Here is a 60,948-nt window from a genome sequence, read left to right on the forward strand (position 1 = left end):
TTGACAAGGGCTGATTGCCGGCTAAGTCCTGGAAATTCCAGGCTTATGGCAACCCTATTTTATTCCAATGTGGCTTCTGCAGAAGAACCTACCACTGGATGGTGCCCCATGTTAAACTGGTGAGGAGCTGGGTTTCCTTCCTCTTCAGAGAACAAACTATCTTAAAGGCAAACGAGCAACCACAGAGGGACCAAGTCAGTATTGACAATGCCTATAGGGCATATGCAGGGAAGACCAGAAATCAACTTGGAGAACAGCCCTGCAAAATTTGGAGAAGTGTAGATTTTGAATGATGGCTGCATTTCGGGTCATGTATTGTTTCAGAAAGTGTGAAATAGGTAAATCCACCTTTAAATGCAAACTGAATCAAATTTCTTCCTCATCCCTACTTCCCACAGCCCTTCCTTCCTCCCTCCCTCCCTCTGATAATAATTTCTAGTTTTATTGAGGTGGCTGCATTACCCGGTTGCAGATGGCGACTATATTTGCTGCTGCAAACTTGACCCAAATAACTGTTCTTTATTTCTGTTAAACATTTTCAATAAAATTCTTTTTAAAAGAACAGCAACAAAAACAAGTTGCTAGTTGAATGAATTACTTACACAGCGTTGGGTAGCCTTGCCCAAAGACATGTCCCCTCCAGACGGGTGCTTTATTGCAGGTGCATTCATTCTGCAACATGTTATTGACCCAATAATGGTGGTGAATTTATTCTGCTTTATTCGTTGTTCTGTGACGTTTCCCTGATGCTACCACATTATTATCCAGAGGGTACAACCAAAGCACAACACAACAAAAGCAGAATTTTAGCTGGAACTTGCAGGAAATGAAGCTGTATGTCCTCCCCAAAACTTTGGCAGGCAAAAATAGTATTAAAAGCAGGGTCACGAATAGCCACCTGATATATTGGAGGCAGCTCCTAGGGACTGAGGTCCCTTTGCATGCCCAATAAAACACAGCCCTCCCCCAAAGTTGATGGGCATTGCCATTCAAATGGTGTAAGTGCACCGCATTATGTGATCGATTATGCAGGGCGCGGCTTACCTGCCCCCCCCCCCAATACTTCATTGAAGTTGGGATCCCTGGCCTGATACCATCAAGAGTACAAATCATCACGAATGCAGAATCCAGAGGATGCCTGGAGGGAGCCTGGGTGAGGGCTCCACCTTCTCACATTCTTCAGATTCCCAGGAAGAATATGCAGTGAGTTAAAGCTATAACTGGTCTACCCAAAACTCTGTGGAACTCTGTTGTGCAGGAGGATCACCTGTGTAAGGAAAGGTTTCCCTGTTCACTGTATCCCCCCACATGCAGTCCAGATGCCAATGCCGGGCCCTGCCAATAGTCTCACTCTATTCTGCCTTGGTCAGACCACACCTGGAATGCAGGTGCCAGCTCTGGGCACCACAATTTAAGAAGGATGTTGACAAGCTGGAACATATGCAGAGGAGGGTGGCCAAGATGGTCAAGGGTCTGGAAACCGAGCCTTATGAGGAATGGCTGAGAGAGTTTGGTATGTTTAGTCTGGATCAGTGCTTTTCTTCTAGAAAAAAGGGTGCCCGTACCCTTGAGTACCTCCAGAAAAAAACACTGGATAAGAAGAGACTGAGAGGAGATGTGAGAGCCATTTTCCATTATCTAAATGGCTGTCACCTGGAAGGTGGTGTAAGCTTGTTTTCTCCTGCTCTGGAAGGAACCAAAGGTTTCAAATTACAAGAAAGGCGATTCCAGCTAAACACCAGGAAGAGCTTTCTGGTGGTAAAAGCTGTTCAACCGTGGAATGGACTCCCTCATAAGGTCGTGGACTCTCCTACCTTGGAAGTGTTTCAGCAGATGTTAGATCTGCCATAGATGCTTTAGTTGAGATTCCCACACTGCATGCGGTTGGACTAGATGACCCTCGGGAACCCTTCCAACTCTACAAATCATAGAATCATGAAATCAGAGAATTGTAGAGTTGGAAGAGATCCCAAGGGTCATTTAGTCCAACCCCCTCCACTGCAGGAATCTTTTGCCCAGTGTGGGGCTTGAACCCATGACCTTGAGATTGAAAGTCTCACGCTCTACTGACTGAACTATCCTATGAGAATGAGAATTCTCTGACTGTGTGGACCTTGAATCGGGAAGCCCTCTGTGAGTCCAATACAACCTGTGGGTTTGGGGAAAGCAATGCAGTTCGTCATCAGCTTTATTTGGGTTTCCCAGAACCCAGCAGAAGCCTTGAAAATGCCAGCATTTTATCCCAGAACTACAGAACCCAAGGAAAGCTTCAGATGCCACAAAATACCTCTAATTCCTGCAGTTTTGGTCCCACGAGTGTGAAAGTTGGCAAGATTGTGCACGGTGTGCTCTCTTGACCTGTTGAATGGTAGCTCAGAGCCACTAGATGGTGCCCTGCTTCTACCAGTCCCATTTAGCTGCCATTGGTATACACCCTGTTTAGTTCACCTGGCTCTGAGCCCTGCTGCTGCGACCCACTGCACCCCATTCTTCTCCCAGTTCCAAGAATACCCTGTGCTTGCATATATTTAGCTGGGCCGCCATTCCCCGTTTCCGCTCCTCAGCAAAGGAACTCTGGGACGGTGGCATATTTATACCCCTTGTCCCAGTGCATCTCGCTCGCCCCATGGCTGCAAATACCAGGCGGGGGCGTGCAACTGCTGAGATCCTCCCTCCTCGACTCCCCTCGCCCTCCAATCTATGTTGGCCAAGGCTGAGAATAGAACTGGAGTCAAGTTCCTGCACACAGATGGAGAGAAATACTGTGCAAGTGAAGAGTGGACAGGCAGGTTAAATAAGAACAGACAAGGCAGTTTCAGTAAAACACAAAGCCTATGCAACAAAAGGAAGTGTTAGGGGCAGAATTATAAAGAGGTGCTTGACAGCGTTACTGGATCCCCACTTCTGAGAGAGCAGCAGCGCCTGTGAGTGCTGATCTTCTCCCTCCTCGCAGGATGATCAATAACGATTATCTGATTGAGTGCAAGTTGGATCCAGAAGACCCTCATTTGCAGGATCCGGGATCTCCCATGTTCCTGCAGTCCGCTATCAACACACCACCCAAAGCAGATCCTCGGGACCCGCGTGGGATCAACCAGCACCTGAAGGTAACAAAGGGAGCTTACCTGCCTGATTTGGGGTGGGGATGCCTAAATTCTGACTTCCTAAAATCTAAGGGTGCAGCTCTCTCCTACCCACCCAAGGTGGGAGGTGTATCCTTGTTCACCCCCAAACTCCTCCCAGCCCTTCACCTGCAGCACAACCGATTCTTCTCCACCCCCTTTGCTGATTGCTGCTCCTTACATGCCCCAGAACCACACAGAAGGAGACGGCCTTCTGGGTCCTCCTGGTCCCAAGATGCTTTGCTCTGCCTCACAACATTCTCTCTCTTCGCTGGAGAATCTTCAGTGACCAGATTCCCTTGTTCTTCCCGGCAGCTGGAATTCTCCGACATTCTTGCTGAACCTTCCTCGTTTCGCAGCTTTGACCGGGTTTGGACCTGGAGTGACATCGTCTTTGAGAGTTCGCGCCTCTGGTGCTACCGCATCATCTCGCTGCTGTGTGCTGTGCCCGTCTCCCTGTTCTCGGGCTTTCTTTTTGCCTGCCTAGGCTGCCTGCACATCTGGTGAGGGTCTGCCCCCTTTGCTCTGCCTCCTCTTGCCCCTTGGCTCTGCCAAGGCCCTTGGCTCACGACCAGCCTCTTGCTTCCAGTTGGTTGCATATTCACTGACCATTAGCAAGGCTAATTCTAGTGGTTACCTGGGGAAACTACCAACAGGAGAAAGCTGTGTTACTCTAACACAGACTTTGCCAAGCTCTAGGCCTTAGGACTACAACTCCCATCAGCCTCATGGCTGGCTTGGGCTGATAGGGGTTGTAGTCCAAAATGTCTGGAGGGCACCAGGTGGGCAGAGGCTCTTCTAGCACTTTGACTTGACTTGTCCTGTAGTTTTGTGGGTGCTTCAGGGAGTGGACTAATAATGGCAAACAAATCTCTTAAAAGACACTTTGCCAAACACTTATCCCAGAGGAAGTTGGTGTTAAAGTATGTGTCGCAACCCACATGCATGTCCAGCACTCACGTGTATTCGTACACACACCAGTGAGAGGTTTGGGGTCTTCATTTGTGTGCAGGCGAAGTGAGTTTGTTGCACAAGACTGCCAAATCCACTTTTAATTGCACAACCTGAATTTGCCAGGATGTGACTGAATCTGATCTGCAAAATAGCAATACAGTGGTACCTCGGGTTACATACGCTTCAGGTTACAGACTCCGCTAACCCAGAAATAGTGCTTCCGGTTAAGAACTTTGCTTCAGGATGAGAACAGAAATCGTGTGGCAGCGGCGCAGCAGCAGCAAGAGGCCCCATTAGCTAAAGTGGTGCTTCAGATTAAGAACAGTTTCAGCTTAAGAACGGACCTCCGGAACGAATTCAGTACTTAACCCAAGGTACCACTGTACACTAGATCTGGAAGCACCTACTGTTTGTGTGATGTCCTTGTTCTGCTAGTTGGGGGAGCAGATAAGTACTGTCTGCCTAACACTGATATGAGGAATGGAGGAATCGGAAGACAGAAATGCTAAATAAATTGGTCACTTGGTGGGACCCAGGAAAAGAAGGACATGAACCAGAAAGGAGCCTTCCTTCTTTCAAAAAGTTGGAAGAATGGTAGGCATCTTCTGGAGGTGTCTGAGGCTGCACACAGGGTTGTATCCAGTGCTAGGCCTACACAAAGTAGACCCACTGAAAGTCATGGACCTAAGTTAGCCATGTCCACGCATTTCTACTCTTTTTTACTATTCTTTTAAAAAAAATTATTTATTTGAAAATGTGTATTTTAAATCTAGATCAAGATTATCAATATCGCTTACAAAGAGAACCATAAAACAAATATAAAACATTTCTACTCTGAGTAGGACTAGTGTTGGCTACAACCCCTGGTCTCTGGGTTGCAGGTTGCCTGCCTGCAGTCGAAGACATTCTTACTAACAATGCTGTAGGTGAGTATATATTGGCCCTTAGGTTGCCTAACTGGAGTCTCAATGTTGGGTGCTGTGTTGCTTCCTGGAGGCTGCCAGCCACATCTCTCCCCTCTTCCTCTCTCAGGTGTGTGATGCCCTGTATCCAGCTCTGCACAATGGCAATGCCTCCGGTTCGCACCCTCTGGGCCAGCATCCTGGATGTTGTGGTGGCCCCACTTTTCACCAGTCTGGGCCGCTGCTGCAGCGCCATCTACCTCACCGTTACTCAGAAGTGACACAGAGACGCCGCCTCCGCCCTCCAAGACCCACGTGCCAAAGACTTTCCTTCCCATTTCACTCAGATCCACCAAACAGGCTGAATTTCACAGCAGAGAGTGGAACTCACAGGGAGCTTTTAGCCTTGGGTCAGAAAAGGGGAATTGTGGGTGAGGGAGCAGGTCAGAGGGAAGGAAAACAAGGAGGCCAGAGGACGAGGGGAACGGTGCTTCAGAGAGAAGTCTCAAAATGAAACATCCCTATTCTATTCTCTTATTGTCCAGACCTGCAGAAGGAATTCCACATTATTCTAGGAGTGGGCTCTCCATAGTCCTCCCTGCGATCCTTGGATGAAGGGTGGTCTACATTTTTTAATAATAATAATAATAATAATAATAATAATAATAATAATAATAGATGAGGAACTTTCAAAACTACCCTCCTCCGTCCCTGAGATTCTAGCTGGCTCATCTGCCGGTTAGTATCTCAGAGACAAGGATGGGAATCCACCTGGCTTTGCACACAAGACGGTCTCCGGCTACTGGCCATGCTGTCTGGGGCTGATGGGAGCTGAAGTCCAGCCATCTCTGGCCTAACCCTGACTGACAGCCCACATAAGAATCTCCTCCAGGAAAAGTAACGCTGGGATTAGCCTTCTGACATTTTGCATGGGGGGGGGGCGGCAGGAGGGGGACTAGGGCAACTCCAGACCCAGCGCTGGGCTCTGGGAGAAGATATGTTCATTTCTGTGGGAGGCAGCCCCCGCTCCCTCCAGCCCCTCCTCCCACAGCAATCACTGAAATGTAAAGCTCTGTCGTCGTCTCCCCCTTTATTTAATAAAACAAAAAAGTTGATTTGCTTCCCCTTGTGTTTGAATTCTCTTGATTCTGTTCTGACAAACCAGGCACAAACGGGTGTTAAAGGGACGGGATGAAGGAGGAAAAGGTTCTGTGCCTCACAGAGGGCTTGCAGAGGACATATCCCCCAACAGCCTTAACTTTGGATTTGGGACATCAAAACGCTGGGGGCAGAAGGGACAGGGAAAAGGAGTGGCAGCAGCACCAGGCCTCTCCTCTACTGGGCTCCCGCATGCCAGGGAGCTGGGGAGGCCACAACATCCTGCAGCTCCACTCCCAGGTCAGCCCTGACCTGGAGACAGAAGAGGCAGGGAGGAAAAGTGGTGGTGGCAGCGCACCTCTCATCCGCTGGCGCGTCACTTGGAGCTGGGCTTCAGTGGCAGCATCCGCTCTCCAGCGGCTGCTAGGAGCTGCCAAGGGAGGAGGCTGGCAGTGGCAGCCATAGAGAGGCTCAGCCGGCTGGCTCACCTCCCTGAGCTCAGTGGCGGTGGTCCTGGAGGGGGAAAGCAAGACATTCCCGGATCCAAACAGAAGCAGGGAATGCCTCTATGAATCCGGGAGTGTCCCGCTTAAAACAGGGCAGTATTGGAGGAATGGCTGGTGAGCGGATGGAAGTTAACAAGAATGTGCAGATTGCAATTCACACCCCTCTCCATCTTGTGTGAGACGGAGCCCAATTCAGTCTTGAGTTTGCTCAGATGTAAGACCCGTTGGATTCCAGTGTGCATAAAACTGCAGTAGGAGTCTGTTTGTCTTCTCCGGCAGCCCCTCGCTATTCTAATACCCACAGGCAGATGACAGAGATAGTGCCAGGAACCACACCTTAAAATGCCACGCTGCTGCCAGGAACACTGCATGCTGCAGCTGCTGATGCCCATCATCGTGGTACCCCTGAAAACGCTGGCTGGCAGCAAGCCTGTTGCGTGCACTTATGGACCAAGGGTAGCATTACGAGCACATACCTCCCTTTCCCAGCCATGTCTCGGACTTGGCTGGGAGCCCTTCTATAGCTCTGTACAGTTGCACTCAATGCCAGCTGCAGCTGCCCACCACTGTGGTTTTGTTATAAAAAGAGGCTGCTGGATCCGACCAATGGCCCATCTAGTCCAGTGTCCTGCTTTCACAGTGGCAGGACCAAATGCCACAGCACACTCCGAAATTGCGATTCCCAGCAACTGGAAATCAAAGGCTTAACTGGCAGTGGAGGAAGACAATAGCCTTATCCATATATTTGTCTAATCCTCTTTTAAAGCCATCCAAATTGGAGGCCATCACTACTTCCTGTGGGTGTGAGTTCCATAGTTTAACCATGTGGTGTATGAAAAAGTGCTTTCTTTTCTCTGCCTGAATCTTCCAACATTCAGCTTCATGAATGAGCTACAATGAGAGAGGGAGAAAAACATATCTCTATCAATTTTCTCATAGGAATAGTTTTCATAACATAGAGCAGAGGTTTTCAACCTTTTTGAGTCCCTTAACTGGAGAGCCAGTGTGGTGTAGTGGTTAAGAGCGATAGACTTGTAATCTGGGGAACCGGGTTTGCGTCTCCGCTTCTCCACATGCAGCTGCTGGGTGACCTTGGACTAGTCACACTTCTCTGAAGTCTCTCAGCCCCACTCACCTCACAGAGTGTTTGTTGTGGGGGAGGCAAGGAAAGGAGATTGTGAGCCGCTTTGAGACTCCTTCGGGTAGTGATAAAGTGGGATATCAAATCCAAACTCTTCTTCTCTTCTTCTTAACCAACAACATTCTTTCTGCGGCACCCCTGTGGGGCTCAGGAGCCCAGTTATGCCACCCCTTGCCTGCAGAGCTGGCAGCCTCTCACCAGCAACATATCGTAGCTAGCCGTTCGGGTGCCTGGTGTGGTGCGCATGTCTTGCAGCCAGGGGCAGTGTGAGCCACCCATGGGTCTGGGGCACACTGCGTGGGGCCTCTTCACTGCCTCCCCCTCAGCTGTAGGACAAATCTGGAGTGGTTGGATGGTGCCTTGTATGCCTCCTTCCAGCAACTCCTGCGACCAAGCTGGTGCCAAACGTCTTGCTCTGCTTTCCTTTGGACCACACTAGTGAGGCGTGTCCTGGGCAGCCTGGGACCTCCATACACACTGCCCAGGCTTGTAGCCCAGGGAGGTCACTTCAGTGCTGCCAACACAGCAGTTTGACTTCACCCCTGGAGGCACACTCCATTGTCTCTCAAGACAGACGGGTGTCAACAACAATATTGACAGCAGCTCTGCATTCCAAAATCCAGAGAAGTGTGAATTTCAAAGGATTTGGTTCAGATGTTTCAAAAAGTACAGATTTTTAAAGTTCACCTTTAAATGTGAACAGAATTAGATTTCTCCCCCATCTCTAGTGATGCAGACTTTTAACACTGCTATTAGCAGCTTTAGCAGCAGTTCTTAGAGCAGCTGCCCCCCCCCCCCAAATTGGTTCATCTGTTGCTGTTTTGGTCCACTGACTTTAGATTGGCTGTATTATCTCCGTCACACCTGACCTCACAGTAACCCTGTGAAGTACAAGGTACTTGTAGGTGTCTCCTAGGACACTATCTACAAGCTGATCTTAAGTTGGTCATAATAGAAAAAAACAACTTTTAAAAGAGACTGCAACGGACACTGTGGAATTACAGTTCATTGAGAGTCTCAGGCCACTTGCTTCTGTCACTTGTGAACTGAACCAGCATGATAGATTTTTATCACACTATGTGAAAATTGCCTTACAGATGCCAAGGTGCCAAGGTGTGTAACCAACACAAGTGGTTTTTGGGAATGGTCACTGTCTACAATGTAAGGCTGCAGGCACCCCATACATTTATAGCGCATTGAAAGCCCATTATTTCCCCCATAGAATCTTGGGATCTGTAGTTTACCTCTCACAAAGATACAATTCCCAGCACCCTTAAACTACGGTTCCCAAGATTCTGTGGGGGAAATAATGAGCTTTCAATGTATTGTGTACACAGCCTTTATGGTCTGCACCAAAGTGGAAGGAATTAGCACCAAACTTTAGCAAAAGAATTGCTGGATATTGGTTTTTCGCAAGGAAAAGCAGACAATTGTGTGTTTATAAAGGAAAGGGCAAACTGTAACAAAAATATGTGTGTATGTAGATGACGTGCTAATTTCTACAAAAACTAAACAGGAATATGAACAGGCAGTATCACAGTTACAGAACAAATTTGATGTGGTAGAATTAAGCATAGCTAAAAATTACTTATCCATGCAAATTGAGAAAGGCAAAAATGGATCTTTTCTGGTTCATCAAACTGTAAAAATTGATGATCTTGTTGAAATGTTATTTTTTAAAAAATGCAAATGGGAAGAAAACACCTATGGTGTGTGGTTTCCTAACAAAACTTTGAATCATTCTGCTATAGGCAAGCTAAATTTCATTCAAAGAATCTCAAGACCAGATATGCTTTTCACTTTCTAGCAAAATTTGTGGAAAAGCCCACTTCGCAATGCTTCTCTGCTCTTAAGAGCGTTGTAACATACCATATTTTTTGCTCTATAAGACTCACTTTTTCTGAGTAAGGAGAAATGTGTGTGCGTCTTATGGAGCGAATGCAGGCTGCGCAGCTATCCCAGGAGCCAGAACAGCGAGAGGGATCGCTGCTTTCACTGCGCAGAGATCCCTTTGCTGTTCTGGCTTCTGAGATTCAGAATATTTTTTTTCTTGTTTTCCTCCTCCAAAAACTAGGTGCGTTTTGTGGTCTGGTGCGTCTTATAGAGCGAAAAATACGGTACCTTCAACATTGCAAACATTATAGATTGCAGTTTACGTCAAGTATTGACAAAGGTTTTGAAATTTTCTGCGATGCATCTCATGCAGTGGAACAAAATAATTGCCGGGGTGTGTCTGGTATGGTGTTCTGTTATAACGGGTGTCCATTTGAATGGAAGTCCCAGACACAAACTATTATTTGTCTCTCTACAACAGAGAGTGAATTATGTGCATGCATTCAGGCCATTCGTGATATAAAATGGTATCTGCAAGTATTTGCAGATCTACAGATGCAAGTGACACTACCAGTAAAAAGTTACCTTGATTCCCAGAGCGGACTCGCTATCCTGTGTTCAGAGACCAATACGCAGTGCACTAGTTTTAAGATTACATTTACAGTTTGTAGAGAAACTATTTGCTGACAAAATAATTGTATTTCAATATTTTCCAGGTGACAATCAAATTGTGGACATTTTTACTAAAGCACTTCTAAAGGTTACACATGAAAGACATGTAAAAAATATGCTTTATGTTTTCCTTCCACAATAATGAACCGCAAGGGAAATGTTGAATGGTCTCTTTAAATTTGAAGGTTCATTATTGTTCCACAAGATGTGTATTTCTTTAAGGGCCAGAGCAGATAATGTGACCTAGTATTACAGCTGTGAAGCAGTATAACAGGTGCTGTTAAGTTGTGTTAATTAAGCTGTTGGGTATAGTATATAAAGAGCAGCACCTGGCTCTCTCAGTACCCTGGTAGATGGGTTGGGTCATGCTTATTGATATATTGTAATTAATGTAAAAGGAGCTTTTGTTTTTGTTATTAAAACCTAGAAAAAGTTATTTTTGCGTTCCTTGTAATGTGTTGTCTCCCCAGCACGCCTTCTGCAGTGCAACTAAGCTGCAAATAGCCAACATAAGAATCATCATTTGAACTTCTCTGCATTTCATTTCCCTTTGACATCGCAGTTTACAATCTCTCCCCTCCAAAATATGTATGTGTATGTATGTATGTGTACAAGTGTGTGTGTTTAGACACACATGAACACCTACTGCTACACTTCAGGGTTACACTTCATGCATCTGATGATGCAGATTGAATTCTAGAAATATATATGCCCTATTAAATGTGCTGCTCTTTAAGGTGACAACAAGACTTTGTTATTTTTGCTGCAAGAGACTAAAGTCATTTCCAGATGACCTGATTAATCAACAGTCATCCTGATTGGTTTGTGGAAAGGTTAGATGATGTTGTGTCAAAATGAGCATTATCCCACATTTTCCAGGGCATTTTCCTGTCACTTTTCTTATTACAACAAGTTGGATCCTTGGGGGAAATTGGTTTCTTTTGCAAGAGCTCCAAATCAGCTTTAATTCTGCAGCCCAAATTTGCTGGGTTATGATTGAACACAATCTGAAAATGATAGATACGTGGGACAGCTCAGTCAGTACAGCATGAAACTCTTAATCTCACGGTTGTGAGTTCGAGCCCCATGTTGGGCGAAAGAGTCCTGCACTGCAGAGAGGTGGACTAGATGACCCTCATGGTCCCTTCCAGCCCTACAACTCACATGTGCATGTGCTTCCACATTCACAGTTTTCTCAGGCTGGCATCACACTTGAAAAGCCACCTTTAAAAAATACTACTACTACTACTACTACTACTATTATTATTATTATTATTAATATTAATATCCCGCCCTCCCCGGCCAAGACTGGACTCAGGGCGGCTAACATGAAAGTATATAATACATTAAAACATAAAATCAAACAATTGATTGAAATACAGCTTAAAATCAAATTAAAATCAGAATAAAATCAGATGGCAACTCACGAACTATAACTACAGTGTAGGGGTTGGGAACATTAAGCGCTCACCAGCTATTTGTGCTGGTCTTTCCGGTGGGAAGAGTTTGAGAGGCCACTTACATGAAGGTCTTGTAGAAAGAGGGGGGTCAGACTGGGACCCAATCAAAGGCCCGGCGGAACAGCTGCGTCTTGCAGGCCCTGCGGAGAGATGTCAAGTCCTGCAGGGCCCTGGTCTCTTGCGACAGAGCGTTCCACCAGGCCTGGTCAAGGCCAGCCTAACCTCCTTGAAGCCCGGGACCTCCAAGGTGCTATTGTTTGTGGACCATAAGGTCCTCCACGGGACATACCAGGAAAGGCAGTCCCATAAGTACAAGGCCGTATAGGGCTTTAAAGGTTAAAACCAGCACCTTAAACCCGACCCTGTATTCCACCGGGAGCCAGTGCAGCTGGAAAAGCACTGGATGAATGTGGTCCTGGGGCAAGGACCCCCCCCCCCCCTAAGGAGCCTCGCCATGGCATTCTACACCCGCTGAAGTTTCTGGGTCAGCTTCAAGGGCAGCCCCACATAGAGTGAGTTACAATAATCAGGCTGGAGGTGACAGTCGCATGGATCAGAGTGGCAAGATCAGGGCGGGAAAGGTAAAGGACCAACTGCTTAGCGCGGCAGAGGTGGAAAAATGCTGCCTTTGCTGTAGCTGAATTCAGCACCAGCTGAAGTTTCTGAGGCAGCCCCGTGTTTAGTGCATTGCAGAGAGCACACCATGGACAACAATGCTTCCACCTTCTTACTTTAAATTCTCTTCAATTACTTCACTTCTCAAAGGCCAAAGGCCTGGTTACAGAAGCGAGCAGCTGCTTTGCACCTAAAGATATATAATGATGGTGTCAGCAGGTGAGCCTTCCTGGGAAGAGTATTCCATAAATGAGGAGCCACCACAGAAAAGACCCGTCTCGTGCTGCAACCCTCTGGGCCTCTCACAGAGGAGGCACACAAAAAAGGGCCTCATATGATGACCGCAGGATCCTAGTCAGTTCATATGGGGAGAGGTGGCCCTTGACGTACTGCAGTCCTAAGACTTTTAAGGCTTTATAGGTTAAAATCAGCATTTTGAATTGAACCCGGAAACTAATTGGCAGTCATTGCAGTCAGACCAGGATCAACATTATATGCTCAAACCATCTTGTCCAGAGCAACCAGGCTGCTGAATTCAGCACCAGCTGAAGTTTCTGAACTTTCTTCAGAGGCAGACCGTGTTTAATGTAGTGCAGTAATCTAATCTAGAGGTCCTCTGTCCTTTAATATTTAAGGTGATTACCGTACTATGATGTAATCGGGAGCAAAAGAAAAAGGGAGGAGAGATATTTTCCATTTTAACAAGATATAGGTGACCCAGATATGACAGATACCCTTTAATTTTTCCTGAAATCCTGGCTGCCACCTGGATAGTTCTTTTCAGCTGGATGGACAAATACAGAGACCCTTCATAGCAACATCTATTGCAATTATTTTATACTATGAAATAAGAAAGGGATAGAGCCATTAACTATACCATAAACTATACTAAGCCTTACCAAAAAAAACCTCTGCCCTACCCTAGAGGCAGATGCATTCTGGCTTTGAAGCAGACTATTTTCAGAACAGACTCCCCTATCTGTGGACTGCAGTCCAGACGGAGTCAGCAGGTGGGGAGAGGGAGCTCCGTCCTGACAGCCAGTGACAACTGGCTGGCGCTCTTCAGAGGGAAAGGAGCTAAGCAGGGAACGGCCTGGAGCCATGGCCCAGCAAGGAGGAGGAAGAGAGGAAGAAGAAGAAGAAGTGACCCTGGGGAAGATAGACTCCCGGGACCCCCTCACCAAAGAGATTGATCTGGTGGAAAGAGACCCCAAGCAGATCAACCAAGAAGTGGTAAAGGTGAGAGCATTCCTATTTTAATGGCAGAAAGAAGCACACTCCTGAGGATGCAAAATGATGAAGTTCCCTTTAGACTGAGAGCAGATGGAGCAAGGAGGTGGGGGGGGGGCAAAGCTTTCAAAAATAGCCCGGGAACAAAAGAGAAAATTCCTTCTGCAGATAGCACCAATGCTCCTTTGCAGTAACTTAAAGAAAGCAGAGTGTGCTCTCTACCCTCCCCCTTATGATATTCATTTGTGCACCAAGTGAGACTTAAAACTTGAGGGGTCTGCTTTGTCCCCCATCCGCCTCCCCAGAAACCTAAAGTCCACAAGCGGGAGCCGGGTGCAAAAGTTGTGAAGAGAGGGGGAGATTAAGGGACAGTGCTCCTCTGAAGAGCTTGTTTTCAGTGCCAGAACTGAGCTCACAGCCCTTTCAGGCAGAAGATCCATCCCTCCTTTCCTTGGCAAGCTTTCTTCATTTCACCAGCCTTTCGGGGGTGGGTGGGTTGCTGCTGTTGTGAAAACCACTGGGACCTACTGCAATACCTGTAGATCCTGATCAACCTTCTGCTCATCTCTGCTATGGCACAAAACTCCCCTAAAAAAGGGAGAGTGGCATATATGCCCCATGGAACATACAATCTAAAAGCACCTTGAGCATCTCGTATTGTGGCAGAAAGGCGGGACATTAATGTTGTTCATAATATATATAGCAAGGGGAGAACATAAGAATAGGGATGGCTAATGATGAGCAGCAAATGCAGTTACTTAGATGAAGAATAGGTCAGTGGCTGTTTAGGGCCAAATGTGGCCCTCAGTTGCTTCCCATTTGGGTCCCAGCACTGACCCACCCTTTCCCTCCTTCTCCTGAGGAGAGACCCAGGCAAAGGTCTCTTTAAAGCCCAGTATAAACAGCAGAAGCTCTTCTGCACTCGATCCATGAAGCACTTCACCAACTGAGATACAGACAAAAGCCCAACGTCTGTTGCTATTTGCTACGGGGAAAGAGAGTAGATTCTCCAAGAATCCTTTCATCTGTGGGCTCACCCACACTTCCCTTGATCCGAGAGGTATTTCTTTTGTTCTGCTGCTTTTCCCGGGAAAGCCCGCTCTTTTCTGCTGAATTGGAACAAACGTCAATCAGGTTACAGCAGTAAAGAGCAGGTTTAGGACCACAGAAGTGTGGCTGAGCCCTGTGTCTGGGTGGATATGGCCATTAACGAATGCTGCTGTCAGTTCAATGCTTATATCTGTTTCAGAACAACGTCCTTGTGGACAGTTAGGGCTGATCCATACTTCCTCTTGTGCCGCTGCTTTCCCCTGGGAGAAACTTCTCTTTAGCACTCAACTGGAGCAAAAGGCAGCTTGGGTTTTCTGCGGATTGCCATTTGCTCCGATTTAGAGCTTGAGTGGCTTTCCCTGGGAAAGGAGCAGGGCAACCACCCAGACCCATTGCTTTCTCAGCGCAGGACAAGCCGAAGTGTGGATGAGCCTTAGTTGCCAAGGGATGGCTTTGGGGCAGCTGGAGTGAAGATGGCACGGCAGGGGAGGAAGAGTCAGCTAGGTCTTCACAGAAAAGGTTGGGCTGTGAAGAGGATTTGAAGAGGGAGGGAGAAAGAGGCAGGAGGCAGATTGTGGCCTAAGGGCAGCGAGAGAGAATGGCCAATGTACTGGACCTCTCACCCAGCCAGAAACAGAGTGCAGGTGCCTCAGCTGACACCCTCACTGCCTTTATTTCAAAGACATGAGCCTCAGGTGCAGGACTGCAAAGCTACCTACAGCTAAAATTTCCATAAACATGAAATAATGTTTTTGTGGAAAAGAATTAAAACAGGAGAGTGAATGGGAGATCTCAAAGGCAGCTGGAACAGTCCTTCAGCCCATCGGGGCAGTCGCTTCCTCCTAGTTCATCTTTAGAAAGAATTGGTCACCACCAAAAAATTCAGAGTGGTGGCTATTTCTGTAACTCAGACACACATCCACGTTCATTTCTCCCAAGCACCAGAGGCTCATGGGAGTTCACAGGTAGGAATTGGCAATTGGTGGCCATGGGGCCTAATGGGGCCCTTTGAGAAAGGCTCTTTGGTGCCAAATCAGGGGCATATGATTTGCTGTCCATTATATTGAGGGGGAGCGGACTGGGACCCTGGCTTGCCACTCCAGTTGTCCTCAGGAACTGGGGCAGGGTGGAGGAGGTCCTAAGAATGAGTAATGCAATCTTCATCTCCCGGTGGACTTACTATAACCTCGCCTATTTGTTGTATAAAAAAGATAGCCAGCTTCCTCACTTGATTCCTTGTTTATCCTGCCTTCCTGCATGTTGCTCAGAGCAATGTTCACAGCATAACAACAGCCCTGTGAGGTAGTTTAGATTAAAAGGAGCTAATTTGCCCCAGATTGCTAAAAGAGACACTTGCGATATTCCACATATTACCATATTGGCCTGAATATTAGCCGCACCCGAATATAAGCTGCACCTTTAAAATTCAAGGGGGGAAAGGAAAAAGAGACAATATCTGAATATAAGCCGCTCCCTTAAAATTCCGCAGACACTCACACCCGTTCTGTTTTACACTATGTCTGCAGCGATATCGTAAAAGCCAATTTTTGTAAGGTCGCGAAGTTAAGACACACTTTAACTTTTCATGGTCGAAATTTGGGGGGAAAAGTGAGGCTTATATTCAGGCCAATATGGTATGTCATACACCTGAAGTGAGTTTGATTCCCATTGACTTCTTTTTCCTGCATGCACATCATACATTTAAAGCATACAACTCCCCTAAAATATACCTGGGAACTGTAGTTTCCCCACCTCAGAGCTACAGTTCCCAGCACCCTTAATAAACTACAGTTCTCAGGATTGTTCTGGGCAGTGCTTTTCTTCTAGAAAAAAAGAGGTGCCAGTACTGCATACCTTGAGTACCTCCAGAAAAAGCACCGCTTTGCAGGGGAAACCATGTCCTTTCATGTGTGGTGTGCAGTGACAAGGACATGGTCAGTAATGCTGTGGGTGCATGAATTTTACTAGCCCATGTATAGCCTGGAAAAGAGAAGGAAGCAATCCTTTCCATATGCAAGTGCTTCCAGTCTTACAGGTCACCTCATGGCAATTCCTACTCCCCAGAGGTGACCAGGCAAGTGGTGTGGTGTTCTTTTATTGTCCTCCCCAAGGCCCCAAGCTGTGTCTGTTCATTCCAACTGCAGTGGGGAAGCAAAGCCTCCTCTCTCTGTGCTCCATGTTTGGCCCTCAGAAGCAGAACTGGATGCAGTTCTCTTTTTAGCTTTATGACTCTGTCAACGGGTGGTTATCCCACCATGCAAGGAAGCTAACAAGGCTATAAAAAGGACAGATTGAAAAGAAAAAAGAAAATGGCACTCTGGAAGAATATTGCTACTGTTTAATCCACTTAATGCTGATCACGTTGCTCTACCTTTGGGAGGTCTGCTCTCATCTCTTTGCATTTTAATCTGACTTTTGCTCAGGATTTAAAATACAGTCGTACCTTGGATCCCGAACGCCCTGGAACTCAGACGTTCTGACTCCTGAACGCCACAAACCCGGCAGTGAGTGTTCCGGTTAGTGAACATTCTTTGGAACGCCAACGTCCAACCGGGCTTCCGATCGGCTGCAGGAGCTTCCTGCAGCCAATTAGAAGCTGCACTTTGGTTTCCGAATGTTTTGAAAGTCAATCGGATTTCTGGAACGGATTCCGTTCAGCTTCCAAGGTACAACTGTGCACCAACCCTGCCCTTCTTGGCAGAACCTGGACAGCTCCCAACCATTAAAAGCAGTCTGTAAATTCACACTTTCTCTAATCTAGGATGGATTATGATCAATTTGCACAGAAGTCCAGGGACTATTTTAGTGCTGGGGGCAGAAAACCTACATGACAATCCTTCTCCCACAAATGAACATGGAGGGGGGTGCAATGCACCAGGAGGTTCTACCAGAAGTTCCTCTGGGTTTGGTCTCATCAGTCTGATCTGTCTGCCGCCTCTAATGGCAGAGGCAGGTGCCTCTTCTTGGTGCATGAGAGGCCTGCCTCTGCAACGAGATTAAATTGGTGTGCTTAAACAACAGTCATAGCTCTGTAAAGGCTCTATAGAGTCAGTAAAGGCAAGCTTCCCAAGGAAGGAGGTTTCACAGAACCAGCCAAAGGAGCCCACTGAGGTTTCTGCACAGGAAATTGCCATCCAAAGCAAAGCTTTTCTCCTGACTACCTGAACAGCTGAAAGGATTCATATGGTTAGGAGCGCTCCTTGAGGTAAGCTGGACCCAAGGCCACAGAGAGCCTTAAAAATCACTACATTGCAGTATGTTAAAAATTTGCCCATGTAATCCGAGGAAATGATTGAGGAAAATAGAAAGAATGAAACATGAGAACACAGCCAGAATAACATACAAGAAAGGCCAGTCGGCTGGCACATATCCTGCTTGGGACAGAATCTTCCCCAAAGGTGTTTCATCCTCATGAACGTTTCAGACCATGGATTGTGGACCTCCTGGCTCTTCTAGAAGTGGGTGCAGAACCAGGGCAGAATGACAGGCCACCTGAGAACAAAAGATCCCATCAAGTTCTCACAGGGCCCCAAAAGGCATCTGTGAGCAGAACCTGAACAGAAGAGCCCTCTCCTCATGGTCTTCAGAGGCACTATCATGGCAAGTAGCTCCTGCTAGCCATGTCCGTCATGAATTTGTCTAACTCTCTTTTAAAGCCATCCAAGTTGGTGGTCATCACTTCTCATGGGAGCGGATTCCATAGTTTAACTATGAAGAGCTTCCTTTTGACTCTTCAGATGTTCATGATGCAAATGTGTGTGACAAAACATAGTTGGCCACTTGTCAGGGGAAAAGGCAGCTTCCTGTGTGGAACAGCTTGGAGTACTGAAGCAGCTGGGATGGGAGGTTGCGTAACCCTATCCTGACGACTGCAGCTCCCCACATAGGGTAGAAGACAAATGTCTGTGAGGGTGAGCACAGGCTTAGAGCTTCACCAAAAGGAAAAACGGCTTTGGGGAGGGGATTTTAAGCAAGCACCATCTCTTGCTGTCTCTCTGCTCATAGCCATTCCATACCAGAAGCTGCTTTGGCCTGGCCATTTTGTGACATGCAGCTGTGTGCAATGTCTAGCTAAGGGCAAAGAGCACTCATCCATCACACACTAGAACCCAGATGTGCAAGGCTGGTTGCAGCTCCCCCAGAGGCAGAGATGCTCAACAAGACTTTCTAAAATTCATATCCTGGTTAAAATTAAGCCCTGCCTGACTCATGGCTTTTTTCCCTACCTTGCCAGGTGGACTTTGAAGATGTGATTGCTGAGCCAGAGGGCACGCACAGTTTTGACGGGGTGTGGAAGGCGAGCAACACCACTTTTACTGTCAGCAAGTATTGGTGTTACCGGATTCTGTCGGGGGCCCTGGGCGTGCCCCTCGCCCTGCTCTGGGGCTTCCTCTTTGCCTGCATTTCCTTCTGCCACATCTGGGGAGCCATGCCTTGCATCAAGAGCTACTTCATAGAGGTGCAGTGCTGTGGGCGCTGCTATGCCCTCTGCATACGCACCTTCTGCGACCCGCTCTTCGAAGCTGTGGGGAAGGTCTGCGGCGACGTCCGAGTGGCCCTGCGCAAGGAACGTGCCAAGGACTGAGGCTCTGTTTGGGACCAGGACAGGACTCCGGGGTTTGCCTTCCTCCAGCTAGAGGCCTGATCTAGGTGGGAGCTTCCGGCTGGTGGAGCTATTCCTCTAACTCCCTGTCCTCCACATGCCAAGCCAAAGTGGTGGTCTGGAATGGGAAATCCAAATAGCAGCCCCTAAACACACACACGTGACAGAATCTAGTGGGAAGTACTTTGCAGAAACCTCATCAATTAGGCTGGCATGGCAGGCGTTCTGAGTAGGATATGCCCTATGGGTCCTGCATCTGTCTGTCTTCTATTTCTGCCCCCACGAAGCAGCCCTCTGTCTCACAGTGTGCCACAGTAGGAATTCCTTTGTGTACAGAATTAAAGCACCATGTCTCATGTTGCGATTAGCTCCATCCTCTCCTAGGACCGACAGTCACAAGACATAAGGTTTCTTCCATCGATTCTCTCGTCCCTTTGAAGCTGCGGTGTGCCGCCAGGGACAGCCTTTCAGCACTTCTTTCTCCAAGCAGGGGAAACAGCAGCACGGTGGCATCTGCACAGTTACAAAAACCCAAGTTCAGCCACTAGTCTCAATTCCTGCTTTGAAAAGAAAGGTGACTATTTTCCTTTTGTTAAAATAAACAAAAACTAATTTGCATTGTATGAAAATAAAGCCCAAGAGATCCTTCAGTGCCGTGTTTATTCCATAAAAAATTCCGGCTGGAGGGTGCTATCTGCGGAGAGTCTACAAATCCAGTTTATTGCAAGAGACAGCAGGGGGAGATCACAGTACAGAATTGTTTCTGGTAATGGAGAAGAGAATCAATACCAGGGCTGTGTGTATGCTGTGATTCTGTGAGAGAACCAAAAAGGCACAGGATGTGGTACTGGGCACCAAATTCCACTTCCTGAGAATCTCAGCTGTATTTTTTTAATAAAAAAAAATTAAAGCAAATTTCTAGCCTTAATGGCTGCAAAGATATGCTTGAAAGTGTGTGGTCCAAAGCCTGTTGATATTTTAGAAGCCACAGGAGTGGCTTAGTAAGATTTCCATGGGGGGGGGGGAATCTCAGAGCACTGGACAGATGCCTCCCCCTCTTTTTGACTAGCCCAAGCAGAATAAATTATGAAAGAGACTCCACGCAAGTTTGCTTGATTTGCATAATTTATACAGGTTGAAGAATTCAGCTTTTCTTGGCACAGAATTTTAAAGCATAGAGTTACACACAGCCCTGATTAATACTGAGCAGCTCAGACATTTTATTTAAAAAAATGAGAGAGAGGAACAGAGTAGACCTTCCTTGAATGCAAGGGAAATATTGGCACATGGATGCCCTCCCCCAACTATGTCCCCTTACTTATTGCCCCAATGTAAAAGGGTGATGCGCACAGGGATGAGGTTGCACCGGGGACAGGTGGGGGGGGGGGGAGAGTTTTACAAATCCAGACAAATGTGAGAAGCACCAAGGGATACACTGGGGGGTTGGGAAGCGGGAGGGAAGAGAGGGAAGAAGAGAACACAGCTGGCGAGGGCTTGTGTGAATCATGTCAGGAACAGAACACACATACAAGAGAGAGAATCTTCCTTTTCAACACCTTGCATTGTAACCCACACTAGTCACTATTAGCCCCCCCCCCCCCCCCGCCCTTAGCCAAGAATAGATCCAAAGGAATCCTGGTCCCCCACCTCGCCACTTTCACATGCAAATCCAAGTGCAAACCATGGGTAGCAGAGGAGAGGTGGAACGGGTGGGGGCAGACAATCCTAAAAGTTGCCATATGTTTAAAGCAGCTCCCCACCCCCACCCCCGACACACACACCCCCAAATCCACAACATTAAAACTTCCAGACTCGCCTCCAGGGTGCACAAGGACACTGGATAGCAAATTCCGCTTAACGCATTTGGCTTGAAATTAAACTCCCATAAAAATCAGATCGCCACCCTCCCAAATCGTTTTGTAACAGGAGAGAGAGAGAGAGAGAGAGACTCAGACATCTGCCCTGAGTTGGTATTCAGAAGATGAAGGGGGAGGGGAAGATTATCACAGTATTGGGCAAGACATGTTGGGGACACTTCCCCCCACCCCAAGTCTGGCTCACTCTCCGTTCCCAGAGGATTTGAAGACCCCTCTGCCCCGCAGGAGCACCCTGTTCGAAGAGACCGTTTTGGCAGGGATGGCTCCCTTCTTGCCAGCGGGGGTGCCCTTTGGGGGCTCTGGCTGCTCAGGGTGGGGGAGGGCATCGTCAGCCCCCATGTGCTTCAAGCCAGAAGTTTTTCCAAGAAGTTCCTTGAACACAGAATCCATATTTCTGGCAACCTCCTAAAAATTGAGAAATAGAGAAAAAGACTGGTGAGGGAGCAGGGCGGGGGGGGGGAGAGGAACTGCAGGCAGAAGAAACGTTCTATGGGGAGAAAGAGAGAAAATGATTGGCACTTTACCTTATCTACTTCCACCCGTTTCTCCATCGGCCCCTGCCTCTCTGAGCTGTTGACTCCCCAGGGCCGTGGGCTAACTTCTGGTCTGGGGCAAAGCAAACAGCACAGAAGAGAGTATTAAATTTAAGACCTCCTATTGTCGCTAACTGCATCATCAGGATTCTAGTCCACATAGTTAAATCTCTGCACTTCTCTGCTTGCCTCTCAGCTATGTTGTTCTGCGCTTCCGTTTCCCAGAGTGATGGGAAGTTATGGGCAGGGTCACAGGGCACATTTCCTGGGGGGAAGAGTATGCTAGAGACTTAAGGTGCCTTTGCATTTTGCAAATTACTTCTCTAACCACAATGACAAGAGAGAGAGAGAGAGAGAGAGAGAGAGAGAGAGAGAGAGAGAGAGAGAAAGTGCTATCAGGCTACACTATAAATCTATGGAGGGACATTCCTTATCTTTGTGCAACACAGGAACAGATTAACAGAGGTAAGATGCCTTTCCTTCTATTCTGGATCACTGTTCCATACAAACTCAAGTACTGCCTGCCTCCTTTGGTTTTTTCCTGACACTGCTCTGACAAGCTTATGATGTCAGTAACAGCATTCCTTATGTTTTCAGCAAGATGTTACTCTTCAGCATAAAACTCACTTTGCCAAACTCTCCCTGATCTTTCCAGCATCATCTTACCTGCACCTCTGCTGCTCATCTGATTCTTCTTTCCCTACTAATGGATCCCTATGGCTGGATCCACTCAAGCAGTGGCAGAATGAGATGGCAGAATGGACTGTTCCATTTCAATCTGCCCACAGAGGAAAACCATTTTTGAATGCTCTCCCATATATATATATATGATTTCGACTTGCAGTGAGCTTTGTTGTTTTTTAACGTAAGGGAGCATCCATGGGGCAGCGACACAGCTCAATGGCAGAGCAACTGCTTTGCATGCAATCCCCGGGGCAATCCTCAGCATCGCCAGGGATCCTGCAATGCTTCTGCAGGTCAGTGTAGCCAGTACTGAACTAGATGGACCAGTGGTGTTCCTTGTTATATAAGCCTTCTTCCTATGTTTGATTCTAAAACGAGAATCTCATGTCTACGGTCACTTTACCACTCCAAGACTCTGCCACCTCATCTGCTGCATAGGTTGTAGATCTAACCAAAGGCCCGACTATTACATTGCCGGAGTGGTGGAGTCTCTTCTGCATGGCCAGATCCCAGGCCACTCTGGTGTCATCAATGCAGTTTGAAGAGAGGTTCAAAAGAGAGTTCGGATGGCCGTCTATCAGGGATTCTTTAGTGGCAATTCTGGCATTGCAGGAAGCTAGACTAGATGAGCCTCGGGTCCCATCCAGCTCTACAATTCTATGATTCTAATGAGAAGCAACCCACCTCCTTCTCTTCTGCCCTGGGCAAGGGCTTCCCATGGACCTTACTAGAGCTCTGATGCCCTGAGCACACCCAGCTGAAGGAGGACAGACAGACAGCAGTTTAATTCTTTATTACAAAGCATGAACTTGTGGTAGCTCCTAAGGTGCACCGAACACTCACGTACGCTTCTGGTGGCTAAGCAGCTGGCATCCACTCCCCAGGCTCCAAGCTGTTGAGCAGAATGGCGACCACATCTCCACCCAAACTTAGGTACTCTTGCCTGATGGGATGTGTGCAAACAGCCTGCAGCTTCTCCTACATGGATGTTGCCACTGTGCCTGCCTCTTCAAACCCCTCCTGGTCCCTGGAGACAGCAGGGAAGAGGACGGAGGGGATTGGGGATTCTACCAGCCACCTCTCTAAGGACATGTCTCTTCCTCTGCTCCTGGCATGTTCTGCACCTCCTCCCCTGTCTCCAACTGCTCAGCCTCTTCCCTTCCTCCAGCCCCGACTCCTGCCTCGTGGGAGGCACAAAACCCCACAAATGGCTGAGCCCTTCCCCTGTCTCTGCTACACACCCTGCCAGTCCCTGACACCAGGTAATACAAGAGTCATAGAATTGTAGAGTTGGAAGGTCCAGCCCCCTGCAATGCAGGAATCTCAACCAGATCATACATGGAGAGATTGCTATCCATCTAACGTGCATTTGCAACCACGAGGAATTTCACCCACCTACCCATGCTTTCTTCTTCATTGCTCTCACCTTTCAGTTGGGTGAAAGGTCCTGGACTGGGCAGGCTGCAGGAGGGGGAAGGACAGGCGGCCCCCGTCCATGAAGGGCGATGCCAGCTTGCGGATGGGGCTGCTCCCGCCACCGCGCTGGCGACCTCCACCACCCGCATCCGAATTCATCCGCAGCCTGGGAAAGAGAGAGAAAGAGCACCTGCTTATAAGACGGATCCAGCCCCAAGGTGCCCAGGCACAGCCATCTCTGGGGTGGAATGCAACCGTTCCTACAGGTGCCGTCATCCTCCACCACGCAGCCAGCGCTGAGATGCTGCCACTTCCTGGGAAGAGGTCTGTCTGCCACACCTTCTCCTACCTGCTGGCGGGTTCAGGGAGCGGCTCATCCACAGAGGGTCCCGTGTCAATCTCTAACCTGGAACTCCGGGGGCTAGATTGTTTCTCGCTGCCAGGGTAAGCGACAGGGGGAAATAGAAACTTGTTAAAAAAAGCCGGTGGGAGGAATTTTCCTCCCGAGCTAGCCTAAGGTGCTTCCCCACAGTCACCTTTCTAGAGGTCCTCAGAGCACGGCCACAGTGGGGAGCTGCAAACACTAACTTCGCTTAGCCCACCCACAAGGAACAGGGAGTCCTGAAGTAACTATTCAGCACAGAGGGGCGTCTACCCAGCACTCCCACTGCTGTAAGGACCCTGACTCTTTTCCCTTTTATTTTTCTTAAAACAAACAAGCTTCTGCCACGGCATACACATCATATATTTAAAGCCCATTGCTTCTTGCAAAGAATCATGGGAACTGTAGTTTACCCTCCCAACAGCCACAATTCCCAATAGCCTTAACAAACTACAGTTCCCACGATTATTTGGAGGAAATTGTGCACTTTCCATGTATGTTGTGTATGCACCCTAAGTCTCTAGTCCTCTTGGAAATAAAAAGTCACTATATAGGACTATAGCACTATATGGGGCACCTGTTTCCAGTACCTTTATGACCCTCTGTTGCCCATTAGTTCTAAATATCTATGGACTTTCCTCCTGTATCTTGGTCTACACATGCAGCTGAGTGCTGGTGCTTACCTTCAAAGCCCCACATGGCTGGGGACCTGGAAACTTGAGGGATTGCCTTCTCTCACATCAAGCAGCCTCAGAGGTTATGTATCAGGTAAACCCACCAAGGGCCCCTGAGGAGAGCATCTTTTTCGTAGCGGCATCTCACTGGTGGAATTCTCACCCCAGGGAGGCTCGCCTGGTGCCTACACTAATATATTTCTATATCAAACCCCTTTATGCTCTTACCAGGCCTTTACCCTCCAATGTATTTCTCCTCCTTGCTCCCTGGGCCACAAACATATCAAGCACTGTTTTTCAGAGTTTCTGTTAGTTGATCTACCCAGGAAATTTATGATTTAAGGGCAGTATACTTTTTAAATAGACAGAGGCAGCAAAATAAGGGCCCTAGAGTCCCAGTGTGGTAGACCGGATTGTGCTACTTCAGGCTGCAAATGGAGGAACTTGCCTTTTAAAAAACTTTCTCTCACATAAAAGAACTCCACGCACAATGAAGGATTTAAATTAAGACCATTTGACCAAATTAAAGATAAACTGGATGGATGGTTACAATATTATCAGATCAATGAGTTGTATAAGCTTGATAAGAAAAATGGTTTTGCAACGGGAAAAAACCAAATTGGAAACGGAGTTGTTAGATACTAATATTAAAAATCTATCTAAAATGTATAATTTGCTGTTAGACTGGCATTCTTCTTCTTCTTCTTCTTCTTCTTCTTCTTCTTCTTCTTCTTCTTCTTCTTCTTCTTCTTCATGTCATTTCCCACCCCCAGCCTGAACCAATGCAGCCCAATCTGCCACCTAAGGACTCTATGACCTCAGGCTCCTGCATGCCTAGACCAGGCCTGGCACAGCACCACCACAGAACATCACAGCTCTTCAGCTCTGTAAAAAGCTGCTCCTTGGAACAAGGTCAAAAGGTTCCTTAAAGAGACAGGCACATTTTAACTCACAAATGCACTTGTGGGTTCTGGGCAAAATGCAGAACTCCGATAATACAGAGAGGAGAATGCAACCCAGCTCCCACTCACCCACAAAGTCATTTGGCCCAGGAAATCCATATCAACCTTAATTGGACTGAGGGAAGCCACAGACCCTTTCCCTTCCCCACAGGCTGCGGTTATTGGTCAGTGGTAAACGTGGCCTCTCTTGTAAACAGCTCCTTTCTGTTCTGCAGTTGAGTCCAGGCATGGCTTCAGGGCTGCAGGGGAGGCCCTGCGGAGTCCCGCTGAGATGACTCATACGTTTTGCGCCACTTCTCATCCCACAAGTGACCCACAGGAACCCGCGTGCTGTGGCCCAGCATATTAGCTAGTGACTGGCAGCCTGCTTGAGTGGCTCCAGCCGTTCTTTGTCAAAAGCAGTAAAAAGAACCACCTCAGCAAAGGAAAGGGTTTCCCTTCCAAAACAGGAAAGCATTTACAAGGTGTCACAACTAGCTGCCTGGAACAATGAGGTGCTGTATATAGTAGGACAGCCCCAAAGAAATGATAAAGACGAAGGCTGTGGTAATAGGACAGCTGATGGTGCCAGAGGTTTCCATAAACTTCTTTTGGCAAACCCAAGAGGGAGGGAATGAACGCTTCTTCCAAATAAGACAAGTGAACTGCAGTTGCTGTGGGGCCTAAACAACAGCCCAAGAGTGGAGACACCCCAACATTCAGGCAGGACGCCATTCATGCAATTAGCAAGTGGCTTTTTATAAAGTAAATTGCAATAAATTGCAGTCAAAGGGGAGAGGAATCCAGAATCCAGGCATATTAGGCGGGGGGGGGGGCAGGGATGTAGCTTTAGTTCTTTGCCCCCAGCCACATCCCTCATCTTGACCAGTCCCCGTGTGGCTTCTACTGGCTTTTGAGAAGGAGCTCCTCCCTTGCGTTCCCAGTGTCAACAGCACAGGAACACACGGGAGCTGCCTTTTAATGAATCAGACCAATGGTCCACCTCAGTCAGTATTGTCTACATGGACTGACCGCCGCTGTCTAGATTACAGACAGGGTTCTCTTCTGGGTGGGACCTGGAGAGGCCATGGATCAAACCAGGTTCTTCCTGCATGCAAAGTTCTGTCACTGAGCTGCCATATCTATATAGTGATATGAAGTGGGGCTGCAGTGGGAGAGGAAGAGTTAGGGAGCCACTAGCACCCATCCCAGGGAGTGCACTCATCCAGTGCTTTGAATGTGCTTTGGTTGATTAGCAGAGAGGACTTCGCGAAGACTTCACCCCCGGCTGCCTTGATGCTTCCACTTCTCCAGTTTATTTCATTAAACCTAGCTTTACAGTTTAGGAGTAAGTAACTCTCTTCACACGGGCCAATTGCCACTCTCTTCCCCAGGTCTTCCCTTCAAGGTGTGCCACTCACCTGTCAGGCAGGACAATGGGAGGCACTAGTCCCCGGTTGTTGCCACGCTCACCTCGCCGCCAGCCAACTGGGCCCACTCGCTGTGGCGTAAAGCGCTCCTCATGCTGAACAGAAATAGAGCGAGGCACCATCTCGGACTGGGAGTCACACTCTGGGAGGGCAAGAAGGCACAAGACCAGAAGCTGGACATATTCTCAATTTGGGTCTGGGAAAGATGTTTCTGCAGATCCCAAAAGGAAACATGGTGGCTGAAACGGAGGACGGAGGGCTCTTCCCAAGGATCTTTCCCACCTCAGGGTAGTTGTCAATTGCTTACGAGAGATTCCAAGGCAAAGCCTGAGCTAGACTGTGACCCCAGAGAATTCTTGGTGACAAAGCAGATCTAGCCAGTTTGGGTACTTGCGTGTCCATAAAAAAAAGAGGAGGCATCCATAACACATTATTAAACAGGAGGTCAAGTATTATTTCAAGTGGCTTCTGAAATGTCCATTGTTATTTTATGGGTTGGAATAATGTATACTGTAGGGGTGCTCACCTAATATTACTGTGACAACCTGGAGATGGGCTGGTCACTATATGTATCAGTACTCTCTGTGGGTGCATTTGTGACCCAGGCCAAGTCCTTCCAGTAGCGCTGCCTTCAGTAACTGGGATGATGGGCAGATTTGGTCCTACCACATGGGCTGCAATCTGGGGCATATGGTAACCCCAGCTGCACATAACTCCCCACCACTCACCATCTTCGCTAGCTGGTGTTTCGGGGGTCCCCTCCGTCTCAGGCTCCTCTGCTGTGGCCTCCAGTGGCAACACATCACTGTCAGCAAGAAGGAGGGAAACAAGAGAGTGTGACAGTTACCATTTCCTTGCAGGGGTCTTTCCAGTGGGACGGAGGAATGAGCATTACCAGCTGCGCTGAACCACATGCAAATTTCACACACACACACACACAACCCCTCCCTGCTCCTTTGCTCACAGCACCCACCGTCTCCCCATCGCCCCTTCATACCAGTAGTCCTCCTCAGCCAGGGCCATGACCTTCTCATACTGGGGTCCGGGCAGTTGGCTGGTGCCAGGGAAGATGGCCTCGTGATGCACAATCAGGCACTTCACCACCTCGTTGATGTGGGGCTGCACCGACACAGCATCCTGGCCTGCAGGGACGGTCACCAAGGTAGGGCCAAAGCACACAGCTAGGTTGTGGGGATCCATCATGTTCTCATCGCTATAGTGAGACAAGCTGAGGGGGGAAGAAGGTGTGTGTTACAGGGGAGGGGCCTCCTAGCCCCAGGGAGCGCTCTCTCTCTCGCCGTCTCCATCTGGCCACCCAGCACCTGCATACTCACTGGTTGAGGAAAGCAAAGAGGTACCGCAGGACCACCAACACAGCAGGTGGGAGCTGGGAAAGGAGAGCCCGGAGGTGGGAGATACGCTCGGCCGAAGATTCGAGTTCTGGGAAGAGACCATCAGAGGGGGCGGCATGTATTGGACTTGGATTCACATAAACACACACACAAAGAAAGAGGCCACGAGGTCCCGCACTTGAGTCGGGATTTGTAAGCTTGCTGAGCAAACAAGCACACAGCTGAAGTCTCCAGTTCTTGGTCTGCCTCCTCTTGCTTCTTGGTGTATTATTTGTGCTTTAACCTTCAGAAGTATCTGAAATGTTTCCATGATTAACTCATGCCATTGTTCCAGCAGCTGAGACCTAGAGGCTTTTCCATTCTGCCCAGCTGAGAGTCTCAGCAGCTCAAAAGCTGCTCCTCTTTCCCCTCACTTCCGTTTGTCACTTCTGTACAGCACTGTCAACATTGGGGACTATAAGCTGTACTAGGATCAAGTACGTGTGTGCCATAATGTCAATCCTAGTTACTACAGGCACTATATATCAACAAACGAACAAGAATAATGAAACAGGGATCTGCACATCTGCGCACAAACTTACGGGCTGTTGCCAGCAGCTCAGGGACAATGTCACTAGGAAAGAGCGGCTTCTCCAATCCCCGAAAATACAGTTTCAGCACTCCAGCTACTGAATCCAAGTCATGGTGCATGTAGCCATCTGCCAGTGGGTCCTCGCCTGGTGAAGAGGGAGCACTCATTAGAGCAATCCCTTTCTTAACCTTATCACATGGTCTCTCATGAGCCCAAAGATCTTTCTCCCATCTTTTTACTTTGGCCTTCAGTGATTGATGGTACAGCGAGTTCCAGAAACATTGCTCTGTTCTAGTTTTGTATGTTTAGGCTGCTCTGAATTATTGCTACATTTGCACTTTTTAAAGTAATATTTTGAAGTTTTAAATGACTCTAATTTATATTTTATTATGTCATGACATAATTTTGTGGGTACAATTTTTTTCACTTGAAGAGCGGGATATAAATCTGTTTCCTGGTCATCTTTGAACCGCTGTGTTGCAGGAGCAAAAGCATTTGGACACAGGAGAGTGTCTTTACAATCCTTCCTCCTCAGTCATGAAACCTCCTGGATGAACTTGGACAAACTAGCCTCTTCCACTAACCTACCTCAAAGGGCTGTTGTGAGCATAAAGGAGGAAAGAATTGTGCATGGAAATTGTATTCCTTTGGGGTATGATATTTAAAAAGAGAATGCTATAGAAGCATTAAATACATAATTGTGTCAAAGCAGAGTGACTGATTTGGAGAGAAAGGTGGGTGTCTTTCAGAGGATGCGCCTGCAGAGGAAGTCGTCCTAGGGGAAGGGCGATGGACCAGTGGGTAGAACCAGGCTTCATAGGCACATACATGCAAGCTCAACTGCTGGAATTTTCATGCAGGGTTGGGAAAGACCCCAGGCTGTTTGAATCCCTGGAGAGCCCCTGCCAGTCAGTGTTGACAATAGGGGGCTAGATGGGCCAACAGTCGGACTTGCTATGAGGTAACGTCTTGCATTCCCTTTAGCCTAGAATCACCTCCCACTAATAATCCCATTTATCTGCAGGAAAGCTATGGTGTAAACTTTTACTGTTAGCCACCCAGAGAACCTTAGCTATTGGGCATCATATAAATACTGTAAACAAAATAAATTGAGAACTAGGCAATGAAGAAAAGGCCTCTTTGAAACAGGCTTCATGGCTCAGGTTAAATGCCCACGCTCCTTCCAGAGCCAGCACACTGACTTCGCTCCTCACCTGCACATCGGCTACGCCTTCCTCCCTTGGCGCAACATCCTTCCAAGTCCTTTCTCCCCTGACTCCAGGCTGCTGTACATCCTCTGCTCATTATTTTGTGCCCCATGGGAAACTGTGACCCCACCACTGCCCTTTCCCCTCCTTCTGGCAAACTCTAAGGCTCATCAAATTTGCCCTCTACTCCTCTCTCTCCGCTGCACACCTCCTCACCTTTCAGGGTGGCTCCCCACTTGCAGAAGGCTCTCCCCAGGGAGGCTCGCCTGGCGCCTTCCTTACATACCTTTAGGCACCAGGCCAAAACATTCCTCTTCCGCCAGGTGTTTGGCTGATTAGCATTCTACAGCTTTTTAAATGTCCTTGGGGACGTGGGGTTATTGGTTTGTCTTTGTCTTTTTTTTATTATGCATTTTGCATGCTCATTTTGTATTTTGTTTTTGTTGTGAACCACCCTGGAATCTTCAGGTGAAGGGCAGTATACAAATGAGATGATGATGATGATGATAATGATGAAGAAGAAGCCTCGCTCACCTTTCTCAAAGGCATTCCGGATCTCTGATACCTGTGCTTGGGACCCTGGCACTCGAAAAATACCTTCATGCTGGAGCCCTGGGGAGAAGAAGACAGGTCGGGGGAGAGAACCCAGTCACATTTTCCAGCAAGGAAATTTCCCCTTACTGCTGGGATCCACTCACTGCTATGCACAAGTTGGAGATCCTTTTGAAACCTGGGAGTCTGGTCCACATCCCCAAAGGGAAGCATTTGCTGGGGGAGGGGAGAGGGGCTCAGCTTACCATGGAGATTGATGAAGCGGATGCAGCTCTCCACGACAAGGGGGACAGCCTGGCCTGAGCTCTGGAGTTACGGAAAGGAAAGGAAAATGTCACAGAGCAGCTTCATCACAGAACCAGGACTGTGTGGAGGCTCCCTTTCCACAGGAGCCCATCAAAAGCATAGAGCGTAATTTTGGGGGCAGAATTCAGCTTCCTGATAATCCCAGCTTTCATTTTTTTTTAAAAAAAGTTCCCAGCACTCTTGATTGTGAATATACTTATTTACCGTATTAATACAGTAATTACATTTATTTTCTCCCTTGATCAGTATAGTGTGGAAGGGACATTGCCAGTTCAGAGATTATCTTAGCCTTGGAATCATTACTTGGCCTTAGGCCAACCACTCTCCAGTCTCAGCCCCCCATCCTCAGTATGGGAAGAGTAATGCTGACCTACTTTACTGGGCTGTTGTTAGGATTACTAGGATAAGAGATAAGAAATGCAATAATGGAAATGCTATATATATGATTATTGCTATTGTATTATTATTATTATTATTATTATTATTATTATTATTATTATTTATTTCCATAGTGTTCAAGCCCTAAACCTGTTTCCCAGACATGCAAAGGCACAAGCAGGTGATCTCTCACCTTCAGCTCTATAAAAAGCAAGGGTTCTCTCTCTCTGTCTTATGTATATATAGAGAGAGAGAGAGCGACTACCAGCTAGTACCAGCTGATGGGAAGACCTGGGTTCAGATCCCTCCCCCTGCCCTGCCAAGGGCCAGTTGCTGTCTCTCAACCTAAGCTGCCTTACAGTGTTGCTGTGAAGGCAAAATGGAAAGCGGAGGAAAGAGAGGAGAGCCACCATGTGCACTACCCGAAGTTTCCTGACGAAAGGGTGGGACTTAAATGCAAACCAGTCCATCCTAGTGGCTGGGGCTGGTCTTCAGTGCCTTATGCAGCTCCTCACCTCCCCAAGGTTAGCAAGACCAGAATGAATTGTGCACAATTTCCCTTCGCCTTCATGACTTCTGCAGGCCAAATAAATCGGTTCTACTTATAGCAGAATTATATTTTTTTTCAGAGCAGTATATACACAGCTCTGACCATGTCCCACCTAGGAAAATGGCTCCACCCTGTCCAGAATATTATTACTGTATATAGCTCCGGGTTATAAATACATACCCACTCCTATTGTTATTGTTATTATGCACCCTACAACAATGATGAAGCGACTCTTACAGATGTGCAAAAAAAAATGCTAAGCAGGCATAAGTGTAATATCTCATTTACATGTCATTCCCCTGCGCTGCAAATGGGAGAGATCTCTGAATAATGAGGAAGAGTCTTTACAGTCATGTCACACTCAAGCTTATTGGCACTGACAAAGCAAAGAACAGTGTTATGGCCTAGAAATCCCACTAGATGGTGCCAGAGTGAATGCAATTCTCCCTCAAAAGCAGGGGTGATCTGGAGAGCACCAGGGCATGAACCATGGCAGGACAGGGTATCAAACATTAACTTCCCTCAGTCCTGTCAGGCCACTTAGGGGTTTCCAAACAAGATACTGGGCCACCATGAGGGATAGGAAGTTGGTGCCCTTTTTTATTTTGGGCTGACACACTATTGTCTGCTCTTTGCATGTGAGATTCAGTCCTGTATGCCTGAAGGAGTGTCTCCACCCCCATCATCCAGCCCGGACACTGAGGTCCAGCTTGGAGGGCCTTCTGGCGGTTCCCTCCCTGCAAGAAGTGAGGTTACAAGGAACCAGGCAGAGGGCCTTCCCTGTTGTGGTGCCCTCCCTGTGGAATGCCCTCCCACCAGAAGTCAAGGCAATAAACAGCTATTTTACTTTTAAAAGACAACTGAAGGCAGCCCTGTTTAGGGACGTTTTTAATGTCTGATGCTGTATTGTTTTTAATATTCAGTTGGAAGCCACCCAGAGTGGCTGGGGTATAAATAATATATTATTATTATTATTATTATTATTATTATTATTATTATTATTATTATTATTATTAAATATTGTTTGCAGGGGTGGGGCTACGGGTTCAAAGAGCCATAGAGCTGCCCCCGCTGTGTGTCTTGTCTGTGTGAAGAGATGCCCTCATGCTGTGCACGTCTGTCCCTGAAGTGATGTCACACATGTTGCACAGTGTACATGCTCTCTCAAGCTCACCTCCATGGGAAGGACTTGGCTTTAGCTACCAGAAATCAGAGGTGGAGCTTAGGTAATTTCCCCAAGCCATTCTGAGGGCTTGGGGAAATGTCCCTGACCATCTTGGCCAGCCTTTCCCACCCGACAAAAGCTCTCCCCACCGCCGCAATCTGAAGCACACTCTCCTCCTTCCATTTCAGTCAGTGGATTGGAAGGGGCCATCCACTCAGGGTAACATGTGGTTGCAACATGCAGTCGCTATTCATCACAAGCGCAGGCCGAGAGCTCCCTGTTACAAGCAAACAAAGAAGAACAACAAAAGGAGATTGGAAGCAGCATGTCCAAAACACACAAGCAGGGAGGAGTGTCACACACATGCACCCGCAGGGATGCATCTTCACACACCTCGGTGTGCAAAGCATGCACACATGCAAAGGCAGCACGTCATGTTCCCACAAACACTTGTGCACAAGTTACACACAACAAATATGTGCAAGCTCTCTTCACAAAAACTAGCGAAGCATCCTCTCCGTGCCTGTCGCATTGCTGGTCCCATCTGCTCTGCCTGCCCACCCCTGCCTGCCCACCCCAGTCCTGTACCTGCTTCCGTGTCTGCAGCCTCCTCCTCCTTGGGGCAGCACGGACAGGAGAGACAGAGTCAGCAAGCACATTACAAGCAGCGGGAGCAGCGGGTGCGACTGGGAAGAGCCAGAGGCAAGAGCAGGGCCAGGGAGGCAGAGAGTTCTTGTACTAGGCAGAGGGCAAGAAAGCGGGGCTAGAAGGAGCTGGGCAGGAGGGCATAGCTCAGGGCAGCAGCCAGTACCTCCAAAAAGGCCTGCAGGTCACCCCCGAAGAGCTTGTGGTGGCAGCACGAGGGCGGGCGGGAACGCCGGACGCGCTGGGACTGTGGCCTAGAACCAAGGTTTGTGTAGGGTGGGGAGGAAGGAAGATGTCAGAGACTCCCCCAGAGCTGGAACTGGACTCCTTCCCATCGTTCTGCTTGGTTCCTCAACCACAGAATACACAGTGGAAGCCTTCACTGCCCCACTGGGCACAGGGGAAGGGGCAACACGCAGAGTGCCCATCTCTCCACCCCCAACACTGCCATGTGAGTATCCACCATTTTCATGACCCCTTCGGCTTCCTTTTACCTGGCCAGTTCTCGGTCCACAGCAGCACCTGGGAGAGCAAGGAAATAGAAGACAGGGAAGTTAGCATCTGGAGTCCTGGATCTCTGTGGCCATATCTACACCTCAAATTTATGATGAAGACAAATGTACACAGCTTCATCAGCAAGCATGTGATGGAAGCACCTCCATTTGCCATTTACAGGCTGCTCATTCTCAGAAAGTGGAATTGCAGATTGACACAAGAGCTGGCCAATGAAACGAGGCTTCTTCCTCTCCTGCTTTTTAAAGCAAGATTGGGTACATTTCAACTATAAAAGCCAAATCCTTCACCTCTTGGAATAGTTTTTATAGTGTTTTAAAACAATGTAAAATCCTAAATAAGTTTAAAATGCTGAATTTAAATGTGCCAGCTGCTAGGAGTTTGAGAAGGGTAAGAGAAACAGGCAGCCTTCCTAAAGTATGATGGTCAGACAGTTAGAATTTGATGCACGTGCTGTGTGTGTCTTTGAAATGAGTGGAGGTAAGGGAACAAGGCTACTCTAAAAAGGGACATCTGTCTTCACCCTGACGCTGGAATACCTGCAATCACTTTTCCTATAAGAAACCCTGGAGACAACAGTTTTGCGGGGAGCCTGGAGGAGTCTTAGCTCAGATCCTCAGTACTTCACAAACTCTTGGGTTTATTTGCAAGAAAGGCTGGCAATTAAACAGGTATAAAACTACAGGTAATTTTTGTACTCCAAGCCATCCCGAATTCCCATGCCTCATCTAGCCCAAGGCTACAGTGCCCAGACTGGCAATCTACTCCCCATGTTCTCACCCTTCTCTATCGCCTCCTTCATCTGGTCATGCTTTGCTTGTAGTTTGGTTTGAATGCTTCGTCCGGAGAGATATTCTTTGAATTTCTGCACAAGAGACACCAAGAAGTCTGTTACCAGAGAAGATAGCAGGGAGACCTCAGGCTCTAAGACAGAAAGAGGGGCTGGGATTACAGCTCTGTCCCTGGGAAGACCTAGAGAAGCCTTCCGGAGGCAAGCGGAAGAGAAAGGGACCTCACTTGGGACAGCCTTGCCATGGCCAACAGGGGCATAAGTTCTGGTGGCCTAATCAAAAGTGGGGGCGGGGAGAGATCTCCAGAGCAGGATCCCCTGCATGACCACAGCCTGGAAAGGTATCTGCTCCCATGTCAAATGCAAGGGGTCCTGTGCTTGGCTCTCTTGCTCTTTTCACTTATGCACCACTTTCCATCACAAAACGTTGTGGTCTGGACTGCATAGGTGGGACTTGCAAGAGGCTGATGAGCAGCCAGGCCCACATTTTGGGCCATGGGGATTCACCTTTTGGATACCATCTATCAAAACGGCTTTGAATGTTCATGGTTCTAAGAATCTTTGGCTGCGTACCATGATGTAGAAGCTCTCCGTCTCCTGCTGGTTGGCCCGGCGCTTTGCCAAGGCCTGCTTCCCACCAGCGTCAGAGCCGGTAGACTTGAGCGACTCCGTCGACTGACAGCCCTGAAAGGCATCCAGTGCTTCTGGCTCCTCCGCTGCCAACAGGTCCACCAGGCTTTGCAGGGTGGCCTTCAGAGTCTTGTTTACCTGTGGAAGGAAGCAGAAAACTCTACACCGAGAGCCATTGACAGTGGACTGCTGGCGCTTAACAAAGGGAATGAATGTTTCCCCTATAATACTAATGAAGGAGCTGGGAAGGCGGATGGAAGGTGAATGATTATCTTTCCCCTGCCCAATAATTGTTCCCTGCAAATGACCCCCAGCTATTCTTTTCTTAAAGGAAAAAAGCAACAAGAAGGAACCAAAACCCAAGTAAGTCATGGGGGCAGCTGACACTGGCAAATCAGTGGGATCAGGAAGGGTTATACTCTAATAATAATAATAATAATAATAATAATTTATTATTACTACCCCGCCCATCTGGCTGGGTTTCCCCAGCCACTCTGGGCAGCTTCCAACAAAAGATTAAAAATACATTAAAACATCAGTCATTAAAAACTTCCCTAAACAGGTCTGTCTTCAGATGTCTTCTCAATGTCATGTAGCTATTTATTTCTTTGACATCTGATAGGAGGGCTCCCATTTGCTAATCCTCTCCTTTCTTGTTTTAAATTGCTGAGACTTTTAGTTGTGATAATATATTCATAAATTTGGCAAACTATAAGCTAGCTAACTACTGTATGTGCCTCCCCGCTGCCCTGTTTTATCACAGCAAATGTGGAGTTGGGACCAAACATTTGCCCCCATAATGCCTACCTAGTAAGGTCTTAACTGACATATTAGTGTACACACACATCCCCTGGGTCTTGGGTGGTGCAGTGCAGGTTAAGCTCTAGGCTTATTAAATGTGTACATTGCTTCCTGCTAAAAAGGAGCAGGGCTGTAGCAGACGGAAGGCAGAAAGCAGCGGGCTTAGTTCTCAGCAAATGCCACTGACCACTATGGAATGTGGAACATGGTTCATTCATATGCTCTATATCTGAATAAGATTCATCTCAAATATTGGGGGTGAGGAGGCTTAGTGGCAGAGCATCTGACTTGCAGGTTCAGTCCCCAATGGAGTCTCCAGGCTGGGCTGTGCAAGACCCTGCCTGAAACCCTGGAAAGCCATGGCCTCCGTACTGGAGGTGGATGAGGTCTGACTTGATACAAGGCAGCTTCCTGTGTTCCTAAAATAAAAACCAAAGGGCTTGGGTTTTCCAAAATATTCCACAAAGCCCCACAAAGCACCCTGTACAGCAGTGATTCTGAGTGTAGTTTGCAGCTGTTTGTACACAGTATTTGCCTAGATGGGTGAGTAACAACCTCCCCCTAGCGCTTCTTCCTCTGACCAGGGACACCCACTGATCTCTGCTGCCACAGAGCAATCAAGAGCAGAGGGGAAGCAAAACAGAAAGTGAAGTCACCAAGGGAGAAGACTCCCCACCCCTTGAAATCCACTGGTGCCTGCACAGACATGCCTCACTTTCTCCCACACTCATGAGAAACTGCCATTCACTCCAAGAGGAGCATGCTTGGGGGAAGCAAAGCGTTGCATGGCTGGTGAGGGCGAAATCCTGAAGCATCCCTGGCTCTCATCCATTCAACCAAACGGAACGCCAACTGTGAAATTTCTAGCTGTTGACCTGAAGCCACTTCCTTCACCTCGCCAAAAAGAAAGGAAACAGCCCCAGGACCAGAAAAGCACTAGAAAGCAACATGAAAGGCAGGAAAAGCTGTGTAATACAAAAGGATACCTTTCACTATTGCATAAAAAAAATATCAAATACACTTGGCCCACCAGGGTCTGTTCTGGGGGTCCGCGCACAAAGGCAAAATCATGCAAAATCAGGAACCCCCCAAACTGCCCCCTCCTCCCCCCGTAAGGCAGAGGGAAACTTAACATCCCTTACAGAAAGGAAACCCAGGGATACTCCCAGAGCCCTTGCGATGCCTTCCCAAATATGAGCCCAGAGTTTCCTTTCTGACAGGTAAATGACCATGCAGAACTGCTTTTTAAAAATGTATATGTGATTTTATATTGTTTCATCTAGTTTTATCTAGCTGAGCTTTAAAATTTTGTAATTGGTGTTTTTATCTTGATACGGGTCATTGACCGTAATAAAATGACTTGACTTGACCTTCCCAGAGCCTGGCAAACAAGGAAAACCCACTGGGTGCACAGGTGGCAGGGAAATAAATAAATGGAGACAGAGGAATATCAAGTCCGTCCCCCCCCAATTAATTCATTTATTTCTCCACCACTTGCAAAAGGTTGTGGTAGTAGGTGTAAAGTGGGTGTAAGTTGCAGGCCCACTGCTTATGGTTATGTGCTCATTTGCGCTTAGTTTGAGCCAGTACTCAGCCCTGTGGTTTGTCCTTAATGCTTCTGAAGACATGCAGAGTGTTTCCAGATCACTACTGCAGCCTGAGTGAGCAGCAGGGTTGTGGTGGCGGCTCTGCCACTCTGTCTGAGACTGCTACTCCCCAGCAAGGAATTCAGCCTAAATGTGTTTTCTTTAAAATGTGAAGCCATGATTTAATGTTTTGTCTTTGTGTGGAGGAGCAGTCAGTCAGCTGAACCCCAGCCTACAGTCTGAAGACACTAGGCCTATGTCTTGCACAATATTAATCCCAGTTCGTCGTCACTAGAACCCATGGCTACCATTTGGAAATTTCTGGGCTCAAGCAAATCAGAGGAGAGGGGCAGGGGCTTGACTTTGTTCTCTGCTGACACTCACCTCGTCTGTCTCCAGGGTGATGGCATTGAGACGGGACTGGAGATGCTGGAAGCGGGAAACTAGTTCATTTCTCAGGGGACCCTCAGCCCGGACCTCAGACACCTGAAGATGGCAAGGAGAGAATAAGTACCAGACAAAAGGGTATGTTCTATAGGGAGCCAGGAATGAGCAGCCCCTTACCTCGTCGCCCTCATGAGGCTGGTAGTCAAAGCACAGAGGAGGACAGTAAGCTGCAGGGTTGGCCTCCATCAACCTGGACTTGTCCCCCAGTGGGTCCAGGGCATCAATGGCTCCTTCAATGGTGCACAGGCCCTGCTGCCAAGCCGCTTGGGCCCGGGACTCAGCTGCTAGGTAAGTCCTCAGCACTTTGCCCAGGGAAAGGTGGAAGCCAAGGTCAAAACACTGGGAAGAATGAGACAAAAGAGACACCCTTAAAACCACATTTGCACTCATCCCTAAAGCGAATTGTCGAATGGGTTGGTCAACTCTGTTTCTGAAAGATGTTCCTGTGCCTTAAATAGCTGCCTAATGCAGGCAGGACAGCAACATACAGCAGGCACAGCTCTACCTGTCCTGATAGCCCCATGATGAAGGAAAGCTGCCCCTGTTGAATTTCTCTATGCTATGCAGCTGTTTACAACCAAAACGTCTCTATCAGAAAACAGAGTCTGATAATATATGTAACATAATGCACAATGACATTGATAACACAGTGCAAATTATGCATTATGCCTGATTTGCAGGACAGGATCTGGAATCTTTTTGGTCTAGCTTTTTTCTTTCTCATGTTCTGAAGGCTAGGAATCCTATAACAGTAGAGGAAGCTGAGATTAACTGGGAAGTCGTACCCTTTTACAAGCCTACTCCCCCAGTTTATGTTTCTAACCTGACAGCAAAAACTGCCCGTATATTTTCAGAGGTCCCTCCTCTCTGCAGAACTAGAAACTTGGGCTAGAATTATAAACTGAGAGCTAGAAACTTGGTGTTTTCAAATGAATGAAAATTACTTGCTAAGGTAGCATATCACCTGCTAAAGACACGGCCTTTTCAAGCACACCCGCCAAGTATTCACAGGGAAGGCATGGCAAAGACACTGGCGCCTCTTGAAGTAGCTTGACAGTCATACTCCTTTCTCCCTCCACCCTTCCAGGAATCCTGGGAACTGTAGTTCCATGACAGTAGCTGGGCAGCGCTAACAGAACTCTCAACGTTCTCACCAAACGACAGTTCCCATGATTTGACCATGATAGTTGGTATAAAACCAATATGCAGTTGTTATGTGGACATCCCCTTAGTGACGAAAAGAGTGAAAATTGTCACAGCACAGAAACAGCCCAACAAAATGTGTGGCACTGATTTTTGTACTGCCAAATGTTATGGTTCTTGCACCAGCTTGGGTGGAGGACAGACTCACGTCTAGTAGGTCAGCAACATCGCGCACATAATAGTTGCTGATGGCAGCATTGGCAGCGTGCAGACTCAACAAGTAGTCGTTCCGGGCCTTGGCACATTTCAGCTTGCTCTCCATGAACTTGGACTGTCTCTGCAGGGGTCAGAATCATAGAATTGTAGAGTTGGAAAGGACCCCCAGAGCCATCGAGTCCAATCTCCTGCGATGCAGGAATTTGTAGGAGGCTCAGTTAGGCTCACCTCAGCCAGCCCTCCCTCCCATCAGCTCCCACCTTCCCCAGTTAGAAACCTAGTTCCTGTACAGGCTATGTTCTTTTCTGACAATGGCAGCAATTTCCCCTCATAAGTCTACCTGCTTACTAGCATCATTCCTATAGCAATAGCTTGACAAACTGTTGAGCTAGAGAAAAAGTAGCTTTACACTATCTTTATTTGTTTAGGTAGACAAGGTGGGGAGGATGCAAGAGACAGTTAACCACCTCCTGCTTCAAATTAACCCCTTTAAGATCCTCTCCTCCCAACATCCTAATATCACATAATCTTCCCCAATGGCTGCTGCATGTTACCTAATAGTAATCCTCACTGAACAGAGTAGGACTTGTACTATAAGTCTGCTACCCATGGAGGGGAAGGACAAGGAGATACAGATTCATGGTAAAGAGCCACTCATTTATCTCATCTTCTTCTAAAGCCATTCAAGAGGGTGGCCATCACTGCTTCTACAAAGGTTCAGAGTTGCACTGACATCAGAGAATGATTCATTGGTTATCTAAGTGTATTACAAGAACTGTGTTTAGTTGCAGAGTATGTAACCCATGTTATTATCCTTTTAAGATATGGGTTAGCTTTTCTATAAAAACAGCTTTGGGAGATGGCCTCAGCCAGTCTGTGCCAAGGAGCATGAGGTTGCAGAGCAAGCGTGGGGCCGAAGCCCCCCCCCCCCCGCGGAGAAGTGGCCTGTGGCCTGGAGCTCACAGGAGGACTAATGAGCAGGAGTCCGCAAGGGGTGAAGACTTGCTCCACACTTTCTGCTGTGCCTGTGAAACAGAATGAAGATCAGCTCCCATCCACCCCTGCTCTTCTGAGGCACCTTGAAAGAGCTGGAGAGGAAGGATGGGGCCGGTTCCAGGGGCCGGTTCCTGGCTTTACGCACTTTTGCTTTTACATGTGGACACCTAGGACCAACCATTGCATGAGATGTAAGCTACTTGTGGCAGTGCTATTATTTAAATTAATTTATTTATTTTATACCCTGCCTTTTCCCCTGGCAGGACTCAAGGTGGCTTTCAAATAAAAATAATAAAAACATAAAAACCCCTTTTAATGTGCCAGCAGTCTTAATTTAAAGCTCATCCTGTCTCTGGCATCATCTGACACCAAAGTCTTCTCCACCCTGAGCTACTAGGAAATTTCAGAGTGGATTGGTGACAGTGGAAAATAGGAGAAGCACTGGGATCTAAACCTCTGTTGACAAAGGGAGGGAACGGGTGTCCCCAACAGCCCCTCAATATCTCAAAAGGACACATTAGATTAGATTTTCAATCTGTTTAAAAGGCAGACAATGAAGTTAAACTATTTAATAAACAGACTGGCCTACATGAGCAATCCTATGCACATTTATTAACTTCCGTAACATTAATGGGCTTACTCTAAAGTAAGTGTGCATGGATCTGTAGCCCTCGTTATTAATAGCCAACTGTCACCCCAAGAACCTTCTGGAATATTTAGAGAAAGGCCCCCACCTCCATGAGGCCCCCTCCCCTACCTTTTCCAGCAGCCGCTCCACTTTCTTGAGGGAGGTGCGACGGGGGGCCTTATCCAGCCCTGCCCCACCGGGAGACCCCCCAGGGTCAGAATGCCTCCCGCCACCACGCTTCTCCTCTTGCCGCTCAGCCTCACGCAGCTTCGCCTCTGCGTTCAGGCAGTCAATGCGGTACGTCTGATAAGACTTCATGGCCTGCAGGGAAACAGTGGACATCAAAAGCAGACTGACTCACAGCTGGCTGAGGCTCAGCAGGAAGGTCCAGCCAGGAGCAAAGCAGGCCCCAGGCTGCATTCCAGCCCCCTGTGCAGTCACAGACCCGGGACAAGAGTCTTTGGAGCAGACCAGGGGCAGAAAGGGGGTCCTCACTATAGATCCCCAAGTGGCCTTGTTTAGCTGCATTCAATGTCACCTGCCTATCACACTGCCTTCTTGCGCAATGCTAGCAGCACTGAAAAACCCGTGGCCTGAGGTGGCTGCCGCTGTGGAGGAGCCGGACTGTTCATGGGAAGGAGCCTGAGCTCCATGGCAGAGCCTAGGCCTCGCGCTCTCAGGGCTCAGCGATAAATCCCCGACAGCCCCGGGTGAAAGGATCTTGGGAGCAGGACTAGGAAAGCATAGCTGTCAACTTTTCCCTTTTCTTGCAAGGAATCCTATTCAGAATAAGGGAATTTCCCTTTAAAAAGGGGGAAAGTTGACAGCTATGCTGGTGAAGGAGGTGAGGACAGGTGACCCCACCTAGGCCCAAAGTCACCCCCCCCACCAGGCCTCAAAACTGTCCAAAATCCCTTTTGTCTTCTAAAAATCCAAACCAGCTTTTCTCTGCTCTCCTCTGCTTTTCTCACAAGATGCTGTGGCCAGGGCAAAACCGTTACAAGAAGGCTTCAAAAAGCTAATGAATAGACAGCTTTCTGTTCATGCTCAGAGGAACTCATGGGCAGGACTCCTGAGGGAGGAGAAAGGGGAGGGAACTGGAAGGGGAATATATACTCTGTGCAAATGACTGTGAACCCGTGCATGTTTTTGTGAACTATCACACTTGCTCCTTCTACCAGTTCATGGATGGTAGAAATAAAAGCTTTTTCTCCGAAACTATTCCTTGAGTGTCTGTTGACTCCCATCTCCCTTTCCCAGGCGCAATATTTTTCCCACCCGAGGGCAAAGCCTCATAAGGCTACACTAGGAAAGACCTCTCTGCCGGACAATAATGCTTGTCCCTAATGACTATTATATAAATAGTCATAAATAATATAATAGTTGCCTGCAACACTCATGTAACCACACCATATTGTTGAAATGGTAATCAAAGTGGTGCTGCATTCTCACCCAAGTACAAAAGACCATTAGCCTGACCATTTTCGAAGCCACGTGACGTGGTTTGTATCAGGAACCCCATTATAGTTTGCAGGCTAGGATTGCCTCTGTTGAGCTACCTGTGAGAGTGCGCTCACTCGGGCTTTGAAGCCTGGTCAGTGGAGCATCAGCATCGTTAACTTATTTGTACGCTGATTTTCCATAGCAAACCAAACTCTAAGTAGTTCAAAACGTCAGGAGAGAAAACAGAAAATTTAAAAGGCAAAATATATCAACGAAATGGAAGTAAACTGTCATCCAAATAATAGTAGTAGGCCAATCAAAACTCCTCATACTGATAAATATTCTATTAGGAACAGTCCTGATCTTGGGGACCCTGGGTCTGAGCATGCACATTCCCCCTCCAGATTTGGATAAAGCTATCCGTGGTCACAGCCTGGCCTCAACAACATCAACACAAGGCAGATTTCATTTCACTGCTTTAAAAAAACTGCAATATCCACCAAATATCCCTAGAAGAGAGATGGGGATTTTGCCCTCCAAACTCAAATGCACTTCTAGCAAATACAAAGACAACCACAAACAAAAGTCTTTCTAGGCCCGTTGCTGCAAGAACCGCCATCACTGGTCCTGTACTGCAAGAGCCCAGAAGGGTAGTGGTCACCGGTGGGAGATCTTGCTTGACACTCACCATCTGCAACTCTGAAATTGCCTTCAGCAGCTCGTCCTGCATCTGCTGCTCCATCTCTTTGCTCTGATCAGGGAATATAAAGGTGAGCATGTCAACACAATGTATTCTATGTGTGTCTTGAGATTCTGGACAAGCACAGGGGAAAACATGGAATTTGGGACTGCAGCATGCTGAGAATCTCAGATTTTATGTTTAATAAAAACAAGTTTCTAATCCTTATAGCTGTGAAATAAGTTTGCAGTTGTGTGACTAAGGCTTAATAAATATCAGCTGTGTGAGTCTTTCTAAGCAGGCAATCCCGCAGTCAAAGGGCACGACTTCAGTGTATACATTACCATAATTGACCAAAATTACAGAATTCAGCTTTTCATTGCTGAGCGCATGGGCTACCTTGGTGCATATTTTTAAGGTGCAGGTCCAGATAAGATCAGTGGTAAACCATAGTTTCCACTATGTGACAGTGATATCCAAACTCAAGTGATTGTCCAGTAATCAGAGTTTACACACACACTCAACTTGAGAAGAGCCTAAATACAAACAACATACTAGGCCCAGAAGGTATGGTGGGCCACCGTGACACTACGCCCCTTCCTCCATAAGTACACCCTGCCCCCCCCTTTTTTTTTATTGGCTCTTTGCTTCTACATCCATGTTTGAGATCCCCAGCTGCTGTTTTCCCAGCTTAGGGGCTGAATAAGGGAGGTGTTTGCCACAGTCGCCTAGCAAACAAAAATGGTTCCCAACCACTTCTGAAATTAACCTGGAAGTAATTGGGGAGCATGTAGTGGCATAGATGCTGAAGACCCACAGAGAGGCTTTCTTCTAAGACATTTCCGTTTTAAAGCAAACAAAATAGCTGGCTGAGGACAAAGTGTGGCTTCAGCAGGGGCTAAATTCCCAGCAGCTGCCACCACATGGCACATTATTTTAGGCCTGGCATCCTGGGAAACAGCTCATTTTTGCTTTCCTTATCAGGAACCTGCCCTTCTATCATCCAGACTACCTACCTTCCGAGCCAGCCTCCCAACATCTTCACTGATGTGCACCAACCGCAGTGCCAAGTGGCCTGTGTAGATTTCACTCAGTGCTCCGTGATCCCGGCTTGCCTGCCGCGTCTGGTTGAGAATCGTATACCAACAATTCAGAGGGGATGGGAGATTTTGGTCCTTCCTGCAGGGAAAAAGCAGAGATGCTTTTTAATCTTTGACTAGATGAACTACCCACCTCTATTGTGCCTTCTCCTGGTCTCTCCTAAGACTCTGATTCTTTTTTATTTTGTTTTGTTCCACCACTATCTAAATTTGAACTGTAAGCCAGGGATGGGGGACTTGTGTGACCCTTCAGGGATGTAGATGATGGTCAGAGATGATGGAGGATGGAGTCCAGCAACAAGTGGAGGGCCATGGGCTCTCCCATCCCTGTTGTAAACTCTCCAGGGCAGTGACCTATCTTTTACTTATGTCTCCTTTTTCACTTGTTGGCATCCGTCTGCCTCAAGAGACAATGGAGTGTGCCTCCAGGGGTGAAATCAAACCACTGTGTTAGCAGCACCAAAGTGACCTCCCCGGGGCACAAGCCTGGGCAGTGTGCATGGAGGTCCTGAACTGCCCAGATGTCAAGACTCCCCTCTCGGCCTTGCTGACATCGTCCAAAGGAAAGCAGAGCAATACATTTGGTGCCAGCTTGGCTGCAGGAGTTGTCGGAAGGAGGTGTACAAGGCACCATCCAACCATCTTAGGGCCTCTACTCCAGATCTGTGTAGGGTTTACTCCTTAGCCTTTTCTTCTCCCAAAGATATCCTGCAAGGCAGTAGAGGTTTATGATCAGCGTTTTCCTTCTCCTAGATGGGCTACCCTCCCAGATTGACAGGTCCATCCACCCTTTGATTGTCTTTGCATGGTCTTTTGCTTTAAAAATATTTATGAAAGCCTTATTGGATACAAATGTTTTAAATAAATAGCTGCTTTCATGTGCAGTGACGACACTCTGTAAACTGTAAGTTACATAATGGTCTCCTGTTGTCCTAGCAGGGCATTTCCAATAATATTTTTAATGGATTATCACTATTCATTTTGTCACCACTGATCACTACTTGATTCACCCCCGAGCACACATTTCACTCTTGAGCTTCATGCAAACATCCTGATGGACTGGTCAATGAGGAGGAAGTGTAGGAGGGGCTTGGGAAGCTGGAGGTCTCTGATCCTGGAAGGAGCCCAACAGGCTAGGAGGCCATGGTCAAAACTCACAGGAGGACTTGGACCCTGAAGAGGGTCCCAGTGGTGTAGACCTGAGGGAAGAACCAAGTGTATTGCCAGAACAACAGCCCTCCCCAGTGCCATCAGATACCCCAAGCATTACCTTGCAAGGCTTTGGCCCTGTCTCTGGCACCACTCACTGTCAATAAAGACGAGAGCCCTCCTCCTTAGGGGAGGCACCTGGGGATAGCTCTGACAGTGAGCTGTTTCTGAAGATGCAGAGGTGACTGTGCCAGTGTGAACAGACACACTGTGCTCAGCCTACTCAAAGGAATGCCTCTTGCTTAGCTAGTCTCAAGTCAAGCCTGCCCTGCTCTTCAAAAAGAAAGCACAGGTCATGTGTCAATTGTTGGAACTGCAGTTTATGGCCAGCCATGTATCCTACAGCTTTGCTGTGCCTTATGAACTTGTAGTTCAAGTTCCAAGTCTGATAAGGGGAGGCACACACAATGTCACACAATTCACTGGTGACAGCTGCTCCTCAGACATACCTACACCACAGGCTAAAAACTGGTTTGGCTGTCAGTCCCAAAATCCAGGGCACTTGCAAATCAGTAACAGAATTATCAGCACCCTTCCTAAACTACAATTTCCAGGATTCACTGGCGGCAGCCATAGTGGCCTAACAAGTGTAAAACTAATTTATGTTTATAGTGTAATTCGTCTCACTCCCACCATATACCATGTGAAGTTAACAAGTATAACTTTTCACAGAATGCCAAACACTGAGTTCCTGTTCCACTTTCTGTTGCCTCATCAGAGTGAAAAGATTTGGCCATCTGCTCTGCAGGAGCTGCTTGTTAACTATGCAGTTCTCTCTCAAAGGGTGGGGATGATGTTGCTGTGGCGGCATGGGACCAATTATGCATCAGCACAGTAATGGGGTAACCTGGATGTATCATGATGAATGTGATCTTTTGGTTCTTTGTTGTAAATATGGCTATATAAAAAATAAGGATGTCAGGGAATTCCAACAAAAACAGAAATGCTGTTGTTGCCTTCAGTGTGCAAATGATTTGTAATTGATTACATTATCCCCCCCCCCCATTTGCACTGCATTTCTTTTGCATTGTAACAAACGGGGTAGAATAACATAACAACAATGTAATTTACATAATTTGTGTAATTTATGTAATTAATTATGTCAGTTAATTCTGCAGTGAGAAGAATATTGTAGGTTTTTGCAGAAACTGAACTGCAGTGGAACAGAAACGCTGTTTCATATGATGATGTGACGGGAAACTCAGCCAGACCAGAGTTTGGTGATGCAATGCCTCAGAAGTCCACCAAAATGCTGTCTGGAGCCTCTCTCTGGTTGGCTGCAGGTACAGCTAGCTGGGGGGGGGCAGAGTCCCAGCGGAGAATGGAGAGATGCCATTCTTGGCATTCAGCTGGTTAGGAGTTTAGCTCCTGAACTGTGTAAGATCCACTCTGAGGAAAACATCAATATCCAGAGAAGGAAGGTCAAAAGACAATGAGTGGAGTATACAGATAAGACAAGAGAAAAACTAGGAAGCTGAACTGGGGACAGGAGAAGAAAAGGTATGAGGGAACACTCTACTTGGGTCTCCATCCAGTAAGAAGGCTAGAGGTCTTCTCGAAAGAGGAAAATCCCAAACCAGTTGGAAGGGATGTGTTGACCTCCTGGGCCTGTTACACTGCTAGCGGAGCCTGAGAGGTGAGATTTATAGAAGGCTGAGAAACTGACAAAAAGTGCCACCTTGTTTAAGAACCCAAATATTAAGACCTAAGCTGGAACACCTATACAATTAGCTTAAGAAACTGAAGTGAAAATAAGCTGCGCATTTGCCAGTATCTTCCTCCATTGCTCACCCCCACCAGAAACAGTTTTAAGAACACACTTTAAAATGATAAAACAATCACTCAGACAAAGGCTAATTCAGGCATTCCTTGATGTGTTGTCAGTGCAGAAGGCCTCATGTCTTCTCAAAGGAAGGTTATAATAACTTCAGTTCTTAGAACTTAGTATTCCCGTAGTCCTGTCCTCAGCTCGTGCCCCCCAACCACCTCCGCAATTCCCCCACCATCATTGTCCTGGGACCTCCTCTGCCAGCATATACCCGTCTCCACCTGAAGTTCTGGTGTTCCTTGGAACCACGAATCTTAGCCGAGAAGCGCTCTGACAGCTTCTCCAGTCCCCGGGAATACTCTTGCTCCACCTCCGCCTTCCGGCGCAAGAAGTCGGCCACATCTTGGAGCAACTGCTGCCGACTCTCAGCCTGGGAGTCCAGACCTCGGACTTGCTCCCCCATCTGCCACCGCATTTCTGAAAGAGAGGAGCAAAGCTATCAGCATCTGAACTGCTCTAGGATACAGGATTCTCAAACGCTCTTTGGGCACATCCAGACTGCCGCTGGTTTGTGGAAAGGATTCAAGCCTCCTGGAACTTTACGCTTTCACAGTTAAAATGGGTCAAAGCACTCTGTTACTCTAGCATGACTTTCCAAAAGAATCAGATTTATTGCAGTTTGGAAAGTGAATAGGAAACCATGCTGTAAGTAAACATAATTATGCCCAGTGTGAACCACATTTTGTAAGCCTCCCCCATATTGTTATTTATTGCTATTTATTGCTATTTAAATTAGAACCACAGATTCAGTATTGGAATTAAATAAGAAAAGTTAGAAATAACTTGTTTTATGGAGGTGATTTCAATCTAATTAAATTGAGGCTCCAATAAACACCGTAATTTCACAAAATCACATTAGTGAAATTTGTTAACAGTAACTTTGGGCTGAAAATCATTACAATTTAACAAATTTAAATATGATTTTTCATATTTATTTCACTCAAAAAATCAAAATTACCCACATGGGATTAATAATAATAATAATAGTAATAGTAATAATAATAATAAACTTTATTTATATCCCGCCTTCCCCAGCCGAAGCCAGGCTCAGGGCGGCTAACAACAATAAAAACAATTATTCACCGTTTGTAACAGTTATGTTAATGACACGTGGGTGATTATGATTTTACAGCATCTTGAAGGCTAACACTTTAATTATGGCATGAGCTTTCTTTTAGCTTGTACTGTTTTATCTGTGTAAGCTGCTTGGAGTCCTGAACTAGGATAAAGGCAGGATATAAATAATAATAATGATAATAATATGTATTAGCTTATTCCAGAGCCCTCTTCTGATTCTGAGATGCCGAATTGTGACCAATGTGTTTAGAATCTGATTATAAGCAGTTCTAAGCTGTATATGCGTAACTGAATTATGGATTAAGTAGAAGCTGGCAAATGTGGCCTCTTTTTTGCTCTTCAAAATATGGCAACCCTATATATTTTTACTATGATTATAATTTTAGCACAAAGTTTTGTTTAGGTTGCTATGAAACTATTAAACATGTATCGATGAACCTAACATACATATTTTTAGAAAATCACGTCTCAGATTAAGATAGAAACACCGCGGTTTGCTGCACCTGCCTGCCGAGTGTAACAGAGCAAACGAGATTTGCTTCTCATCTGCATGATATCTGGTATGAGTGACTCCTAATGACTTAGGCCTGGAACAGATCAGAAGTTCCCCTCCTTGCTCAAATGAACAAAAGACAAGGTTGGGAAAAGGTCCAGGCAAGAGAGCTCACACCTCGCATGAGGAAGCATATATCCCTAGGTGTGCAGGTGAGGAACCCTGCCAGTTTTATTTGGCCTGAGGAGATGTGTGCATGCTTTCACACTCATATTCTCCCTCTCTCGCCCACGCTCACATAGGCACTCAACTCTCCAAACAGAGGCACATATTCATACCCTCACTTTCCTAACTCTACCCAAAATGCCAGCTTGGCTGGAAAGTTAAATAATGAAACAGACCAGATAGGAAAGTTCTCTAACACCTCAGTGTATCTTGGCAAATTTAAGCTAAACATACACCAAAACCTTTCCGCTACTACACCCAGTGATGATTGCAAAAAAAAGTCAGCTGCGAACACGTTCAGCTCCTAACGATTTGCGTCTTCAAAACAATGTTAGCTCTCTTGACGGCACCTACATTTTTAGAGATAGCATCAATATAAAAAATGAAATGTTACTACTAGTTTTAAAACTTTTGCCAGCAGAAGGATTAAAGAGAAGGCAAACTTTTTTGTGGGGGAGGGGAGAGAATAGAAAACGAGGCAACAATTAATTACCAGGTTGATGTTACCGATTAAGAGTGCTATTCTCATAATTCCAAGTTCATATGCAGGGATTTTATGTTACTTAGTGACCAGGAAAATGCATTATGAACATACTTCTACATTGTTGTTGTTTAGTCATTTAGTCATGTCCGACTCTTCGTGACCCCCTGGACCAGAGCACGCCAGGCACTCCTGTCTTCCACTGCCTCCCGCAGTTTGGTCAGACTCATGTTTGTAGCTTCGAGAACACTGTCCAACCATCTCGTCCTCTGTCGTCCCCTTTTCCTTGTGCCCTCCATCTTTCCCAACATCAGGGTCTTTTCCAGGAAGTCTTCTCTTCTCAGGAGGTGGCCAAAGTCTTGGAGCCTCAGCTTCAGGATCTGTCCTTCCAGTGAGCACTCAGGGCTGATTTCCTTCAGAATGGAGAGGTTTGATCTTCTTGCTGTCCATGGGACTCTCAAGAGTCTCCTCCAGCACCATAATTCAAAAGCATCAATTCTTCGGCGATCAGCCTTTTTTATGGTCCAGCTCTCACTTCCATACATCACTACTGGGAAAACCATGGCGTTGACTATACGGACTTCTACATACTCTACTATTATTTCATACATGTTCAGGGGCTGATCCCTGGTTCATATTAATCCCAGGAGAGCAGGGGAAGGAGCAGTAATGATGGACCAGTAATGATGGACAATCTTGCATGCCATTAGCACTAGTAATTTCTCTGCAGCACATGGACACAGGGAAGAAGAGCACTGAGCATTCTGTGCCCATGTGAGGCCACAAAACTTCAGGGGCTCCCTTCGTGATCTGAAAATGCACCATTGAACGTGTCTGGAAAAATCTTTTCAACACAATGAGATTCCTTGGCAGGCAAGGAATGGGTTCCTTGCAGGCAAGAAATTAGACACCACTGAGTTAAACTAAAATCAGACTAAGCATGACATTAGTCATGACTATAGTGTGCCATTGAGGGCAAATGGGAGCACCTCGCCACCCTCTCGATACCTCCATCACTCACCTACTTGTCGCCTCCCTTGCTTGCTGTCACCGCCCACCCATCCTCCGCCATTGTACAGTGGTACATCAGGTTAAGTACTTAATTCGTTCCAGAGGTCCGTTCTTAACCTGAAACTGTTCTTAACCTGAAGCACCACTTTAGCTAATGGGGCCTCCCGCTGCCGCCATGCCGCCGGAGCACGATTTCTGTTCTCATCCTGAAGCAAAGTTCTTAACCCGAGGTAATATTTCTGGGTTAGCGGAGTCTGTAACCTGAAGCGTATGTAACCTGAAGCATATGTAACCCGAGGTACCACTGTACCTTTGTCCATGGCCTCCGCCTCCTCCGCCAGCGCCACAGACATACTTCCAGAAATCAGCTTCCAGAAGTGCTGTGATGGGAGGAGGAGGAAGAGCAGTAATGCCCGGGGCCAAGGTAGGCATTGCTTCCCTTATTTTCTTCCACACTCTGGTGTGGGCCAACTGACTCATGCCACAGGGTGGGACAGAAAAAAGCCCATCTTTTGGTCCCGTGCTCTGGCCAAAATGGGACATCTGGGATTGGGATCAGAGGCTGGGGAGGCTTCTGTCAATCTGGGATGTCCTGCATAAAATGGGACAGTTGGGCATTATGTAGTTCATAATACTTTAACTAACAGCAGGTTGTGGGGGGCAGTTTGGTGCCATCAGGAGAGGATTGAGGACAGACATCCAGGGCCCCATTGAGCAGAACAGCCCCCTGAACACAGCAGAGCTGGCTTACCCATTTTAAGTCACTGAAGTAATGCACATTACCATCTAATGCAACATTATGTCTAGAATCTAAAATTCCCTAACCACACTCTGGGGGTGGGGGAGCAGAATCAGGGCCACAGCATGGGGAGGGGCCCTTGCCACAGTCCTGACTGGAACTGCCCACCCCAACACTATGCCTGCTATTTACAAGGGGAAGATAAAAGTGGTATCCTAACAATGCCCTCCTTCAGGTAATTCTGGAATGCCCTCCTTCAGGTAATTCAAGAAGCAGAGACAGTAATGGCATTTAAACAGCTCTTTAAAACCTGTATGCTTATTCAAGCTTTCTGACTTCTGTGTACACACTCCTCGGTTTTATAGATGATGTTGTAACCCTCCCATACACAATTTCATTGTGCCTGATCCTTTCCAAGGCTCTGATTGTTTATCTGAGTGTATGGACAGCTTGGGAACACCTCATGCTCACTTTTCATTGGTCCAAAAAATATGCTTCTACAGACCAAACTATATCAACTCTGCATCTCTCTGTGTGTGATTTACTGCTTTGTTTCAGGCAAATTCTCTCTCAAAAACCTCACTAACCTCATGGCAGAACCACCTTCGTAAAAGCATCATATGGAAAGCTAATTTGGGGGTTTTTAAAAGAACAATTAAAGTATACAGTACCTACAAAAATAGATAGGGAACGCCAATCATTGTATTTGCATTTTCCACATACCAAGTATTTTTTTAAAAATAACCATCTAGCAACAGGTCAGACAGTCACTGCATTCTAGAATACCTGGCAGGACATTAAATGTTGATCCACACACTCAAACTTGACACATACAAAGGAGGAACCATAAACGCCAACCAAACAACAGCAAACAGAAAGACAAAAATGTGTGATAAACACATGTAAAACAGCTGTAGCAGCACTGGTGTATCCAGAAATGCAAAGCCAAGCAAAAATCATCGCTTTGAGCATATACATATATCCACCAAGGTATATGAACATGCATAACACTACTGTACTGGCTCAGCTGAGAGCAACTCCCATGTATCCAGACATTAAAACACAAATAGGAAAGCCACACATGCATATAAATCATGGCATTAAAATGTATGCAAAAGGGAATCCAATCATTTCTCCATGGCCATTTGTATTCATTGGGAACAGAAATGGTTCAATTTATACAGGCAAGTGTGTACCACTCAAAAAATGTCACAGCATGCATGCGTTTTGTACTTTGGCATTGATCACCGGCTGCAAACAGACTCAAGAACCACCATGCTTGCAGAAAGTTAATACAGTGTTACCTCGGGTTAAGTACTTAATTCGTTCCGGAGGTCCGTTCTTAACCTGAAACTGTTCTTAACCTGCTGAAGCCCCGCTTTAGCTAATGGTGCCTCCTGCTGCCGCTGCACCGCCGGAGCACGATTTCTGTTCTCATTCTGAAGCAAAGTTCTTAACCTGAGGTACTATTTCTGGGTTAGCGGCGTCTGTAACCTGAAGCGTATGTAACCTGAGGTACCACTGTATTGAAAGACTGCAGGGCCTAAGAAGTGGTGCTCTGAGACAAACAGTACAGCTATGACTGGTTTGATTCATCAAGTGTTAGACAGCAGGCATCTCACAAAAAGGGTTTGCAGGTGCTCCTGCCATGCTGGATAATGGGCAAATTGCTGATCATCCAAGCTGGGTGCACTACAGGCCTTGGTAATTTTGTCCAAGGCAGCTTCCCCACCCTGGTGCCCTCTACGTGTTTTTGACCACAAATCCCATCAGCCCAGATTGTTGGCTTTGCTGACTGGGGCTGATGGGAATTGTAGTCCAAAATATCTGGAGGGTGGGCGGGAGAAGGCTAAGAAATAGACTGATTTACTCAGAGGCAGCAGGCTTGTAAATAACCATGTTACTAGTTGCCTGCAGCTTGTAAGAATTTGCTCCAGGTGACTTGGCAGAGAAGCTTTCATAGTTTAGAAGACATACCCCACTCCAGATGCAGATGGCTAACCAGGTATATGAGATCAAACAGGCTAGTAAAAACTTTTGTGGGCAAGTAAGTTTTGCTGACATCATCTCAGTAAGATCGCAGCCTAAGGCTTCATCTGCATAGAAAGTTGTTCCTTTACAAAACATGGCTGCCCTTGGTTCTGGACAGCCATATTCATACACCTGTGCCCACACCTGGGAAATCATGAACTACCCCAGAGTTTGTGCTGTAAACGGGGCTGGGTAAGTGATGCAATTCTGCATGAGAGCAGGAACAATGCAGATTGTGGTATCAGGGGGCAATTAAGCTTCCTGGGAATCTGACCTGCTGCTTTTTTAAAGCAAGTTTCTAAACCTCACAAATGTGAAGTTGTGCCTGAAAGTGTGGGCTGAATAATATTTCTAGGCATCAGGAAGTAAGTGAGATGCATCATTCTCACTTTTCCACATGATTACCAAAACAAGGGTAGATTTACATAAAATGTTTTTATATACAGTATATAACTGCAGGATTCAGCAGCACAAGAGTAATGCAGCATAATTTCTCAATTTCCACAATCTATCTGGGTGACATGGAATCATAGAATTGTGGAGTTGGAAGGGACAATGTGGGTCATCTCATCCACCCCCCTGCAATGCAGGAATCTTCTGCCCACTGTGGGGCTCAAACCCAGGACCCTGAGATTAAGATGCTCTACCCACTGAGCCATCCCAGCTGCTATATATACATGATTCAGCTTTTGTTGATTTGGGTTGCCATTGTGCAGAATTTTGATTTTACTTAATTCCCATTTATGTTCTTCCCATGGTGTATTTCATAGCCTGGACAGAGAAAAGGGGCCGCAATGAAGTAGAGGAAGCAGCAAAACAAGAATAAAACAGCAAAAGTGAACAAAAGGAAGAGGGTTGGCTGAACCTCCCCCAATCCTCTCTTCAGGATGCAAGAGTTCAAGCTCGCAGCCCTGCAGGGCCAAGGCAGCTAGGAGTCTGCTGGCTTAGCAGAAGGAAGCAAGGGCACAGAGAGACCCCTTCGTTTGCCAGTTTTATCAGCAGAAGCCAAGGCAAGCAGCAAGGGGATGGAGAAATGGTCCGCAGCCCTTCCCCCAACCCTCTTCACAAAAGCCTCTGAAAAATCAGAACTGACAACTTGGAAGCTGAACTCAACCCAATGAGCAAGAGGGAAGAGAGAAAGCTCAGTTGGGAAAATGAGGAAAGGGGAATGAGTTGGCTGGAGAGAGAGAGACAGAGAGGGGAATTAGGGGGATCTAGGTCCAACCCCCACTGTGTATGGCTTAATACTTGCATGAGAACACGGTGTAGAGGTGGAGGTGCGGGAGGCTTGGTACCAAAGACAAGATTGGAAGGCGCTTTGAGCCCCTCTTGGAGGCATCTGTACCAGTCGGCCCTGGTGGTGGTGGAGGAGGGGAGGGGGAAAGGGGGTGTGTGATTGCACTGACAAGTGCAGAGGTCAGAAGTTCAAGGGCCTGCAGTCAGATTTATAGCCCACCGTATCCCACAGCATCAGCGCAGGTAAAGAATATTTGCTCTCTCATTCATAAAAACATGGCTTATTAAGAGAGGGAGAGGTTTCACTGATTGCCCTGCTTGAAATTTGTAGTCTTATTTTTAAAAAGAATAAAATAAAGTTGAAAGCCACTTTGAATATTGTGATTGCAATAGAAGGATGAGGCATAACTCATCTTAATAAATACACAATAAACAACAATTTTGTTTTAATGTTTGGTTTTATTATGGAAGCCACCCAGATTGGTTGGGGCAACCCACCCAGACAGGCAGGGTATGGAATTAATAATAATGTCTGTTGGGCATAAACTCCACCTAAGTTCACCTGCCAGCTTCCACCTCAGCTGATATTTAGATCACAGCATTTAAAAACAGGCTGGTTCAGCCTTTTCTCTTCCTGAAGCTAAAGGGCAGCCTCTCTCTTTCTCTCTCTCTCTCTCTCTCTCTCTCTCTCTCACACACACACACACACACACACACCCTGCTTGGTGTCCGTCTCCATGATGACAACCCCCTGAAGTGACCATCTTAGTAAAAACCTGTGAGACCTTTGTCAAATCAAAATAGTCAAAACCTGACATAATATCTGAGGCGGCAGCAGAACTATTTCTTTGCCTGGCAGAAAGGAAGGTTTGCCGTTGTTGGTTCTTTCATTTATTGAGCGTTGTGTTTTTGCTGCCTGGGAGGGGGGTTTTCTGCCTCAGGTGCCAAATAACTGAACTGGACTTGGGTCCTATGCAGCTTGACTTGTGGGTTGTGGGGGCTAAGCCATTTCTTGCTCTGCCTCAGGCAGCAACCATCCTGGGCCAGCCCTGCTCAGCTGGCAGGGCAGTTTCTGTTAGCAGGAGAGAGAGGGGTTTGTTTTTCCAGAATATTTAGCCTCAGCTTCTCTCTTGCTCAAAGCACCTTACTACAGTATGAAGTTTGAAACATTCTTGCTCACCTAAGATGCAGAATGGCAGAGTGGGGCAGGCACCAACCGTGAGAATGGTGTCCAGCTTTGTAAAGCTTTGGGAGTATAGGAGTAGTGGTAACAAGAGGTCTGGCGCGGTACTCAAAGAGGAAATTAGACCTAGTAGCAGGGAGAGGCTGCTGCCATAAGACAAAACAGCTCCTTCAGGCGGGGGGGGGGGGGGGGTCTGTTATGAAACTAATGAAGCTCAAGCGTCAGGGCCCCTAATCCTAGAAGGGCCCCAGAAGTGACTTAAGTCCACCTTGTTTAAAATTTTGGGGTCTAGTAGATCTAATTTGAGGCACACTGATTTGTGTAAAATTGATCAATTTGTGTTGTTGTATATATTGTAACAATCCCAAAGTTTGAGAGTTAGTAGCACAGATATTGTAAAGTGTGGTGGCCTGTCGTGGAACAACCCCAGCGAAGAAGAGAACAGCGGTTCCCCAGACCTTGTTGCTGGTTGCAAAGGGGCCCCGATGACACTTCAAGCTTCAGGGCCCCAGAAGCGTAGGTCCACCACTGCCTTCCGCCTTGTATATTTTTCAGTGGCAGAAAGGGAGACAAGGCCCCATCTGCACCATGCATTTAAAGCCCTATTAAACCCACTTTGACCGTCATGGCTCCTCTCCCCTTGCAAAACGTCCTGGGAACTGCAGTTTGTGCTGCTGAGAGTTGCTAGGAGACCCCTCTTCCCCTCACAGAGCTGCAGTTCCCAGCACTCCCTGGGAAGAGGGACCAGTTTTTAAGCCACTCTGGGAATATATGGTGTGCATGTACAGATGTGACCAGCTAGGGTCCAATGCACTGTGCAAATATCCATTAAGATGGATGCAAGAGGACGAGAGCATCTCAACGAAATTGTGCCCCATGCCAACTGCTGTGTGTGGTGCTGGGACCACTTGGCCTTCCTGGCTCCGATACCCAAAACGCCTTGAACCAGCCCTGCTAGTGGGACAAGGGCCACTGCCTTGGTGCCAGGATCTTGGCACAGGCTGGTGCCTGTGCTTGTGACATTTTGAGGCCCAGAAGGGCTTTGAGTTGGCAGTCGAGGTTTGTTGTAAGATAGCAGTGAGCCTCGGCAGGTCCAGGATGGTGCTGTGATCCTGAGGAGGAGGTGAGCAGCAGAGGAGCGCGGGGGCAGAGAGAGAATCGTTGCTGGCTGATCAACTCACCCAGCCTAGAGGAAGTTGAACGACCGGAACCCAAGAAGGGATGTTGCGTTACAATCAACAGCTTTGCTGTGCAAGGGTGTCTTAACAGGGGAAGTGGAAATTAGTGTCTTACAGGCGAGGGAGGTTACAGGGAGGCAGAGGACGCCCGGGTCCTTTTCCTGTCAGTTCGGCACGCGGGCTCGGCGCACGGCTTTCTTTTTTCTGTACCTTCAGAACCTCACCTCTTTCCTACACCCCCTCGACCACGTCTCTCCCGCTACGAACCCGAGTTTGCAGTCACGCCTCGCCACCACCAGCAACAATATTCTCCCGTCTACAAAATCTGGGTCACATTTCTCTAGGTTTGGGTGGGGGGAGAGAGAGACAGAGACAGCGCTCCTCTCGCAGCCATATCAATGCAGCTGCAGTGAAATCCAGCGCTGCTGGGATTTGACGCGGGAGCACCCGAAGGGGGTGGCGTGTGGGCGGCGGGGAGGCCCCTGGCCGGCGGGAGATCGGTCACGCAGCCGAGGACGGATGAGCCCGGCGCCCTGGTCCCCCGCGCCCCCCAGCGAGGCCCGGGGGGCCAGGAGAGCGCGCTGCAGCCGCCGCCACTTGCACCTGCAGGCAGATGTCCGGCTGGCTGCTCCCGACGCCCGCCCCTCGGCGCTGCCTTGGCGCAGCGGCCACCCGACAGCTGCCCACCCCGGCCAGCCAATGCCTCCCCTGGCACACAATGCCCTCCCCACCCTGGCCTGCCCTCGCGTCCGCAGCCCCACCCCCGGCCCTCCCCGCGCAGCGATGCCCCTTGTCCGGCCCGCAGGCGTCGCCGGCTGCCCCCGCCTCGCCCCCCCCCTGCAGCCCGCGCACCTCCCTCGGCCGCCGCCTCCCCGGGATCCCCCCCCCCGCCCCCCCGCCTTACCTTTCACCTGCGTCTCGTACTCGGCCAGGCTGCCCCGCTCGCGGCGCGCCTTCCCCGGCGCGCTCATGCCGGCGGTGCGGGCCGGGGCGCAGCAGGGCCAGCTTGTCCGCAAGATGCGCCCGGCAGATGCGGCGCGGTGTGCCGCGCTCCCGGGCGAGGCGCCGCCCCCTTCCCTTCTTCTGCTGCTGCCGCTTCCCTTCTTCCCCAGAGGCAGAAGCTGGGGCTGGAGCGGCGCCGTTAACCCGCTGCGCTCCGGCTCCCCTCCTCGCCGTGCCAGCCACAAGCGCAGCCCGTGCCAGGCGCGCCCTCGCTCGCTCGCTCTCCCTCGCCCAGGGCTGGAGCCAAAGGCTTTGTGTCGCCCTGTCCAGCCCTGGGGCAACGCGGGCCCGACCAGCAACGAGCCCCACAAAGAGGGGGCGACGGTTGCACCACCAGATCACACCCCCCTCCTCCTCCGCCGCCGCCGCCTTCGCCTTCTGCGCATCAATTGAGCTGGAGTAACTGAAAAGCCGCCGCCGCCGCCGCCCCGTTTCCTGGCAATTACTAGCGACGAGTTAAAACTCGGCTCACACGGGTCTCTTCCACAACTGGGGCAACTGCACTCGTTAGCGGCGGCGGCGGCGTCTGGCTGGCTGCTGGGGGAGCAGGGTGCTGGGCGAGATGGTTGACCTGTGATCCAGCAGGGCTCTTCTTCGGAAACACGAGCGCCCCCCCCACACACACACACCGCAGCAATGTGTGGGTTGCCCCAAATGTTCAGGCATAGGCTGATATGACCTAGGCAAGTTAGCCTGGGCTCATTTAAGCAGGCGTCGGGACCCCAAAGTAAGCACGCGCGTGGGCATTGGGTAGGTAGAGGTGTCAGGGAAAGGTGCAGCCACCTTGTTACATGCAGCGATCCTGTGGGGATCTGTGAACAGCTGGATCTGTGAACAAACTCCGGGGCGACTGACTGTTTGAATCAGCAACACAGGAACTTGCCTGCTCTCAAGTCAGACCATTGTGTCTATTGAGTGCCATATGTTTATTTGTTCATTTATTAAATTTATATACTGCCCTTCATCCAAGGATCATGGGCAGTTTTCAGTATAAAAACACAAACATACACAACATAATAAATAAATCAATAATCCCCCCACAAATTAAAAGGCCACATAGATAGTTTAATCAGCCAAAGTCCTGGGGAAAGAGGAATATTTTTGTCTGGCATCTAAATATAGGTACTGTAGGTGCCAGGTGAGCCTCCCTGGGGGAGCATTTCACAAACACTGGATTAGATCAGCCTTCCCCAACCTGGCGCTCTCCAGATGTTGTTCAACTACAACTCCCATCATGCTTGGTCAATGGCTGATAGGAGTTGGTCATCCATCTGGAGGGCACTAGGTTGGGAAAGGCTGGATGAGGCGTTTTGTTCCTTCCATTGGGTCCTAGTGTGTTACAGAAGAACCCAGAAGCTCTCTGGAGAGGCAGATTACACCTCCAGAGAGCTGTGAACCAGGAACCGGAACCAGGATGCTCTTGTTTACAGTGGTACCTCTGGTACACCCATCCTCCTCCATTGTACAGTGGTACCTTGGGTTAAGAACTTAATTCATTCCGGAGGTCCATTCTTAACCTAAAACTGTTCTTAACCTGAGGTACCACTTTAGCTAATGGGGCCTCCTGCTGCCGCCACACGATTTCTGTTCTCATCCTGAAGCAAAGTTCTTAACCCGAGGTACTCTTTCTGGGTTAGCGGAGTCTGTAACCTGAAGCATCTGTAACCCGAGGTACCACTGTATATGGTCCTTTACCCTGGGATGAATTCTTTGCTTTGGGCCCCTTGTGCAGCATTTCGCTTATCCATCAAATGCTTGGTTATTTGCCAGTGGTGTCGCATCCATCACCTGTAGTTCTGGGTTCACAGGACATCGCTAACAGCAATATAGCTAAGTGCTTGGAGCTACCCTTCAATATTTCTATCTAGTATTTCAGCAACATGCAAATGTACAGATACTAATCAGCTATGATATTTAATTACTTGAACCGTTATGATTGAACATGAAATTGTCACCCTGAGGATTGGTTATAGCAGAAAGGCAGAATGCAATAAATAAACCAATACATTATGTAAGTCTTTAAATTGTAGAATGCACAACTTTGCACTGCTCTTTGGAAAAGACAAACGGAAGACAGTTCAACTAAAGATTAATGTCCCTGATTTTGTGCCCTCTATGACCGATAGCTGTGTGACCCAATGTAGCTGTAGCTCTCCATCGTTAACACCCACAAGCTGCAACTGGAGCTTCCACACTCTGCAGTCCACTGCAAGTGGGACTTCCCAGCACAGGAAGCTGATTTGCTTACAATTCCACACCCTGCGCTGTCTCAGCAGAGTTCAGATGTCCTCTTGCATGCACACCCACCCCACAGCAGCTGAACAGGCACTCTCAGAGTGGAGATTATCTACCCTCTGCCTGCAAAACCACACATCTCTAATTATATATATCTGAGGCTTTATTTATATATAAACACATACACAACGAAGATCT

The 60,948-nt window shown here is 47.7% G+C and overlaps 4 protein-coding genes across 6 annotated transcripts in view; 3 read left to right on the forward strand and 1 right to left on the reverse strand.

Annotated features, from left to right (window-relative positions):
* The window catches only part of AVPR2 (arginine vasopressin receptor 2), a 7,983-nt gene extending 7,490 nt beyond the window's left edge, over positions 1 to 493 (forward strand). Inside the window, exon 3 of the mRNA XM_083421222.1 lies at positions 1 to 493. This exon is cut by the window's left edge and continues 1,272 nt beyond it. The gene's annotated coding sequence lies outside the window, so the exon portion shown is untranslated.
* A 2,136-nt stretch (positions 494 to 2,629) lies between these two features.
* Positions 2,630 to 6,103, forward strand: LOC310668242 (caveolin-2-like). Its single transcript, XM_083421267.1, has 3 exons — positions 2,630 to 3,107; positions 3,438 to 3,625; positions 5,109 to 6,103. The coding sequence occupies exons 1-3, from the start codon at positions 2,955 to 2,957 to the stop codon at positions 5,257 to 5,259; spliced, it is 492 nt and encodes a 163-aa protein (XP_083277393.1). The 5' UTR covers positions 2,630 to 2,954; the 3' UTR covers positions 5,260 to 6,103.
* Positions 6,104 to 13,291: 7,188 nt separating this feature from the next.
* On the forward strand, positions 13,292 to 19,836 carry LOC310668219 (caveolin-3-like). The gene is made up of 2 exons (XM_083421240.1): positions 13,292 to 13,542; positions 18,818 to 19,836. The coding sequence occupies exons 1-2, from the start codon at positions 13,405 to 13,407 to the stop codon at positions 19,166 to 19,168; spliced, it is 489 nt and encodes a 162-aa protein (XP_083277366.1). The 5' UTR covers positions 13,292 to 13,404; the 3' UTR covers positions 19,169 to 19,836.
* On the reverse strand, positions 19,830 to 58,894 carry ARHGAP4 (Rho GTPase activating protein 4). Of its 3 annotated transcripts, none has more exons than XM_083421237.1 (23): positions 58,418 to 58,894; positions 48,081 to 48,276; positions 44,739 to 44,901; positions 43,732 to 43,794; positions 41,730 to 41,921; positions 39,969 to 40,097; positions 38,735 to 38,956; positions 38,555 to 38,656; positions 35,727 to 35,921; positions 35,144 to 35,228; positions 34,345 to 34,372; positions 34,017 to 34,104; positions 31,052 to 31,112; positions 30,789 to 30,866; positions 29,057 to 29,191; positions 28,458 to 28,563; positions 28,121 to 28,351; positions 27,852 to 27,928; positions 27,115 to 27,265; positions 24,046 to 24,132; positions 23,707 to 23,862; positions 21,588 to 21,669; positions 19,830 to 21,468 (listed from the first exon to the last, which is right to left on the reverse strand). In XM_083421237.1, exons 1-23 carry the CDS (start codon positions 58,482 to 58,484, stop codon positions 21,244 to 21,246), a joined length of 2,919 nt encoding a protein of 972 aa, XP_083277363.1. In that variant the 5' UTR covers positions 58,485 to 58,894; the 3' UTR covers positions 19,830 to 21,243. The 3 variants fall into 3 exon arrangements, with proteins under 3 accessions (XP_083277363.1, XP_083277364.1, XP_083277365.1); XM_083421238.1 differs by lacking the exon at positions 34,017 to 34,104 and adding an exon at positions 33,794 to 33,821 and having other exon boundaries at positions 58,418 to 58,870; XM_083421239.1 differs by lacking the exon at positions 24,046 to 24,132 and having other exon boundaries at positions 58,418 to 58,870.
* Positions 58,895 to 60,948: the final 2,054 nt, after the last annotated feature.

The sequence above is a fragment of the Podarcis tiliguerta genome (assembly GCF_965153285.1).
Source record: "Podarcis tiliguerta genome assembly, chromosome: 17".
NCBI classification, from domain to species: domain Eukaryota; kingdom Metazoa; phylum Chordata; class Lepidosauria; order Squamata; family Lacertidae; genus Podarcis; species Podarcis tiliguerta.

What these genes read in the sequence shown, in the direction of transcription:
- LOC310668242 (XM_083421267.1), top strand. Translation starts at nt 2,955, where the DNA reads ATGATCAATAACGATTATCTGATTGAGTGCAAGTTGGATCCAGAAGAC. An exon ending in GGATCAACCAGCACCTGAAG is followed by an intron (nt 3,108 to 3,437) that starts GTAACAAAGGGA and finishes TCTTCCCGGCAG; the next exon opens with CTGGAATTCTCCGACATTCT. An exon ending in CTAGGCTGCCTGCACATCTG is followed by an intron (nt 3,626 to 5,108) that starts GTGAGGGTCTGC and finishes TTCCTCTCTCAG; the next exon opens with GTGTGTGATGCCCTGTATCC.
- LOC310668219 (XM_083421240.1), top strand. Translation starts at nt 13,405, where the DNA reads ATGGCCCAGCAAGGAGGAGGAAGAGAGGAAGAAGAAGAAGAAGTGACC. An exon ending in TCAACCAAGAAGTGGTAAAG is followed by an intron (nt 13,543 to 18,817) that starts GTGAGAGCATTC and finishes CTACCTTGCCAG; the next exon opens with GTGGACTTTGAAGATGTGAT.
- ARHGAP4 (XM_083421237.1), bottom strand. Translation starts at nt 58,484, where the DNA reads ATGAGCGCGCCGGGGAAGGCGCGCCGCGAGCGGGGCAGCCTGGCCGAG. An exon ending in GTGGACCGAGAACTGGCCAG is followed by an intron (nt 34,105 to 34,344) that starts GTAAAAGGAAGC and finishes CCTTGGTTCTAG; the next exon opens with GCCACAGTCCCAGCGCGTCC. An exon ending in CTCTTTGCTTTCCTCAACCA is followed by an intron (nt 28,352 to 28,457) that starts GTGAGTATGCAG and finishes TTCCCCCCTCAG; the next exon opens with CTTGTCTCACTATAGCGATG.